We start from the raw sequence: 72,089 nt of genomic DNA, 5'->3' as shown, positions 1-72,089 counted from the left end.
ACTCGAAGACGAGGGCGTGGTCGTTTTGGAAGAGGATCGAGACCACAGTGTCAAATTTGCGATAGAGTTGGGCATGTTGCCCATTGGTGTTTCTATCGTTATGATGATGATGACAAGGCTAAGATGCATGGATCTAGTTCAACCCATTTTTCATCGGCCTGTTTTTCAGCTCCAACTCATTATGAGTCTGCTTCGTTCCGCTTCTCAATTCTTACCCACCGAGATGCATCAACCCACTATTGTTATGTTGAACATAAACCTAATTCTGCTAATGATGTCGCTTATGTTGCTTCTGTTAATGCTGAATGTTGACACTATTTTTTTAATGAAACCGGGGTAGACTTGGGTTTTGAAAAATGAAATCGAATGTGGGAGTCGCCACCAATCTTTTTTTTATGAGGTGTGATCGGATCACCTCGAAAAGTGGTTGTTTTTAATAAACACTTTGATTTTATTAAAACAATGATTTTGATCCACGAAATATAGAAAAATGGGCTCGGGAGTCGGTTACGCACGAGGAAGGATTAGCACCCTCGTAACGCCCAAAAATTGGTACCTAGTTGATTAGTTAATGTCTTAGTGTCGAAGACTGAAAACTTTAAAAAAATTTAAAATACGATCCTTTATTGAAATGTTAAAAATTTACGGGAAAAAGGCATGTTTCACGTTAATCGAGAAAGAGAATTATATCCAGTGAGTTAGGATACAATGTCTTGAATCTCGATGCGCAAATGAATGCCAAAAATTTACTTATTTAAAAGACACGTAGCTATCTCGGATTTAAAAAAGGATCACACCCAGTAAGTTAGGACACAATCTTTTTTTATTTCCCGAGATCGTTTAAAACTTGAGAAAAAATGATCATGCTCAGTAAGTTAGGACACGATCTCTTCTTAATTCTCGAGATCGTTTAAAAATTGAGTTTGAAAATATTCGTGTATTTAGATTTATTGTGAAATGCGAAACCCAGTAAGTTAGAGTACGACCTTCTCGAATCTAAATACGAGATTTTACTTATTCAAAAATCATAATTTATACATTGAATAAAATTATTCTAACACGAAATAGTAGAATTGAAAACACAGTGTTAATACTCGTAACAAAACAATAATAAATACGATGATGTAAAAATAATACAAACAATAGCAACAAAAATAAGACAAATAACAGGACAAATCAATAACATACAAAATAATAAGCATATAAGCAAATAAAATTAAAATATTCTTTCGAAATAATAATGAAAATGTAAATAAATAGATAAATAAATAAAATGAATGAGGTTATCAAAAATGTAAAAAGATATATATATGTGTACATAAATATATAAATTATAAGATAAACAAATATATATATAAGTATGTATATATATATATAAATTATAAAAAAAAATGTGTATGTATATTATAAAAATGTATGCATGCCTATATATATATAACAAAATTTTGGATTTAAAAAGGTGTAAATGAATAGATAATAATAATATTAATAAATGCTACAAACTTAATGATGATAGTATTAATAATATTTAAGCAATTAATTTAGTGGTAAAATGACTACAATAACAGATTGGGGATTAAATTAAAAATAAACAAAGTTTTAGGGTCGAAATTAAAAAAAAGCACAAAAAGGACTAAATCACAACGCGCGTGAAAGGAAAAGGACCGAAAAGGGAAATATTCCCTCTCTGATCAAACGGCGTCGTTCCAGTGAGGCGCGTGTGCATCGTCTAGGGACCAAATTAAAACAGAAGAAAAATTTTGTGGCCAAAATTACAAATGTATCAAAAAAACTGCATTGAAAGCGACTCAAAAGTGGAGGGACTGATTGCGCAAATAGACCCTTTTGTAAAAACAACCGGATCCTGTTAGCGGGTCGGGTCGGCTGGATCGGGTTAGAACAAAATGACGTCGTTTTGGTGCTTGAGACGCTTGCCCAAAACGGCATTGTTTTGCTGGCCTATAAAAGTCAGTTTTTTGACAAAAAATCATTCAGCCCTTTGTGTAGAAAAAAAAAGACTTTAAACTCTCTCCCCCTCTATGGCTGCCCAGAATCCGGCGATGAGAGTTGCTGTGGCAGCCGCCAGTCACCGGTGACGGCACCGCCGTTCACGGTGGCCGGAAAACGCAAAAAAAATTCCCCTTTTGGCTTTTTTTGCTCCCGAGCCCGGATCTGAGGTCTACCGACCGAAAAGGTAAGAAAGATTTGATTTTTTTTCTTTTTATTTGTTTGTTTTTTATATACATAGAGAAGAAAAATAGAAAAATAAAAATAGATCTAAAACAAAAGAAGAAAATCACCTTAAACATTTTTTGTTTTTTTATTATCTAAAATATTCGTCAAAAAAAGAAAAAAGAAAAGCCCCTTTACAATCGGTTTTAGATAACTTTTATAGCCATTTACAACACTTTTTTTATCTATTTTCTAATGTTTCTCTTGCGTACTTGTTCTTCTTTGCAGGGAGTGGTTGGCGCGGCAGAGAGGAGCGACGGTGGCAGCGATTGTCAGAGGAGTTGGTAGCTAAAGCTAGGGATAGGGTGCGACAGCTAGGGTTTCAAAAAACTAAAACCCTAGTTTGACTATTGGGTCAGTGGATTTTAGGTTGTAATGGGCTGGTATTTTGGATTTAAGTTTAGGTTTCAATGGGGCTAGGGTGTTTTGGGTTAAATTTCTTGAATTGTTAATTTTTTTTAACTTTTTTGGGTTTTATTTGTCTAGGCCTGGGCAAAAATAGGTTTGTACAGCTGCTCCTCTTTACTCATTGTCGTGTAACAAGAACAGAGCAAAGACTAAGGAAGACCAATTTTGCCCGGTCTCGCTAATTCTTCACTTGTTCTGGTGCTTCTCATATTCAAGTAGCTTCATTTTAGTCCACTGTGTCTTGTTGCTTCGATCCACTCCACTGTACTTCAGAGAGACCTGGCTTGTATTTTCAATATTCTTCACAGCAACTTCAGGGGGACGAGATTCTTGGTTTGAATCCGCTCCACTGTAACTTCAAGAAGATAGGATTAACAGCTTCAATCTTCTCCACTACAACTTCAGGGAGATAAGAATAATGGCTTAAATATGCTTCTCTACTATCTTGGGAAGATAAGATTCACCATCTTCGATCTGCTCCAATACTGCTTAGGGAGACAGAATCTGCAATCTTTAACCTACTCCACTGCTGCTTAGGGAGATAGGACTAATGGCTTAAATCTGCATCTCCACTATATTGGGAAGATAAGATTAACCATCTTCGATCTGCTCCACTACTGCTTCGGGAGACAGAATCTGCAATCTTCAACCTACTCCACTGCTGCTCAGGGAGATATGACTAATGGCTTAAATCTGCTTATCCACTATCTTGGGAAGATAATATTCACCATCTTCGATCTGCTCCACTACTGCTTAGAGAGACAGAATCTGCAATCGTCAACCCACTCAACTACTGCTTAGGGAGATAGGACTAATGACTTAAATTCGCTTCTCCACTATCTTGGGAAGATAAGATTCACCATCTTCGATCTGCTACACTACTGCTTAGGGAAGTAAGATTCATTGTTGGAGCTTCAATCTTTTTAACTGCTTTGTTACAAACTATGGTGTCTTCGATCTGCTTCGCCGTCAGTATAGGAATGCAAGATCTGCTATCTTCAGTATGCTCCGCTGTCATTATAGGAAGGCAAGGCTGGTGTTTTCGATCTGCTTCGCTGTCAGTACAGAAAGGCAAGATCTACTATCTTCAGTCTGCTCCGCTGTCAGTACAGGAAGGTAAGGTTAGTGTCTTCGATCTGCTTCGCCGTCAGTACAGGAAGGCAAAATTTGCTATCTTCAGTCTGCTCCGCTGTCAGTACAGGAAGGCAAGGCTGGTATCTTCAATCTGCTTCGCCGTCAGTACAGGAAGGTAAGATCAGCTATCTTCAGTCTGCTCTGCTGTCAGTACAAGAAGGCAAAGCTAGTGTATTCGATCTGCTTTACCGTCAGTATAGGAAGGCAAGATTTGCTATCTTCAGTCTGCTCCGCTGTCAGTACAGGAAGGCAAGGTTGGTGTCTTCGATCTACTTCGCCGTCAGTACAAGAAGGCAAGATCTACTTTCTTTAATCTGCTCCACTGTCAGTACAGGAAAGCAAGGCTAGTGTCTTCAATCTGCTTCATCGTCAGTACCGGAAGGTAAGATCTACTATCTTCAGTCTGCTCCGCTGTCAGTACAGGAAGGCAAAGCTGGTGTCTTCGATCTGCTTCACCTCAGTATAGGAAGGCTTAAATCCGCTTCTCCACTATCTTGGGAAGATAAGATTCACCATCTTCGATCTGCTCCACTACTGCTTAGGGAAGTAAGATTCATTGTTGGAGCTTCAATCTTTTTAACTGCTTTGTTGCAAACTATGGTGTCTTCGATCTGCTTCGCCGTCAGTATAGAAATGCAAGATCTGTTATCTTCAGTATACTTCGCTGTCATTATAGGAAGACAAGGCTGGTGTTTTCGATCTGCTTCGCTGTCAGTACAGGAAGGCAAGATCTACTATCTTCAGTCTGCTTCACTGTCAGTACAGGAAGGCAAGATTAGTTTCTTCGATCTACTTCGCCGTCAGTACAGGAAGGCAAGATTTGCTATCTTCAGTCTACTCCGCTGTCAGTACAGGAAAGCAAGGTTGGTGTCTTCGATCTGCTTCACCGTCAGTACAGGAAGGCAAGATCTGCTATATTTAATCTACTCCGCTGTTAGTACAGGAAGGCAATGCTAGTGTCTTCGATTTGCTTCATCGTCAGTACCGGAAGGTAAGATCTGCTATCTTCAATCTGCTCCGCTGTCAGTACAAGAAGGCAAAGCTGGTGTCTTCGATCTGCTTCACCTTAGTACAGGAAGGCAAGATTTGCTATCTTCAGTCTGCTCCGCTGTCAATACAAGAAGGCAAGGCTGGTGTCTTCGATCTGCTTCACCGTCAGTACAGGAAGGCAAAATTTACTATCTTCAGTTTGCTCCGCTGTCAGTACAGGAAGGCAAGGCTGGTGTCTTCGATTTACTTCGCCGTCACTATATGAAGGCAAGATCTGCTATCTTCAGTCTGCTCTGCTGTCAGTATAAGAAGGCAAGACTGGTGTCTTCGATCTGCTTTACCGTTAGTACAGGAAGGCAATATCTACTATCTTCAGTTTGCTCCGCTGTCACTACAGGAAGGTAAGACTGGTGTCTTCGATCTGCTTCACCGTCAGTACAGGAAGGCTAGATCTGCTATCTTCACTGATCTGTTCTCTAGGGAACATGACCTGTATAATTTATTTTATGAACCTAATTATGCCTAGTGATTAGGATGACATGATCAGAATGAATCAAATGCTCCTAACTAGACGTGTATGAATGACATTTGAATGAATGCAAAATGTCATTTTTTCGAGAATGATCCTTCTTTATCACTTAGGTTATCATTACTCAAAGTTTATTAAGGTTTTATCACTGACGTGCTATAACACATTCTTGGTCGGCTGGCTTTTTTGAAGAAATACTTAGTCAGATTGCCCCCCACTGTAAAATTCCAAGTTTAATCCACTAGATGTAAAACTTGAACCATCTTTCTCCCGCTGTAACCTAAGGGTAGAAAGATCTAGCCTTTTCTCGATCCTCTGTTATCACAATTCAAGGATACAGAATGTGAAACTCTTTGGTCTCCTACACCATTCCCAGGGTGTCACACCAAATGTTTATACACAATTGCAAAATTTTCTTCTCCCAGGAATCCTCTTCTTATTGCTTGGTGAACATCGCTTGTTTCGAGAAACAGTTTCGGGAATAAACAACAGGCAAATGATGAGAAATTCACTAATGTTGAAAACTGAATAATATAATAGGAGTTTCGGCTCCATTTATTTTAAAGATTAAAAAACCTTATTCTAATCAAAGTCAAATAGACAAAGCGTAGTTCTATATGGATTCTACTTGTGCGACCCTCGACCTTAAGCCCTCAACAAATCCCCTAGTTTTACCACTGTATTATTTCTTTAATAGGAATTTAAGTCACACAACTCTAACAATGTTACTTTTAGCACTTATCAAAGTCTCTTAGTTCTGAGGTTGGTTTGTTACTTGATGATTATCATTGGCTTGTGTCTTTTTTTTTCAACATCTTTCCTTTCATTTCATTAGATTTGTTGGAATGCTAATAAGGTTGCTCACCGCTTAGCGTGAAAGACTTTATTCCAAGCAAAACCGAATTGTTTATGATGTAAAATCATCCTTTTGTATTCATGATTTTTTTTGCGAATGTTAATGGCATTGATAATGAAGTGAGGCGATAGGTATGAGTGTATAAGGGAGCCTATTGGCTCAATTTAAATGGTGCCTTTTTTTGGTGAAAATGCATACAACTCAAAAATTAAACATTAAAGTGAGCCCATCTGAATAAGATATTCCATTAGCCGTAAGCCAGTTCTTCAGTCTCGTACCATCTTGACGATCTTGTCTGCGAGTTTATTATCTTTTCGAGAAACATGCTGGATACTCTATTGACTTAGAAGCTTCAATAATAACAAAATTCTTCTTACTAAAGTAGAATTGGAACCCCCAAGTATTCCATCCTGAATAATGTTAACTGCTTCGATGTTGTCAGTCTAAATTAAGAATTTCTCCAACCCCCGATCTAGTACAATTTTCAACCTATCGAAAATACCCTAAAGTTCGAAATCCAAAACTATGCAATTACCCAAATATCTACTGAGCCAATAATCCAACCCCCATTTCAATCACGCAAAAGCCCTCCAACTACAGCAAACGCATCTTCAGGTCTAACCGAACTATCTGTATTCAAGTATACCCAACTTTTCGACAGAGAGTGGGCAGCGTTCGATCTAGAATGATTGAGAAGGTACGAATTCGATATAAAAGCGTATTGTTTTGCCTAACTTAGAAAAACCTTGATAACTACATCAGAACTTCAAAACAAACCTTGGAAAATGAAAAGGTTTCGTTCATCTAGATTATAATTCCAAACAGACAATGCCAATTAACTCCTCCCGCTAAGAGGCCAAAATGTCTAGTAATCTCTATTCTTTTTTACTAATAATTTTTCTTAGTTACTACTTTATTGATTATGCCTAACTATTGGATGCTATTTATAGAGTCAGACTTAACTTTTCATTGATATATAACTCTTATATTAATTAAGTGATAATTAGTAAATAAAATATTTTATCTATTTTATACTTAGAATTCTATTAAAATTAAAACTTAAATTAAATCAAATTTTTCTAAAAAAATTGAGTTACCATACTTAATTATAAATTTAATTATCAAATTCGAAGTTGAGCTTTCCGTGAACTTTTTTTAAGGAAATAAATTTAAGGGCAAAATACATATAAAAGCCCTTTTTAAAAAAATTTACTGAAATTGGCCCGGTAAATAATTAATTACTGGAATGACTCTATTTCTATGAAAACGCGTCCACGTCAGCGCATTGTCAGGTGATGAATGAAGTGTTTCCCCGTGTCTCCTACGGTTAGGGTTTTGGGTTATTGGTTTAGGATTTAGGGTTTTGGGATTTTTAGGTTTAAGGTTTTAAAGAAAAAAATTAAATAAATAAGGGATTAGGGATTAGGGTTTAGGGTTTCTCAATTAAATTAATTATAATTTTTTTAAAATTGGATTAGGTTTCGTGTTTATGGTTTTTAAAGAAAAAATCAATTAAATTAGGGTTTAGGGTTACTTGAGTAATTTAATTAAAAAAATTTAAAAATTAGATCAGGGTTTAGTGTTAAGGATTTTTAAGAAAAAATCAAATAAATTGCGGTTTAAGGTTACTTGAGTAATTTAATTAAAATTTTTAAAAAAAATTAGATTAGGGTTTAGTGTTAAGGGTTTTTAAGGAAAAATTAAATAAATTAGGGTTTAAGGTTACTTGAGTAAATTAATTATAAATTTTTAAAAAATTAGATTAGAGTTTAGTGTTTAGGGTTTTAAGTAAAAACTCAAATAAATTAGAGTTTGGGGTTTAGGGTTACTTAATTAAATTATTTGTTAATTTAAAGAAGCTCCCACGTGGACTCACTTTTGCTACAGTAGCTCCTAAAAAAATAATTTCGATAAGACGTTTTTGAGCAAATAGTGTCAAAAACGCTTTAAACAGGATGCATTGTCAGCAAAAGTACTGAAAGAAGCTCTCACGTTGACGCGCTTTTGCTACAGTAGCTCCTGAAAAACTAATTTCGAGTAGACGTTTCTGAGCAAATAGTGTCAAAAACGCTTTAAGCAGGATGCTTTGTCAGCAAAAGTACTGAAAGAAGCTCTCACGTGCTACAGTAGCTCCTGAAAAAATAATTTCGAGTAGACGTTTCTGAGCAAATAGTGTCAAAAATTCTTTAAGCAGGATGCTTTGTCAACAAAAGTACTGAAAGAAGCTCCCATGTGGATCCGCTTTTGCTACAGTAGCTCCTGAAAAAATAATTTCGAGTAGACGTTTCTGAGCAAATAGTGTTAAAAACGCTTTAAGCAGGATGCTTTGTCAGCAAAAGTACTGAAAGAAGCTCCCACGTGGACGCGCTTTTGCTACAGTAGCTCTTGTTTGGTCTGAAGCTATAAATGAGGCAAACTTTTTTCTCAGATTGCATAAGTTACAGCAAAAAAAATTTAGAGAGGCTAAGAAGGATAGAAATTGAAGATGAGTGAACGTATTAGTGTTGTTATTTACTATGATGGTAAGGTTCGCCACACCAAGAACGGTGTTATTTTTTATCGGAGAATACAGTGCGACTGGTTTTAACTAGAACATAGATTTGACAGAACTTCGTAAAAGAATTAGGCGTAAAATATTCGGAACGACGCCAATGAAAGTTCTGTTTATTACGTATCAATTTTGTTCTTCTATTGATCCAGTGACATATGACTCGTTTGACATAAAAGGTGCTCGTAGCTTAGAGGCAATGGTGCAGACTCATCTCGTTAGTGGAGCACCCTATATTGAGTTATATGTACAATTTATATCGCCAAATGATGCACTTGCGACTGCTGTTCGAGAGGTATACACGACCCCTGCCCGACACTCAATTAGTGGGTTACAAAACACGGAACAACCCATGTTTGGTAGCTTTATATCGCCAAATGATGCACTTGCGACTGCTGTTCGAGAGGCATACACGACCCCTGCCCGACACTCGATTAGTGGGTTACAAAACACGGAACAACCCATGTTTGGTAGCAGTATAGAATGCACATCCCCTGCATGACACTCTGTCGGTGGATGGACATGCGCCTCGGTAGGTCGATGTTTGATGCTGGAAATACGCACTGAGGAACGGCATAAACTTCTAGTGTTTGGCAATCTACATCCAATTGGGGACGTTATGAAACGCCCAGAAGAAGGGATGATGTACTCCCTACGACGTCCATCGGTGAGGGGACCTCGTACGTTGTAGATGATGGTGGGTTAGAAGATGACTCCGATGTGGATCCACCTCGAGAGCTCGGGCCCAATGGTCCAGAAGTTGTATTATTTTCTGAACCGTAGCCTATTCCAACTGAACCTGAAGATGTTGAAGGGGGTTCAGATAAAGAAGAAGATCTATGATTCAGGGCATACTCACCTCCAGCCCACATGCATAATGTCGATCTGTCTGCAGATGATGCGTTGGAGTTTCCAGATGTACCACACCGGTTGCGTGATCGTACAAGTTCAGTATTGGATTCAGTACTAGAGTTTCCAGATGTACCACACCGGTTATGATTCAGGGCATACTCACCATGGCATGTATTCCAGCACGCACGCTAACTCTGGAACGATGATCGGTTCCCAAGTAGGTATATAATCATACCGATCTTCCCACATTTGAATGTAGTGTGACCAAAATCTCGGCCAATCTATATGCAATTGTCGTAGGTCAATTTTGTGATGATCATCGAACACCTCAGGTGCCACGATAATCGGTTGTCGGAATCCAAATTGTCGTAATACTCTGTCCGACTGGTGCATCTCCACGGTCTCATAGTTGACCAATGGGACTTTCACATGCCAAGCGTTTGGATTTTGGAAGTACTCATCCGGAATTACTGCCCGAATTGCCGGATCCTCATATGGTGTCCATTGAAATTATATGAACATGATGGAAATATTAGTTATATACATAATACTAAATACTAAATACTAAATACTAAATACCAATCGACTAGCTCATGATGGAAATATCTATTTTATTTAATACTTACTTGTGCTTCATACTGTTGGTCTAATAGAAGCCGTATATCTTCAAGAGAGGTAGGTAATCGAGCATAACTTGCAGAATGGTTCCACCTAATTAAATAAATTTTTAGCATACTATTATATTTTAAATCTATGTAATAATTGTAAAATATAATATAAAATTTACCTCGTTATGAGTGGGAATGTATATGGGTGGTCCACTCGAGGACGTAAAAATGGAAAGCGAAACCGTGCCCATGACTGCAGTAGTGACAGACAACCTCCGATTTTCACTTTATTCGGTCGCCTCGCCTGCACATCTCCCGGTATAATGTTGCCAACACGGCAGATCCCCAACTAAATTCACCAGCTGCTCTAAAATCAACGAGTTTCAGCAGCCATCTTAGATGTACAAGGTTTCGTGACAAGTCCGACATCATATAACCTCTAATTATCTAAAGAATGTATGCCCGAGCATATCGGATTCTTTCTAGTTCGGTAGAATCATCATCCGGATCCAAAAATATGTCTCATAACCAGCCCATCTCGATCCGACCTCCGTTAATATTCTTCGGAATAGCGCCCAAAAGCTCATAGCATACTGCTCCCCAATCACCAGATTGAACAGACCGGTGACTGCGTACCCGTCCACCGGCAATCTCAATTGCAAATTGACATCTTCCAAAGTGGTAGTACACTCTCCACATAGAAGATGGAATGTGTGCGTCTCGGGTCTCCACCTCTCAATCAACGCACTGATGAGTTTCGGGTCCAACTTGCATCCCCGGCCTACCGTCGCCACATGCCAAAAACCCGCTTCCCACAAGTAATTCTTTACCATAGGTGATGGAGGATCATGCATATTACGGATATAGTATTGCAATATCCGATCTATAGACTTTTATAACAAATAATAAAATAATAACTATTTAAAATTGCATAAATAAAAAATCTTAAATAATATTTAAAAATTAAAGTTAGCACTTACCATTTTCATTTGTTCGACGGATATGTGTTTGTTATCAAGACGAATTAATTCTCTGGCCATTGCTAACACGAACAAATTTTTACGATTTAAAAAAATTCAAAAATAAAATTTAAAACTTTTTTAAAAATAATTAAAAAATTAAAGCTTTTTAAATAGGAAATTGAGAGGAATTTGAGAGAATATTAGAGAGAAATTGAGAGAAAGGATTTAGTTGTGAAAAAAATGAAAGGGGGTTTTTATAGTTTTTTTTTTACCGTTTGGGGGGTCACCAACGCGCTGACGTGGACGCACTTTCGAGGAATTGGGTCATTCTGGTAATTAATTATTTACAAGGCCCATTTCAGTAAATTTTTTAAAAAAGGGGCTTTTATTGGTATTTTGCCCTTATATTAGATTCATCTTAAAAAGTATAGTTTTTAGGCACCAATAAAATAGTGACACATTGTTGAAATTTAAAGATAACAAAGTATTATTATACACTCATCTATATCTAATATATTCTCCAACTTAATTTAACTTTAATTAAATTACTTAAAATAATTAATTTTTAAATTATAAACAAATATCTTTATAATTTTTTAAAATTAGGAGTAGGGGTGGAGTCAGAAAATCTTTTGAGGGGTCAAAATTAAATTATAATTTTTTACGATAATAAAAATATAATTTTATCATTTTAATAATCTATATTTTTATAATTTTTAAAAAATTAAATTAATTTTTTATTATTTTTAAGAGAGACTAAAATGTAATTTTATCCTTGCTAATTTAAAATTTTAAAAATTTTCATTTTAAAATAGCTTACAGGACCTAAGAGTTAACCAACTATTCTCCACCTACCACATGTCTACAGCTACTCCACTGTTCTAATTTCACCAATAAAAGGTGTTGAATATTATTTCAGTTGCTGTTACATCAAGTAATTTATAACAGTAGTGTGAAGTGCAAGTACTGAAATAATAGTGATTGGTTTTTGTTTTATTTTATTTTAATCATATTTTTTTAAGAATAATTTATATTAAGATATTTTAAAAATTAATATTTTTAAGTATTAATAAAATATCATCACATCAACATATTTTAAATATATGAAATTATTATTATACATCAATCCATATTTAATTTATTCTCTAATTTTAGTATTTTTTTTAAATCAAATAATATAGAAATTTTAAAATTGACACAATTCTTATTATTGAAGATTTAATGTAACATAATTTTTACTTTTAAAAATTATAATATGAAATAAAAAACCAATTTTAAATGAAAAGAAAAAAGAAAAAAATATACTGTTTAGAATTAATTGCACAAAAATAAAAAAATATTAATTTTTGGGAAAAAATAAAATGATTAATAAATTGTAAAAGAAAAAAATATTTATAATTTTAAAAATTAATTTTTTCACTAATTTAACTTAGGCCGAAGAAAATAGTAGATATAAATAAATATATAATAATACTTTATTATCTTTAAAATTTAATCACATGATATTATTTTATTAATACTTAAAAATTATACTTTTTAGAATAATTTTAATATAAGTTATTTCCTTATTTTGTATTATGGGCAAATATGACTTTAGCATATATATATATACAGGGAAAATATAAAAAAAAATTATTTTAAACGTTAAAACTAAGACATGGAAAAGAGCATTTATTAGACGTTGTCCAAAAAAGTAATTGTCCTATTCCATTGCTCACCTCCTTAATTTTGTCGTCTCTAAACTCCTTCAATTTGAATTATAGAACAAAAGAGGCCGAATATATGTATATAATAAAGTAGTATTATTATTTCTTTTTAATAAGGTAATGGTAAATTAGATTTTTTATTTTAATTTTTAATTTTTTCCTTCTGAAAAAATTTAAATCTAACTAAAAATACTAAAAATCAAGAGTAAAAATATGATTTTTCATTCTCCTATTAGAAAAGGATAAGGATAACGTGGAATCACAGTTTTATACTATCCTTTCTCATATATTATATATATTTTCTAGTAAAAAAATCATAATGATCTCTGTATTAAAAATTAGTTTTTATTTGGTCATTTTTATTCAAAAATAGAAAAAATTAGTTTATATATGTTAAATCAAAGTATAAATTAATTTTTTTATAATTATATCTATTTTTACTGTTAAATATTTGTTCATGTACACCAGCATGAGGGAGACTAAGCTCACCACGTACAATTGTTTTGCTATATTGTCGATTACACTATTTTTTAATAGTAAAAATGGATGTAAATTTTAATAGAAATGACTATACAAGAATTAATTTACCAATTTTTTTTATTAATGGAGTAAAATGTAATCTAACTTCTAATAAAAAGGTATTCGGGATACTTTAACTTAATTTTACTCTTCTTTCTCAATATATATATAATCGTATAATATATATTAAGGTATAAGATAAATAGGAAAACATTTATTTGTTTGAAAATACACTATATAATATATATACCTACGTAGACAAGTTTTCTGAAGCTCAAACCATTTAAAGCACATATGCCAACAACCAGGAACACAAGGTTGGAGTTAACCAATTATTCTCCACCTACCACCTTGTCTACAACTGGTGTTGTAGGAAGATATGGTTTGAGCACAATATTAATTCTAAAATATTAATAAATCCATCTCTCCCTCAAATTTGTAAATTAAAAAATGAGGTGATATTTAATATGAATTTATTTTTAGTCAAGTTTTCTTCTTTTCACTCAAGCGGTAGATGTAAAACCTCAAACAACTGCGCCTAAATACGTTAGATACACCAAACCTCCAGTACGTGGTCCCTCTTACAACAATACCGACACGATTAAGACGATTTTCTTCAAAATCTTGGGACATGGGGGTCATAAAATACAGCAAAACAATTCTTCTTCTTTTTTTGTATAGAATTATAAAACCCAACATGTTCCTATTCAATATTGAGACGCAAATAGCTTTATGATTTTCTAAAATGACTTGAATGTTGAAAAAACTTGTTATTGGATTTCATATCGGAGGGAAAATGAAAAACATATGTTCACCCGTATTTTAATGGTGTTTCAATCCTTTCTACTTTTTTGTATTTATCATGCACTTACTGCATCAGAATCATAAAGATGCAAGAGAAAAGGACTTGCACAAAATAAATGTAGACTTGCGTTTTTCATTTGTTCTTCTCACTTGAAGCTAGAAATGAACCATTAGTCAATAATCAAATTTGCATCCTCGATTGCGTCCTCGACTGTGATACTTTTTTTTTTTTTTGGCATTTATTGGTATTTCTTCAATCACCTAATACCGCAAAACCCAGATCCTAGAAAATTCATCTTCAGATTTTTCTAGAAAGTTGCCAACAGGTATTCTATACTCCTCTTCCCTGCCATTTCTTTAATGAAAATTCCATTGCTTATTTCTTTAAGTTAAAGCTTATAATATTTACGTAAGAAAATACATTTTTTTAATTTGCTTACCCTTTCCTGTTTTTCAAGTGAGTTTCCATACATGCACATATAGGAATTCTGAAGTTATTGGTTAATTTTTCTCCGTATGCATCATCCCATTTGATCATTTTGTAGGTGGGATAGTTTGAAAGAAGCTAGTTCTAGACTTTTAAAAGGTTTGTCTTAATGTCAACTTGCTCTTTTGATTACATAATTGAACATATACTCTTATACTATTTCTGGGAAAAATCAAGTGCTTGTTCCATCTTCATAGATTACTTCATTTTATCTTATTTATTTTTGGCTCAGGCAATCTTATTATAACAAGTTTTGAGTTCGCAATGGGATTCTTGGATCTATTAGTTGTGGCATTGGTGCCAATTCTAAAAGTGTTACTGGTAACTGGTGTTGGTTTGTTTCTTGGCATAGAAAAGATCAACCTGTTGGGGCCGGAGGCAAGAGACTACTTGAATAAAGTAAGTAAATCCATTTGGAAAAGCGTTTACGCTAATACCTATATTACCCGAATTCCGAGGTGAGTGTTGATTATGGGTTTCTTTTTCCTTTATACTTACGTTCACTAAGTCTTAAATTCTTGCATTTTAATGTTTTTTTTATTATTATTGGATAAACTTTGATTTATATAATTTTATATCTAAAATTTTAATTTTGATTTATTTTTTATAAATCACTGGCATTGTTATCAATAATTGTACATTTACTCAATGTATACATAAAATTATATTTATCAAATGTGAAAATAATTAAATTTATTTATTTTTCTAAAGATATGTAATTGGATCAAAATCAAATTTTCATATATAAAATCAAATCAAAATTAATTTTTTTATGTATAATTATATTAAATTAAAATTAATGTATGATATTACTAAAGTTCTAAGTTAAAAGACTGTTTTACAACTTCATTTTTTCTTTCCTGATGTACAGATTGTATTCTATGTATTAAGTCCTTGCCTCTTATTCAGCAACTTGGCCGAGACAATCACTTACAAAAGTTTGGTTACCTTGTAATAAATCCAATTCCATTCAGATGATTTATTGGTTTTTTTTTTCTCTACTTGAGGCTAATTTGCTCAATCTGTTTCTTCTTTCTTCAAGATGGTTCATGCCACTCAATGTTCTTCTAACATTTCTCGTTGGCTCAGCTCTTGGTTGGATTCTTGCAAAACTAACTAAAACTCCTAGACACCTTCAAGGAATCGTCATCGGTTGTTGTTCCACAGGTTCGTTTTTCTTTCGAAACCAATGATTAGACTGTGGCTACATAAAACAACAGTCACCTTCCTTTCGTAAGACACAGTTTTCTTGACAGACAAAACTGTGAAGACGATATTCACCCTCCGAAGTGGACAATAACTTGTAATGAGGCGCAGTCCAAAAACTAGTTCCGTTTGTAGCCATTGCTATTGTCAATGAAAGTACATGTATGTTGTATGTGCAGGAAACTTGGGAAACTTGCTTCTCATTGTTTTTCCAGACATATGCGATGAGTCGAATAGTCCATTTTCAAAGTTATCTACTTGCTCTACCGATGCCGAGGCATATGCTTCACTATCCATGGCAGTATGATCTCGGATTCGAATCTTTTCCATTTTTGAGTCGTGCATTCTAGCGATTTCGAATCTTCTTTTTCTGTTATGAAACCTTTCCATTTGTAGGTAGGAGCCATTTTTACTTGGGCATATGCGTATCCTTTGGTGAGCTCTTATGTTATTAAGAATACGGAGCACAGCGCTATCCAGTCCTCCGAACCATCTCCCGACAGTTGCACGGAACCGCTACTATCACCTAGTGATAGCCAAATTTCTGAAGACAACTCGGTGGTACTCGAACTGCCTCTAACTAATATGCAGGACGGAAAAAAGGTTTGCTCCGTTTCTATTTTGAAATTAACTTGCTAACATTAATCGGAGATTTCGTATCGATATCGAGCTCAATTTGTCATGAGGCTCAGCTAGCGGTTGCGAAATTGGTTTCTTTACAGCCATTGAGCCTTAAGAACTGTATTCAATTTATTTATTTTCTTACCATATCATACTGATAGCTGATACATTTATCCCTCAAATCATGAAAATGGTATCAACTTTTCGAGTAGATGTCATTCAAAGAGAAGATTGCTGGGTGTATAAAGTGCATTACGAGTAAGATCGACCTAGAGAAGGTGTTCGTACCATCGACTGTTGCATCGGTATGTAGTTACATCGGTTAACAACATCTGCACCGGTCTCTTTGCATATCTTACCAATCATTATCATATTCTCTCTTCAGATAGCCGGGTTAATCATCGGGATAGTCTCTCCGTTCCGGAAAGTACTGATAGCAGACAATGCACTTCTTCGAGTAATCGATAGTTCAGCAGCTCTGATAGGGCATGTTCTAGTCCATAACTCTTCCGGATTCTAATGCAGGGAACTTGAGATATCTTAAACTAAAAAGGATTTGCAATTCCATTTGATTTACAGGCAGGCAGCCATTCCATCAATGACCTTGATAATGGGGGCAAACCTTTTAAAAGGTTGTTTCAATGTTTTAACTTGTTTTGAAAAGTTTAATAATGTTGGATTTCATGACAAAGAGTAGATCTGCCTTACCTTGCTTGAATTAAAATCTTAAAGAAGAGATGGTATTGTTTTTTGGCAGGTCTACAAAGATCAGAAATGAGTATGGTGGTGATTTTAGGGGTAGTTGCAGTTCGGAACATTTGCTTGCCATTGTTGGGGATCGGTGTTGTTCAAGGTGCACACCATTTGGGCGTGGTTGGATCGGATGCTTTATATCGATTTGTTCTAATGTTTCAATATGCTGTTCCCCCTGCAATCAATGTCGGTAAGATTACCACCTAATACAATCTTCATAATATATATATTTTCTATTTTACCCAATCATATATCCATATTCATATCTAAATCTGTCGATCTGAACCCATACCCAACATGTTTTGATCCAATCTTGAATTCATTTGAAAGCAAGTGCTACATATATATATATATACAGTTTGAGAATTATGATAGTTAATAGGGTCGATGGTCTAATGTAATGAAGTAAATATGCAGGTACAATGACACAACTATTTAAAAGTGGACAAGGTGAAACATCTGTGATTTTGTTATGGTCATATTCTGTAGCTGCCATCTCTCTAACACTTTGGTCAACACTGTACATGTCTCTTGTCTCTAGTTCCTCCACCAAATAAGACTATATAATGCAAGTTAACTGTTGCTTGCATTCCAATTTTTAATTATCGACATTGCTTATATATTTATGAATTTATATCAATATCAAAATTAACTTCATCAATAATAGCATGATGATTTGATATTTTTATCTTTTTACCAAATTCCTAAAACAATTACCATTGCATTCTTACTATTCTAACTTATTTGTTTAATGGATTTTCACTTTCCAAATTACCTTTCAAAAATTAATTTTCTTTACCAAAAAAATGTACAATAACCAAATTTTTGTCCACATAAACTCAATTTTAGATTTGATATTGAATTTGGATTTGAATTGATTCCCATATTTCACTTGATTTTATTTTGAATTTTAAAATTTAAAGTCTATTTGGTGGCTTTGTCTTCTATTTTCGATCTTAGCTTTAATTTTATTTTCAATTTATTTTACTTTTTACTTTTTTATTTTTTAATTGTTGGGCCTACCCACAACTCCTGTAATCACTGCCACTGCAGTGCACCATAGCCACCACCTACACCAACTTATCCAGGCCCTAACCTAGCACATTAGCAACCTCCTCAGCCTAACACTAGCCTAGGCCACCAAGCCCAGCCTACTTGCATCGCCCTAAGCCCCCTTCGACAGTTACCGGCCCTAGAAGGCGATCCCTTCCCCACTTAACCACCCATGCACTGCTAATGTTAGCAGCCTAAGGTGATAATAGGCTTTTTTTTAGAATTTTTAAATGTCCATCATAATTAATCCTTGACAAAACTTCAAAGTTTTTCTCACAGCAATAATTTTTCAAGAAATTTTAAATTATTTTAAATACAAAATATTTATTTTTATATTATAAAATATTAAAATTAATTATATATTAAAAATAATAATTCGATTTTGAGTAACTATAATATTTAAACTTACATTTCATAAATCGTCCAAATACCTTAATTCGGTTCGATTTTCGTTTTGGTCGATTTTTTTTCTCAACGTTATAGCAACCCTTAACCCTGCCTTCAAAGAATACATGCCCCAAAGATGGAGGGATAGCACATGTGACTTATCAGATAATAAAGCAATTGTAAGGGTTTTCTTTCGTGTTACTATGAATAACTACCAAGTTGTTTACTAATAGGACAGAACTCATGGAATAAATAAGATTTTGCAAAGGAATTTCATAGGTTGAATTATGAGGATAACAATGAGTTTTTTTTTTTGAAAATAAGTTTATAAAATTTACTGAGAATTTTACTTGATATTATTTAAGTGTCTTAGAATATGTTCTCTTGTGTAAATTGTTACTATAATATTATCTTCTATTAAAAATATTATGCTTTGATCCATCATAAAATGAATCCCCAATAGATAAATGCTTAAGGTATGATGTTTTAGGCATAACATATGTATCATAGGAAGGAGGATGAGCAATCCAAAGAGAATCTATCACTCTAAGGTTGTGTTTAGTAGTACTTTTTAGAAGCACTTTTGACATTAAAAATACTTTTGAAGCAAAAGGATGTTAAACAAGCAACTTTTAAATGAAATTTTTGGTTTTTTAAAAGCAATTTTCCCAAATAGAGAAGTTAAATGTTTTAGCTTTTCTCTCCCAAAAGCACTTTTAACAGCTTAATTATGTTTTCACCCCTCCAACACATGGTACTTCCCTTCTCTGGTTAATTGCTTAAAAAATTATAATTTATTTTTCATATATTAAAATATTAACAAATTATAATAAATTATTTTCTATATTCTTATTAAAATATCACAATATTAACTAATTTGAATATTATTTAAATGCTTATTTGTTACTTTATAACACCATGTCTAAAATAGATATTTTATTTCTCAAAAGTAAATTTTGACAGCAATACTAAACATTAAATCTTAAACCAAACTTTTTGAAAGTATTTCTCAAAATCATTTTCCCAAAATTTTTAAAAACAATTTTCAAGAGTAATGTTAAACTAGGCCTAAGTGATTGAAGATATTCTTAATTTAGGTTTACTAAAGTTGAGAGAGATTATTTCTCCTAAGTCCAAGAGTTAGCATGAGTTGCAAGGTCCAATATGACTTATCGCATAAGTGTCACTACACTGAACCTTATGCAACAATTTGGAATACATTTTGGAACAAAAATCATATTGCATTGTCAGGTTGGCCTTGAAAGGTTTAATTGATGTCACCTTACAATAACTTAAGTTGTCATAATGGATTGTTAAATCCTACCCTTGAACACTAGATGCGAATTGCTCTTAATTGAATAAATTTATGCGTATTAATGGGTCAAATATAATAAAATGAAGAATGTGAGTTAAGCTTAAGAATACCCTAAGTTTGATTTAATAGATAAAATTTCTAATTTAAGGTTGTAATTGAAATGTTTAATTGTCAAAAGTTAAAACAAATTTATATTTGGTCTAATATATAACGACTTGATTAATGTAGATAAAAATTATCCAAAATAATTTTTTTTTCATTTAACACATAGATTTGATCAAAACTTAATTAATGAAATATCTTATTTCAAATATATAGAGGAGATGGAGCCTATAAGTTATACATGTCCAAAGATATGATGTTAACTCAAATATATGTCATTGTTGTGAAATATTGAGAGTTGAGAAAAGATTTTCCAAAATGGAAATCATATTGGACCTTCTTAAATCAACTGCCATGTTTTTGACACTAGAGATTGGGAATTGTTTCCACTTTCCAATGTCGCAAGCTAGAAGTTGTAGATTACTCAAAAACTAAAATTCTATTACCACATTTGGGTGTTGGATAAATAAATACGAATAAAAATAAATAATAATTTATATTATAATTAAATTAATTTTAAAATTTATAAATAATTTCGTATTAATTTTATAAAGAAGATTATTTCATTTTTACTTGATATAAATAATAATACTTTTATACTAATTTAAAATTTTTTAGTAAATAATTTATTAAAGTATATACATTTTGTAAAATTCTTTTTATTTTTTAATAATGTACGAAAAAAATAATTCTATAAAACATAAATTATTTATGGAATATAAAAGCTTGTTTACCTTACTTAATTAAGAAAATATAGAATCTTATTTTTAGTAAGGAAATTATTGCAAATAAATGTTATCATTTTTTATATTTATGTATAAATAGGTAACACAAGAAGAAGAAGAAGAAGTAGATTTTAAGTGCTTTGATGAGCCATTAAAATTTAAAAGAAATAAATTTACCAAAAAGTAAATAAGAAAAGAAAAGAGAAACTATTATATTAAGTACAAATTAGTTGAGTATTTTATAAATGATTTGTAATAAAGAAAAAGAATAGAAAAGTTAAGGCTGTATGTATTGAAAAGAGGAGTAGGGAGTTATTATTAAGGGCAAACCTCTGATTAAAAGAAATACATCACTTCTTTCACAAACATAGCCACCCACTTTGTGAGTTCCGGATTTAAAGAATTAAGAATCATTCCCTACTTTTATCATGCTCATTACAATTCAATCAATAATTATCCAACGCAATCCCACGTCTAGAGTTAAATTAAATTGATGTTTACACCAAAATTCAAACTTATTTACAATCTTATATTTATATTATATTCTAAAAACACATAAGTTTTAATAAACAAATCATTTTTAATTAATATTTGGACGATGAATGTACGAACCAGATTTGTTGAAGCATCATTTTTTCATTGGTGGCCGGCAAATTTGGTGTTTTCTTCTTTCTTTCTACTTTTAAATGCACTCATAACATAGTGAAGCATTTTAGACACTCCACCAAACCACTAAAACTGGATTTGTGTATTCCTAAAGATATAGAATGAATCACGTTATGCAATTTGCTATCCAGATAATCAACAACAAAAAATAAAGAGTTTTAGCTAGAGGTGTTTAAATATATTTATAGGTTCTTTATTTTAAAAACTATATTTATAGATTTATATTATGCTCCAGTAACTTTTCCTAATGCATCATATTTTTTGTATCATGTTGATATTTGTTATGCACTTTTAAAAGAAACCCTAAATCTACCCAAATACTTAAAAAGAGATACCACCCGTCCCCTTAGGAAGGTAATACCTACCTATGCATGGACAATTTCAGTTATCTACCATAAGAAACTAACAAACCAATAAGATAAACAAAGATAACTATGGGTATCACTCAACCAAAACCAAAATTTGTTCGGATTTAGTGCTTTTGGTGTAGTTTTTCAATATATACACTTGTAATTTTTCGAATAGATTGATTTAATATAATTTCATCGTTTACATTAATAATGTTTGTATTTGTCCTCAATGGTCTTTGCACGTAAAGAAAATGTATAAGCAAATATTAGCTCATTGATTACCTATCATTTAATTAATATTAAGTTGCATTATGTAGGCAGATCATTATGCGAGAAGACAACTTATATTACTAGGTTATCTAAATGGTCCATAGTTTGATGAATCGAAATTGAGCAAATGGATTAAAAGATTATTATATCATCTATTAAGTCCAAATCGGGAGATACCATGCCTTGGGTATGGAGCAAACGACTCCTGGAAGATAAAGAAATAGATGTGATTGTCTAGACTAACAATACATTAGACAAGAACCAAGTAAAATAAATCCTACATTTGTTTATGGATTTATTCACTTATGACTTTCATAGTGTGGCTTATTTCAATCTTGTATAAGTCACGGACTATGTGTGTGTAACTCGTATATTTTGATGTATTAAAAGTCTAAGTTCAATTAGTAATAGAGTTGAAAGTTGGTATATTGGGTATACAACTTCTGCATGACATAGTTTCACTTACAATAATGGAATTCATATCCTAATAAATGGTAAATAATATCCTTTCATTGACATTACATGATAAATGGAAAAGTAACATGACCATAAGTCAATTTTCTAGGACGGATTATTTAATTACTATCTATTCGTAATTGACTTTTTCATGAAGGAAGTTGTAACCATTATCATGAGATAAAATAGGATCATATTGGGTAAACGGATTTAAACCAAAGAGATTAAGGATATCCTATAAGGTAACACATAAGACAAAGTCATTGGGCAAGCACTTGATTAGTTACTTTCGTAATGGTATTTAAATAAGGAGACCATAGTCATGGTACTTTAGTGGAATTACTCCATAACTAAATACTGTTGTAATTAATAGATGAAAAGTCGAAATTTAATTACAAATTATTTGATCCCTAATTATATATGTCCAATCAATCCCATCACTAGCTCGGTACAACCTTGATAGTTTGCATTTGAATTGATGAGATGGATAAATGAAAACAACGAATTAGAGAAATATATCGCATAGATTACTATCCGTAGTGAATGCGTTTTCTCGCTATGAGAAAGAGGTGAATTAGAGAGAAAATTAATTTCTTCAAATTATTATTTAATTGATTGTGATTAAATATTTATTCAATCACGCCTTTTTTTCTTCATATGGTAAAATTACACTTTTAATCCTCAAGCTTTCATAAAGTCTTAATTTAATCCTTACTAAAATTTCACTATTCATACTTTCTTTTCTTGGTATCTACATTAGCTATACATTATTATTTTATTAATAATTCTTACTTTCTCATAAATTTTATTATTTAAATATTATTATTAATGGCATTGGGATTTTTTTGGTATACACATACACCTAGAAATGTAAGTCAATTGAGAGGATTTTTTGTCTTAACTAGTTATTACAGAAGGCTTATAAAGAATTATGGTAGTATTTGTAAGCTTAGTATTTGTAAGCTTTTGACATTGATATTAAAGAAAATCAATTTGATTATGGTCTAAATGTAAAAAAAAAACATTTCTTAAGTCAAATAAATCTATGGTTAGTCCTCCAAAATTGACCTTACCAAATTTTATTGAAAATTTCATCACTGGGATAGATGCCTCAAAAGTGGGAATTGGAACATTTTTTATGCAGAAAGGACATTTCATAACATTTATCATCAAAGCAATATCAATTAGGCATCAAACATTGTCCTTGTATGTAAAAGAACTCTATGCCATAGTTTATGTAGTCAATAAATGGCATCCATATCTAATTGGTAGACACTTTACCATTAGAACATATCATCAAAGACTTAACCACCTATTGTAGCAAAGGATTACATCATCTACTCAACGTTGTTCGCTAACCACACTTATAGGTTATGAATATGATATTTGCTACAAAAAAAAGTAAGGAGAATGTAGCATGAGATGCCCTTCCTAAAGTCTAATCTCAGGAGCTACTGGCAATAGTCGTTTCTAATGTCTTTATCGATTTGATGGGAGAGATACTGGAAAGTTGGTCAAATGACCTTACACTCAGGTAGCTAAAAACATCGTTGAATCAAGGTTATTCAACTCATTCACTTTATACATGGTGAAAGGATCAGTTAAAAATGAAGGGTTAATTAATGATTAGTAATGATAGTGGACTGAGAACTAAAATCTTATAGTTGTTCCATGATAGTGTTGCAAGAGGCCATTGTGGCACTATAATAAAACATCCCTAAGACGACACTTTTGGGCCGACACTTTCCTAGGTGTCGGGATAGACTTGTCAACATACGCTTTGGTCAACTCTTTGTATAAGGGTCGGGATATGCATGCCTAAGGCAACGCTTAAATAAGAGTCAAATTTGTCCAACACTATGCCGACTTTTGTTATACCTTTCTCAACTATATAAAAGTGTTGTCATATGAAAAGCCTAAGACAACTCTTTTTGGACTACGCCGACCCTTTTTTGTGTTGTTTAAATTTGTACCTTTAAGCAACTTTTTTGGGTGTTGGCAAAATCTAATCATATCTCGATTTTTTAGAAAGAGTTGGGAAAATGTTAACCTATCCCAACTTTTATTATTCGTTGGCAAATATTTTATCTAACCCAACCATTTTTGTGTTGCCTTTGACTGCTCATGATTTATCCCAACCTTTTTTTTTCATACTTGCATTATTTATTATCGTTTTGTCCAAAATTGGGAAGATTTGAACAAATAAAGTTCAAAATATGAGCTTAAACAAAAAATACAAATCGAATTTAAAAATGAGCTATGGGAGTTTCCAAATCTAAGCTCAATTTGGTCCAAATATAATAATCATAATACTATATATTTAATATTTATCCTACTTGATATTAAGAATTAAACACAAATATCATAGTTTCAAAAGAAAGGTTTCTGTAATACTCCCAAAGCTGAAATGATTGGCATGAACTATATGTTTATTCAATAAGTTAAATATGTTTTCTAATACGCCCTTATTTGGAAGTACTATTACACAAATAAACATGTTATGAGTTATTAGCCCAAATCCCAACAGTGTTCTGAATATCAATGGGCTTAGCACTCCAAAAATTAGAATTCACATGATGAAAAAAGAAACAAAATGGGTGGTCGAGGCTTGAAAACCAAAGAAGAGGAAGGCTTTGAGTAATCAAAATTCCACTTAGCAAAGAGAATCCCTTTGAGTATTCAAAGAAGGAGAAGGCTTTACACTGAAAAGTGTGTGTTATGGAGGTAAAAATAATTTTCTTAAACTCCGTATATATGAGTTATTTTTTTATGTCCATGGTTTGTGGGAATTTTCATTTAGTTATATCGAACTTGACTTTGTGCTACTCGTCAAATATGGTATATGTGCATTCTTTTTCTTGTCAAGTACACAATCTTATTATTGGTTTGTGTGGATCTCCATTGGATGAGTTCTTAGTTTGAAGTTGGGCATTTGCTTTATATATACTCGATGAAATGTCTAAATGGTATTTGCAAGTTTAAATAGTTGGGTTGTTGTCTTGTATGTTGCTGATGAAATGTCTAAGTGAGTATCTGCGATTTTAAATACTCATGTTATTTCATATTAATTACTTTAAATTAATTACTTTAACAGGTGGTGGATAAAAGTTGGATGCTTACTCCGAGATTTAATGCCAATCACCTGGCTGGAATAGAAAGATTTCTATCATTGGCAATTGGAATATCACTCTTTAACAGAAAAATATATTGTCTATGCCATCGTTGCAATAATAGGATATTGCATGAGCCACATATTGTGGATGGCATCTTCATCTTCATGGTATAATAAAATAATACAAGCATTGGTTTTTTCATGGAGAATCCATTGAAAGGACATTGGTGCAAACCAGCCGAAAGGACATTGTCACAAGACAATGAAGCTTATATAAGAGATCTCATAACGGATGCTCTAGGTATCAACATCCCAGCTCCTAATGAGAGTTTTGATGGAGTTTCAATTGATTTTCAAAATAATGTTCAAGAGTATGATGCTAATGAGGCCCAAAAGACTACGAAGAAAAAAACTATTTTTCTAGATGATTGCGATATTCCGCTCAATTCCAGTTGTATCAAGTTCTCATGCGTCTTATTCATACTTCGACTTTACCACTTCAAAGCACTTTTTGGATGGTCAACAAAATTTTTTACATGCTTATTGGAGTTTTTAAATGAGGCATTTCCAAATGGAAGCATAATCCCGACTACATACTATGAAGCAAAGAAAAAGATTTCTGCACTAAATCTTGGGTATGTTAAGATTGATGAATGCCCGAATGATTATATGTTATACTTGGGTAACGCTAGTAAAAAGGTTAGTTGTGATGTGTGTAAAAGCTCAAAGTGGCAGTTTTCTAAAGAGTTGGATGTAGATAAACAAGTTAATGGTATTTTTCGTCACCCGAAGCTTGCCAAGGTTTTACGGTACCTTCCATTGATTCCCAGACTTAAAAGATTGTTTTAATCCTCCAAGACATTACAATCCATGATATGGCATAAAGAAAGACAAACCAAAGATGGTATAATGAGACATCCAATCGATGGTTCTACTTAGGATGCGTTTGATAAAAGGTTTCCTGATTTTGCAGCTGATCCTTACAATGTTAGGCTAGGTTTGGCTAGCGATGGATTCAATCCACTCTAAACAATGAGTACAAGTCACAGTTAGGGGTGAGCATTCGATCGAATCGAATCGAATCGAATCGAAAATTTTCGAGTTAAACGAGTTTTCGAATCTCATTTTATCATCCTAACTTTATTTGAAGTTTTCTCGAATCGAGTCGAGTGAGATGGAATTTGAATCGAATCTAATCGAATATATTTGTTCAAGTTAAATTTTAAAAAATAATTTTGGGTCCTTGTAACCACTGTCACCCATCGTAATAAAATTTGTCCACCTTAATCAAATTTTTTATTAACTTTCATCACCTCATAATTTATTTATTAATTTTATATATACTGGTTAACTTCTTTGCTTGCTTAGTTGTTTCAATTATCTTCAGATTCTTGTTACCTTGTATTTTGGAATTAAAAAATATATTAAATGTAAAAATATGATTTTTTAATAAAAGTTATTTTAAAAATAAAATGTGAAATTGATACTAATATAAAATTTTAACACGAATATTTTATGGCATAATTAATAATTCAATTTTAATATAAATATTTAATATGACTAAACAATTCAATAATATAAATAATATAAAATGTGAAATTTAATTTAATAATATAAATAGTAGATATAAATAAAATTATTACTATTTATGTTTAGTGATTTTTTTGGATAATTTTGATTTTTTATTTGAGAGTAAAGGGTGAGAAGTAAAAGTTTAGGGGGAAAATAAAAAAGTTTTGGGGAATAAAAGTTTGAGGGAAAGTAAATAGGGGGAGTAAAATTTTGGAGGGAAAATAATAAAAAAATTTTGGAGGGGGAGGGTTTAGGGTAGATGGGAGGTGGGATTGGAAGGGAATAAAAGTTTCAGGGGAAAAGTGGGAGGGAGTAAAAATTTTGGGGGAAAATAAACAGTTTTGAGGGTTTTTGGGAGTAAAATTTTGAGAAAAAGTAAATGGGAGAGTAAATTTTTGGTGGGAAATGGATTTTGGGTAGATTGGGGGGTTGGGAGGGGAGGGGACTAAAAGTTTTGGGGGGAAAGTGAGAAGGAGTAAAAGTTTTGAGGGAAAAGTAAAAAGATTTGGGAGTTTGGGGTAAAAATGTAAAATATTATAGTTTGATATTCAAATTATTCGAGTTATTCAAATTCGAAAACTCAACTCGATTCGAACTTGAAATTTGAAAAAAAATTCGAGTTGATTCGAATAACTCGATTTGTTTAACTCGAAATTTGAATTTTTTTTCGATTTTTTCGAGTCGAATTGAGTTTTGCTCACCCCTAGTCACAGTACATGCCCCGTGCTTCTTATTCCTTATAATTCAGAACCTTAGGCATGTATGAAGTAATCATCGATAATATCATCAATGATTATCCTTGGTGAGAAAGGACCCGATAACGACATTGATGTTTGTATACAACCTTTAATTGATGAGTTAAAGCAATTGTGGACAGGAGTTGATGCTTTTGATGCATCAACTTCTGAATCTTTCATTTTACAGGCTTATCTTCTTTGGACGATTAATGATTTCTCAGCTTACGCTAATCTTTTAGGGTAGAGTACAAAAGGTTGTTGCTTACTCAAAATGTGCTGAAAAAACTCAATCCCAATAGCTACGGTATGGTCAGAAGTTTTGTTATATCAGTCATCATCGATGGTTATTGGCTGAACACCCATTTCAAGAACTGAGTCATAAATTCGATGGCACTATAGAGTGTAGGGTAACTCCTATACCACGATCCATGGAAGATATCTTAAGGAAAGTTGAATGTATCAATTTCATTTATGGAAAATCCCGAAAGAGGGATAGAGAAGAACTTGATAAATGATCAGTAAAAATCGATGTAGATGAGGGGTATGATTTGTCTAACGACTTTGAAAATTTGACAGTAGAAGGAGATGAAGCAAATCTCATAAATCAAGACGAGGCTTTATGAAAGAAAAGGAGCATATTTTTCGACTTGCCTTATTGGCATTACAATCTTCTTTAACATAACTTGGATGCCATGCCCATCGAGAATAAACTTAACTTTTCTATTTCTCTAATATTTTTTTCATCAATTTTAACAACAGGCACAATTAGAAAAGGCAAAAGCATCCCGAACAAAGGTGCCTTATGCACACACCGCTGGTAACACAAGATATGCGACCCTCAATGCAAAATTTATAAGTATTACATATTAATCAATATGTAACCTATCTTAATTGTTCTGCGCTCATTGGTGAATATTGTTAACAACTATTGTTTTGTTGTATGATAGGCTGAAAAGGAAGGCTGTGAACCCTCGCGTTTGGAGCAATTTAGATTCCAACATTTGCGAAAAGATGGGAGTGACAAATTGAGTAGAGAGGCTGCAAAACAAGTTTATGTAAGAAACATTTTGTATTATTTATTTCTTTTATTTTATTTTGACATCAGCTTTACTATTTTTCAAAATAAATTTTTCTAATGAAAGAGAACTATAAGATGAAGCATGCAAGAGGGTGTTACAAAATGTTAGTTTCTTATTTAATATCTTCATTGTTTGCTCAACCAATAATGAATGGTTGTACTGATAAAAATTGTTGATTTAGCTTCAATTTATGGTTCTTAGGCTATTATTAAAATATTCTTCCCACGTGTTCATGTTGTTTCTCATCTAACTCATATAAATAGAAAATGTACATTGTTATTTTTGCAGTTAAATTTTAGACTAGAAGACTTGATGATAAGGCCTTCAATTCGGATGATGATGAATGAAGCTTGTTGCATATTATGTTTGTATATGTATATATGTCATGGGAAACAGGTTGACAACATGTTGGGCAATGTTTTCATTGAATGCAGTTACTAAGTGATGTAATGGACAACAAGCTGACAACATGTTGCCAATGTGTTGACTGCTTCTATTAAGATTTTGTATATAAACTATGTCAAAACCACTTTTATATTTGAAAACAGAATTCAATTTTTAAAAAATGAAAATGGAGTCGCCATCGACCTTTATTTGAGGTGTCGCCGGACCACCTTGAAAATAATTATAGGTCTACAAACTTTAAGAAAATAGGTTCGGGAGTCGGTTACGCACGAGGAAGGGTTAGCACCCTCGTAACGCTCTATTTTGGTACCGAATTGATTGTTTATTAATGTCTTAGTGTTAAAATTTTGAAAAGGTTTTAAAATATGATGCTTTTAACTTTGAATGAATTGAATTAAATGATAAGACACTCTTATTTCAAAGAAATAAAATGTCACACCCAGTGGGTTAGGGCGCAACATTATTAATCTTCAAAATTAAGTTTATCTTTTGACTTTTTTAAAACCTATGCATTTAGAGAAGGATATCTGATTATTTGGGTCAAATGAAAAATCAAAACCCAGTAAGTTAGGGTTCAATTTCACAAAATTCTTAAATATCGAATATTGCCTTCATTTTTATTTATTATATTATTTTTTAGAAAAAATCTCCATCTCGAGAAAACTACACGTCATATCCAATTTGTTAGGACATAATGTATCGAATTACCGAGAATGAGCTTTTTATTTATGTGTTTGAATTAAAGAACATTCTCGATTATTTAGACTCAACAAGGAAAATTGGAACCCAATATGTTAGGGCTCAATTCTTTCGAAGATCCCAAATACCGAACATTGCGTTATCTTGAAAGTTTTTGAATAAATTGGTTTTGATACTTAAATGGATCATAATTTTTAAAACAAATGTAGTATGATGGAATAATAATGTATAAGTAAAGAGGATGATGTGTAATCCAAATGTGCACTAAGCAATAATAAACAAGCAATAGATAAATTCTAACAAGAGTAGCAACAATAATTTTAATCACATTATACAAATTCCAATATTGATGTTCAAAAAGTAAAAGATACACCAAGATAAAAAAAAAATATGTCCTATGCATAAAATTTTTAAAATAAAAATATATAAGAATATTCAAAAGTAAATTTTAAAACAAAATAAAAATAAAACATCAAAATATATATAAATTATATCAAATTTTCATAAAAAATATATTTTTTTAATAAATGATGAATTAAATGATAATATGTCAAGTTTGAAAAGAAAAGTGTATAATGGATTTTTAAAGAATAATGTATGATAATTTTAAAACATGTTAACAGTAATTTAAAATAATAGTATATTACATCTTAAAATCATATTAATAATAAGTTTAAAAACAATGTCAAGCTAAATATTAAAATAATACTAGATTTTTTTTAAAAAATATCTATAAAAATGAGAACCAATTAAATTTAAAATTAACCTACTAAAAGCTAAATTAGGATTGAAATATAATTTAAAGAAGGAAAAAAATAAAAATAACAAAATTATGGATCAAAGATGAAATTGTAATCAAAACGAAATTAAAAGGGTTATAAACAGAAATAAAAAATAGAGGCTAAATTTGTAATTGACTTAAAAATGAGGGACCAAAACAGCAATTAAGCACACAAATCCAGGTACTCAGATCCAATCGTTGAAAACGACATTGCTAAACTGAGGACTTAAATGAAATCGAAGTTAAATACACAGTAAAAATTAAAAAAATGCAAGAAAACTGAATTGAAACAACACCAAATATAGAGGTGCTTATTTCGCAAATAGACCATTGAGCAAAATGCACAGATCCTGCCCCGGCTCGAGTCACCACGCGGATTATAGACCTTTAAACGGCGTCGTCTCAAGGCCACTGCCAAAGGCTTTAAACGATGTCGTTTCTATCGCCATATAAAAGCTAAATTAAACCCCAAAACCAGCAGATCTTTGATTGTTTTTTTTAAAAAACCTACATACTATCTAGCGTCGCTCCGATCTTTGGCATCCCAGCCCGATCTCCAATAACAACGAAGAGGATGAGGATTCGGCTTCGTAACAAAGGTAAAATCCTTAACTCTTCTTTTGTTTCCCTTTCTCAAACAGTAAATAAAAAGAAAAAGAAATCGAAGAATCGGAAAATGAAAAAAATCAAGAGAAAACAAACTCAAAATCACCTTCAAAGCGTGATTTCCTTTTTCTTTTTCTTGATTCTTTTCTCTATTTCAGTGTGCGTAATCATTTACAGTATTCGAATTGGATTTTTATAGCCAAAATTACAAAATAAACAATAAAAATAAATACAAAAATCTAATCTGTTATTCTTTCGCCCTTTTCTGTTATTCTTCCTTTTGATGCTGCTTGTGTGTGTATTTTGCAGGTACTCAGCCAGCCTGGAGCAACGGATGGAGGCGCACACGCGCGGAGGTGCAGCAAGCACTGGGAGGGCTGTGATTTTCCTACTGTGGCGACTGAAGGGTTTCAGAAACCCTAGGGGTTTCTGGAATACTCCTTCAAAATGGGCTAATTGGGCTTAGGTATTGGGTTTGTAAAATTTGGGCTTAGTGGGTTTGATGGGTTTATTCGGGTTTTTGGGCAGTTTAGGTATTTGGGTTTTGTTTTTTATTAGGCTATTGTAATTGGACTTTAATGGACTAAATTTTATTCATTATTTTATCTATTCGTTTTTTGTAATGTATGTGGGTTGGGCATAAATTGGGTATTACAAACTAATAATTGCATTATTCAATGGTAATTTTGTATTAATATGATCAGTTTATGTGAATTAACTGTTCAATTAATATAATCTCAAACTTGTCCAAACCCAACACATACAAAGTTACTCATATTTCGCCAAAATAGGCTCTTCAAAAGTCGGGAAAAATTGTAAAAAAAACATAGGAACTGAACCAACTATGTAAGGTGTTGGCGCAAACAAGGTTTATCCTAACCTTTTTAAGGTTGTCTTAAATGCTTCCATCCTAACCTTTTTAACGTTGGCATAGAATGGTCTATTCCAACATTTTTTTATTCGATTTTTGCATCTAGTACAACCTTTATAAAACTAGCGTAGCACGATCTAACCTGACGTCTTGGTTGACATTGAATCAACCTTTCTTATGTCGACATAAACGTACAGTAACTTGAGTTTTTAAGGTTGGCTTTGGTTGGCACATGTGCCAACTCTTTAAAAGTCGGACCAAGTGCAACCTAACTCTTTAAGTCACATTTTTAAGTTGCATTTGACAGGGGGCATGAGCCAACTCTTTAAAAGTCGACATATGAATGCTTTATTTTGACTTTTTTTGGGGTCGCCTATTTACTCCTATCCCAACCTTTTTTAAAGGTCAACCTTAACTAGGCTTTACCAACCCTTGAATAAAGGTCGACCTAAGTTGAATTATGCTGATGCTTTTTTCAAAACCGTCATAGCACCTATAACAATGATGCTAACAACGACGTTTTCAAAAGGCGTGAGAATCGCCGAGAGTGCCTATGCCAACCTCATTTGCATCGTCCTAAGTAAAAAAAAAGTGTCACCATAGGGCCTGTTTCGTTGTAGTGTGGTATGCTAGTTATTATTAAAAGTCTTTCAAAGGTGATTTTCCGAAAATAAATATAGAAGGATGTGAGCAAGTTTATCAAGCCTTGTGATATTCGTCAAAGGTTCAAATTTGACAACTCACATTTACTAAAATTGTTACAAACCTTGTCAATACATGATGAAGCTTAATCTCGTGTTAGCATGGATTTTGTAGAAAGTCTCCTTAGGGAAGAATGCAATTTTAGAGATAATGGATAAGCTAACAAAATATGGCCAACTTACTAGGTTGAATTACCCCTATATTACTATTGATGTGGCTTATACTTATATAAACAATGTCATTAAACTGCGCAGATTGCCTACTAACATGTTAAGTGATAGAGATGATATCTTTACAAGCAACTTTTGGTAAGACATTTTTAATATTCAAAGGATTACATTACATCTCTCAACTGTCTATCATCTTGAAACTAGTGGGTAAAAATATGTTGTAAATAGATGCTTAGAGGTTTATTGATATGCATGGCTAGGAATCATCCTAAAACTAAGTGTAAATGGCCCTCATTAACATAATGGTGGTACAATACCAACTACCATTCAGATACTGAGCTCACTCCTTTCAAAGGCATGTATAGATATGCACCTCCATTACATATGCTCTATGGTTCTAGTGGTTCTCAAGTAAACCAAGTTGATGTACAGTGGAGAGTTAAAATAAGTTGTTTCAACTATTGAAATATCAACTAGAAAAGGCTTAAAGAAGGAAAAAAGTCAAGCTGACAAACACAAGTCTTAAAAATAATTTCAAAGTGGTGATATCATTTACTTGAAGTTATAGCTTTATAGGCAAAATTCTTTTGTAAACAAGCAGTACCAAGAGTTGTCTCCTAAGTATTTTGAACCATACAAGGTTATTGATAAGGTAGGAGTTGTTTCTTATAAACTAGTTATCTGTTAGATTTCACTTACATCTAGCCTTTCATGTTTCTAAACTAAAATGAATGATTATGGCTCAGCATAGCATTGGATCTCAATTTCCTATTCTTGGCTCTATACCTGGGTTGAAACCATTTAAGGTGTCAGATAGGATGATGGTTAAATGATAAGTGCGTAAATTCCTAATTATTTGAGATATTTCTCCTATTTAATCATGTTATTTAAGTTATTAATTATATTATTTAACTTATATTTTATGTATTATTGATTAGGTGAATAATTAGAGAAAAGTGAACTTAAAGTTTACTTTTGACAAGTTTTTGCGGGTTAGACTTTCAACACAATACTGTTTTAGTATTTTATTTCATAACTTGAGCTACAGAACTCCGTTTTAGGCCTATAATATACCATTTTGAAGGTAATCGAAAGATCTATCCAAAGTAGTTTCATGACTCAAGCCCAAAAAATGTCAAGAAGTTGTCTAAAAATGACCTAGAAGTTTGACACAAAAATCTACCAAAATTTTGTTTTATTTAATTAATTACGCTTTTTCATTTTCTCCCATATGTGAGTTTTACCGTATAAATAGACAATATTAGGTTAATACCTAGGGGAGAGCCACTCTTAGTATTACTATTTTGTGTTTTCTTTATTTTATGGATTATTAAACTATTTTTCTAGTCAAAGAAACTTCAAAGTTTGATTCAAATAGTTTGTGAGATCTATTTGTTCTTAATCTTTACTTTGTTCTTTGGTATTTGCATGTATTTTATTTTAATTACAAATATTTAGGTTTGTTGAATATAGAGCTCGTATTTGATAACTTAAAATATTTTCCTTGTCAATTAGAAATGTTAAATCCATAATTGTTTAATTGATTCAATTACTTGTGGCAAATAGCATGGTTGTGTATGTTGAAGTATGCAATTTATGTTGTGTTGACATGCGATCTAACTTAATAAACCTCATGTGTTTGTTGGTTAGAATTAGGTCTTTCAAGTTATTAATGCTATTGGTAAGCTAAATTATTAGCGCTAAGTTATAGGGTTGTTTATTGATAAGAGATAATTTCGACGAGCTACCTCTTAATTGTGAACGAGGTAAGAAGAGATTGATTGCTAGGTGCTAATACGGAAACTATAACAAATTTATTAAGCAACACTAAAAATTATCTTTGCATTGATGATCAAACTTTTAGATCAAAACAGAGATTTTACTTTTGACTAGAACTTCGTCATTTTAATTTTTCATCAACTTTTAATTATTGCTTTCTTGTTAAGTTTTAAATGTAAAATTTTAAAGATCCCGTCATTTTTATTGTGTTTATCTTTATTTAAGAAATAAAATAATCATCAATCTTCCTATCTACAAATGGAGATTTAATTATATGAGATTTCAGGCGGAGAATAGATCAACAACCCAAGTCCTTGGAATAATTCCTTCCGAGTTTGAGTTACAAAAAAGCCTTGAGGTCAAGCCTGTTTGAAGGAAGATTGGTAGTATTTGTTAGAATTAGTTTACATTTCAAATCCTGATATAAATTGTTATTATATTACAACAGTAGGTGAAGCATGGATGAATATACTTGTTTCTTAATTTGTATAGTAAAACTCAAATAAAACTGATGAAGATTACACATGTTCAACATATACACTACAATCTCAAGGCCCCATACCACTATCAAATATTACAAGATTCATTAAGTAATCGAAGTCAAACTAAAACTCTCTTATTTGTCCTTTTCCTTTTGAAACCAGAAAAGCAAAACGGGTGACATTGAGCTTCGTTGTATTTCCACAAAGTGACCATTAGTGATCATGATGATGAGGTTGTGAAAGTTTTTGATATTCTACATTTAAATTCATCATTTTACTTTTATTTTTAGGTTGAAATTTACCGAACAATATATTGATATATTTTATAATTAAATATGATTATATAATTTCTTTTATACTGATATGATTGCATAATGAAATATTTCTATTCAATTACTGTCAGATGGCACTTCCTAAAGTCATCCATTTAAAATATAGCTGAAGTTACTAGAATATTTTTTCTTGAATTCCATAAATAAATTATTAACATGATTAATGATTATAGTAAACCATCCATTTTATTTTACAGTTTTAAGCAAGTATCTATAAATGCTCAACTTTCTGCTGTTTTAGCTAATGGAATAAGTTGTTGGTATTTGAAATGCATGAGAAATTGTGCTTTGGTTTCCTATATATTCTAAGCCTCCAAACGCATTGCTATATGAACAAAGGTCTCTGGAATTCTTGGCTTCACAACTTTACCAAAGGTATGTATGTGCATTTAATTAACATAGATGTTATTTCATTTCCCTCCTTTCTTCTTATCAATATAATTCTATTTCTATCAGAACATTTAATTGAGATAGATGTTGTTTCCTTCTACTCCTTTTTTCTTTAGATTTGTAATTTTAATTAATAAATTTATGTATCTAATATGCAGGATAGAGCCTCGGTCTAATAAATTTATCAATATAATTCTATTTATCACGAATAATGTAACATTTCTATCCAAATCATCTATCCAAATAAAGTTATTAAACCTTATTAATAACTTTAATTATTTTTATATTTAGCATATTTATACATACGTGACTAAAATATATTTTCCTATGCATACAACATATATTTTTATTAACTTAAAATTAAGATATAAATAAATATCAACAATATTTTGAAAATATCAATAAATTCAAATTAATATATTAAAAAATAATATGCTCATCAATACTATAATTTATATATTAATTCAACATTATTGATTTGATTAAACTAGAGATGGTAAAATTTAAACCGTCCAATGGAATTTCAATCTGATATGTTTTAAATGGAGTAATTTATTTTTGAAAAGTCGGTGTGGGGCGGGATGGGTAGATTTTTTTTTTTGTTGGGCAATGGGTATGAAACGATTATAATAATTACTTCCTCTGCCCCACTCCAATTTTTTAAATTACCATTTAGACACATCCATTAGCTAAAATAGCTAAAGTAATTATTTGATATATCATCTATGGAATATTTTAGATTCTACAGATAGATTGAGAGTGGGACAAGTATTACATTTATTTATATATTAAATTTTTAGTATACCTTATAAAATATTTGACACACCTTAAACATGCTTGTGAAGTCATGATATATAAAATAATTTTCTTTATTCTAATTGAGAAAACCCTCTCTCCCATCCCTTACTTTCGAGAGCCTCTTACTTCTAGGAGGCTAACCAACTAATTAATTAATTATGACGTTTTTTTTTCAAATTATAATTAAATATATATTTATAAGTTGAATCTAACATGCGGCCTATTGGTCAAGTGTTATTTTTTCTAAAAAGAATTTAGGTTGAAATCACAGTTGTAAAAAATATATATAATTATAAGTTTAATTAATATAATTATAAATATAAATAATACATATCTAAATAATTATTATCAAAATTAATCATTATAAAACATAATTGGATTGATAATCGAAATAATATTTGAACTTAGGCCAAATAAATCTAAATAAGACATGTACATGTTCATCTTCTCTAAGAATAGTTTAGGTTTAAATTTAAACTTGTTATACCCTTCACCTCAGCATGACCTATGGTAAAACATAAGGCAACTTGCAAACGACCCTTTGCTGGGAGTGATCTGCATACAACCTTCCACTAGGAATCGTCTGTAATGACCCTTCATGTAGGAGTTATGACGACCCGTAGATAACCTCTTACACATCTTGTCCGAACCAGCTTGGAAAGAGCCCTCTACACACCTTTTGCGAGGACCATTAAGGCATAACAACCTTGTACAACCTTAAGAACAAGAGTGTCAAACCAAGATCACACAATACATTATATGGCAACAACTGACCTATAATGGTCATACCACCTAGCTAACCCACGATCATGTAAACCCCCCACACTGTTGACTACATGACACTACATGACAAGGGGTGACTCCCAACATAAACCTTGGTACACGAGAAACCAAACATCAGCTCATTTTCTCCTGAGAAACCCTAAATGACAACCTTAACTATCTCCTTCTCCTCCTCCTTTCCTTAGCTCCAACTCTCCAATTATCACAGCTGAACTGGCATTCTTTTTCACCACCCCTTGTTGTTATTGATTTATTGTATCAACAAAACTAAAAACCAACCCCTTATATTTAAATATGATGAAATTCCAACTCAAAAGTTTAAAACTTCTTTAAATGTTTTCTTTTTGGTGTCTTTTTGGGCTACGTTTCGACGCAAGTAGGTAGCTTTTCCGCAACATGACCTCATTGTACCTAGCTAGAGAATAGAAATCAAAATGTTAATGGGAGTGATTCTGAAAATGCCCCTTTTTTTCTTTACTTTTTGTCTAAAATTTTGATTAATTATTTAACGCACAACTATTTTCCACTTATAGTGCAGCTAATAGTAACCCTAAAAATCTAAATTATTTTTAATTCAATATAATAAATGATTCTTTGATATATCGACTAATAATCATACAAATATTATTATCTATACCATATATTAAGTACTTGATGTGTTAATATCAACAGTCAATCGAACATCAACTCAGTTGGATAATAACAAAATATCATTATTTTATAAAATAAATTATGTTATTTTTAGAGTCTTTTTATCGTTTTATATAAAAAATAATATATACACACAATAATATTTAAACTCAAGCCTATATGGTTTTTAGATTTTGTACCTAATTATTCGACCAAAAAATTATTTGTTATTTATATTAATCGTTTATAAAGTTATTTATTACCATGGTGTGCCGTAATTTAGTATAATTAATATTAGTTAATTAAAATAAAATAATTTTTATTGAACTTTGGCTCAGTTTACAATATTATCATTGCAATTTGAAAGTGCGTTTTTTTCCTCCAATTTAAGAGTTGGAAGAGATTATCGCCAAATGCAGGCATTATAAAAATAAACAAATAAATAAATAATTCTATTTAATAAAATACTATTTTATATATTTTTGTTATCATTTTTATAATTTTTCAGTTATTTATCATTGAAATTTGGGAAAAAAATATAGAAATTTAATAATTTCGAATCAGTTTATTAATTTCATGCCTATCTTATAATTTAAAACTTTAATTTTATATAATTGATTATCTAGTCATTAGAACACATATCTTAGCTTTAAACCCATTTCGTTGTTTCCTAGTTGCGCAGCAATTTCTTAGAAGAAAACTATAAATTGTCAAAGATTTGAGTTTTCGAAGTTGCGATAATGATCTGTTTGGGCTGCTTAGAGAATTGAGAGATCATATAAATTTATTCTCCATTTTCAGGCAAAAAAAGTAAAGAGAGGTAATAATATAGGCCAATGGGATTTCTAAATATCTTCATTGTAGCACTGATGCCAGTTCTTAAGGTAATATTGATGACTGGGATTGGCTTCTTCATTGCTTTGGATCGCATAAAGCTCTTGGGGCCTGAAGCAAACCACCATTTGAACAATGTAAATTACATTTAAATCAACCCTTTCTTCTTTATTTCTTCTATTCATTTACTTACTAATTCATATTTTACTCTCTTTGTAGATTGTATTCTATGTGTTAAGTCCTGCAATTGCCGTCTCCAGCTTAGCTGAATCGATCACTTTCCAAAGTTTCATTACATTGTTAGTTCCATTCCTTTCCATACCTTGTTGAGATTGTTCTTTTGTCTTTCCTTAAATTACTTGGTCCATGGATATACAGATATCAGGGGTTTTGATTTCTTCTCCCCAGCAAGATGCATCTTAAAACACATTGGAGATCACAACTTATATATCTGATAGATGTATGGTAAATTTTATAGAGTAAGGAGTTCATTTTTGGCTTCACAGGTGGTTCATGCCATTGAATATTCTGCTCACATTCGTCTTCGGTTCAATACTGGCTTGGCTTCTCATCAAAATCACTAAAACTCCTAAACATTTTCGGGGCATTGTCATTGGTTGCTGTTCTGCCGGTACATTTGTTATTGATAACTATAGATTGTTATAGATTTCTCGCTTTTTATGGATTAATGGATTTAAAGTGAATGTTTATACGCTTATTATCTAAATTTGTTATCTCGAATAGTAATAATCGGATTTAATGTGAATAATAGATGAATTTAAATTTTAAGATAATTATGTAGTTTCAAAGTGAAATATCTGTTTTCAAATTTTTTATTTATGTTTTGGTTATTAAATTGTCCTTTAATATTGAACAGGAAATCTAGGGAATCTGCCTTTGATTATGGTTCCAGCAGTGTGCGAGGAGCCAAATAATCCATTTGGAGATCCATCTGTTTGTTCCTTACTTGCTAGGCCATATGCTTCACTATCTTTAGCGGTATAGATATCTGATTATTTTTCGATATCCATTTTTAAGTTGTTTTTCTTTATATATTATATGAGAGTTTGAGATAGATAGAGAGATAGGTGTTTATGTTATATAATAAATTGGGGTTGAATTATACAGATGGGAGGGATATTAATATGGTCATACGTGTTTGGTATGATGCGGCTGTATACAAATGAAGGCACTGGAAATGAGACCCCTTCTGAAACAGTTGCAGTGAGTTCCACTGAATTAGCTGTTCTTCCTTCAACCAATGCCCATACCATTTCAATGCATCCTACCCCTTCCGATGCCAAAATCATAAAGGTGTATTATCTTTGCTCCCTTTTTCATCTAATTTTTTAGCTTTAATTCTGATTTTCATTATTTTTTGTTTATATAAATGAAAACCTTCAAAAATTGAAACGAGATTTCACTGACTCATTAACACCTCTACCATACTATTTTACTTACACGATTGAAGTACTAGCTAAGTGTCTCATGAAGATTTCGGAATATAGATGTCAGCTTGGAAGAAAATAATGCAGCAGATGAAGATCATTTCCAAAAAGGTTGACCTAAAGAAAGTATTTGCACCTACAGCAGTAGCTGCGGTATGCCACAAATTAAATCCGAAAATTCATATATTTTAAGTATAATGATCATATTTAATCTATAATATATTTATATAACTTTCATTTCAATACATTAATGGTTCATGTTTTATATATAAATATGTTTTTATATTACAACTTAATTATTTTTGGATTTGTTAAACAGATTGTTGGGTTTATTATCGGGATAGTGTCTCCAATCCGAAAACTAGTGATTGGAAACAGAGCTCCACTTCGTGTAATTGACAGCACTGCATATATGTTCGGGTATGAATCCTTTGTTCCACATCCTATATATTGATTTCATTGTTTTTAATAATAAAAATGATGATGTTAAATGCAGGGAGGCAGCAATTCCATGTATGACCTTGATAATGGGAGCAAACCTTTTGAGAGGTTACTGTTTTCTCTTTATTTTTCTTACAACAAGAGTTTATTCATTATCAATCAACTGATATCTGTAAAATGGTGGGTGTTGGTGCAGGTCTAAAAGGATCGGAGGTGAGTCGCAGTGTGATAATAGGGATAATAGCAGTGAGGAGCATATTGTTGCCGGCGTTGGGGATCGGTGTGGTTATGGCTGCTCGCAATTGGGGGTTGATTGCATCAGAGAATAAGTTATATCAATTCGTTCTTATGCTTCAATTTGCTGTTCCACCTGCAATGGCAGTAGGTAATGACAATGATATACGATTTATACACACATATATATATATATGTGGATGCTAATTGGGTAGTGTAACGAACACATTGGCAGGTACCATGACACAATTTTTTCAGCTGGGTCAATGTGAAACATCAGTGATAATGCTTTGGACTTATGTAGTAGCAGCACTCTCCCTCACACTTTGGTCTACCTTCTTCATGTGGATTCTGGCTTAACTAGTATTTGTTAGCACAAAAAAAAGGAAAAAGGGTTAACTTTCCTAAATGGGGTAGAATATTTCTAGCTTTGTGTATGTCAAGGTTTTGATGTATAGGATATTAGAAGTTGGATGTTAACTAAATTTGATGTAGTGTTGGAACCATTTATTTTCGGAATATTTTACGGAAATTGAAGAGTTTTGATCATATTCATATATATATAGCTTATATTTTGTTGTTCATTTTTTAAGATTTAACAAGTTCAACAGTAGACCAAAATTTGGCCTCTCATTTTATTTTTCTATTAAAAAATAAATCAATTTTAAATATAAAATATTTATTTATTATATAAATTCACAAATAAAAATAACTGTTTACACATATGAAATATACTCATAAATTATATAAAAATATTTTTATTATTTCTTATTTCTTACCTTTAAATAATTTAAAGTTTAAATGGTAAAAAAAATAACTTTTATTCAACCTCATTCATCTATCAATAGGTGCATATTGTTTTGTCTATATAATCGGGCAAAATAAATCAATGCAATTATTATATATCGAAATTTTTACTAGTGTAAAAAAAAGAGTTTGGTGTTGATTTATTAATGAAACAGTGCGCAACAAGTTGCTAGACTTAATTATGGGTTGTGCAATTCGTCCAGGCCTGAAGCTTATTTGAAAAGTGGGAAGATTTAGATAAAAATATAGACTCGAAAAATAGGATTTGACAACAAACAAGACTTATTTCCTAAATGTGTTAGCCTCAAGCTAAATTTTTTTGCTCGGGCCCGGCCCAACTTGAATCACACGCCTATATGTTTTTCCTTTTTGTATTTTCAATTGGTTGGGAAATAATTATTTTAATATTTGTAATGTATTTGATGTATTACATTTTTAGAAAAAAATTATAATTTTTTTTAAAAATGTATTACAGTCAAGTCAGACCTAGAAAACAGATCTAAAATTTTGCATCGACTCAGCCCAACCCATGATTAGATCTAACAGCAAGTGATACAACTAGAACTCTAAAATCAAATTGACTATCTTGGTTTTAATTCATTCTAACACCCAAATTGATTTTTTAAAGCCAAAATTCATAATTTTAAGGCATAATAATTTACTTAGCCCTCTAATTTTATATAAAAAAATCATTTTAGCTATTCATTTAAATTTTTTTATTTTTTTTAGACATTAAATTTATATTTTTTGTCAAATCACGTCAAAATAAATAAAAAAATTAATACTTTTAACTTATTGACGTTGCATATATATGAATTACTACGTGGATTACACATAATTTATTTATTATTCAAACAAAATGAAATTTACTATCATGCATTGTAACACCCAAATTGACTTTTTTTCTCAGCCAAAATCATAGTTTTATTAATGAAAAAAAAGGATGTGAAGCTTGTGATATTAAGAGAAGCAGAGCAGACACAATGAAGTCTACTGAAAAACATAGGTAATGTATAAACACCCTGTAAGAGCTGAATGATTACGAAGAGATCAAATGCCGCAAACAACACTTTAATCTATATATATATTGTTGCGGAAAGGATCGATTCGAGAACTCCGATATGACTACAAGTAAATTGACCGGAACGAAAAATAAAGTGAACACAAGGATTTACGTGGTTCGGCTTTAATGCCTACGTCCACGGGCAGAGGCGAAAAGAAATTTCACTATAACAAGATGAAGATTACAAGTGTTTTACACTCAAGACACAACCCGAGAACCTCACAACTCTCAACCCCTATAGAAAACCCGAAAGCTAAAATCCTAGCTTTCAAAGAACAAGCTTTGCTCTCTCTTGGTTTGGGATGATGAATATGGCTAATGAACCTCTCTATTTATAAGAGAGTTCAAGGACATAATTGTCCAAAACTTTGGCAAAGATTTGTGGTTGAAAATGGACACCAACAACCATCCACTAATCCACTACCACCAACAACCCACTACCAACAACAACAATCCACTACCAATTTTAAGCCATTTCTTAACAAATCTCCACCTTGGCTTGAAATTTACCAAGCTGAACATCATAGTGAATTCCTCGAACTGGATCACCTCTTCCAAACGCCTCTCTGGCGCTAATCAATCCCGAATACCTATCAAGTCCAAGCAATGCTTGAACTTATATGCAGGGATCACCTTAGTTAACATATCTGCAGGATTCTTCTCGGTAGCAACCTTGCTGATAACAATGTCACCTTGCGTAACATGTTCCCGAACAAAATGATATCTGACATCAATGTGTTTGGTCCGTTCATGAAACATCTGATTTTTAGTCAGATGTATGGCACTCTGGCTATCGCAAAATACAACAGTGAAATCCTGTTGTAAACCCAAACTGCTTACTAGACCTTTCATCCACAATGCTTCTTTCACTGCTTCTGCTAACGCCATATATTCCGCCTCAGTCGTAGATAAGGCTACGGTAGACTGTAACACAGCTTTCCAACAAATGGCTCCTCCAGAATAAGTGAAAACATAACCCGTCAGAGATCTTCTTTTGTCCAGATCTCCAGCATAATCAGAGTCCACATAGCCCGTGACACTGCTAGTGCAGTCACTCTGATCATATACCAAGCATAAATCTGCAGAACCTCTCAAGTACCTGAGAATCCATTTCACGGCCTGCCAGTGTTCCTTGCCAGGACAACTCATGTATCTGCTGACCACACTAACTGCATGTGAAATGTCTGGACGAGTGCAAACCATTGCATACATCACGCTTCCAACTGCACTCGAGTATGGAATGTGAGACATTTGCTGCTTTTCTTCATCAGATTGTGGTGACAACTCTGCAGAGAGTTTGAAATGTGGTGCCAACGGAGTACTCACAGTTTTCGCTTTATCCATGCCGAAGCGTTGAAGAACCTTTTCAATGTAGTTCTTCTGCGACACACGAAGCTTGCCCGCCTTGCGATCTCTGTGAATATCCATGCCCAAAATTTTCTTGGCAGCACCCAGATCCTTCATCTCGAACTCACCACTCAACTGCGACTTTAACTTGTTGATTTCCGACATGTTTTTGGAAGCAATTAACATGTCATCAACATACAGCAACAAATAAATGTGCGAACCATCTGAGAGCTTCCGATGATAGACACAAGCATCATAGTCACATCTTGTGTAACCATGCTGAATCATGAAGCTATCAAACCGCTTGTACCACTGCCTTGGGGATTGTTTCAATCCATATAAAGACTTCTTTAATAGACAGACATGGTCTTCTTTACCAGGAACTGTAAAACCCTCTGGTTGACGCATGTAGATTGTTTCCTCGAGCTCACCATGCAAGAACGCCGTTTTTACGTCAAGCTGCTCAAGTTCTAGATCAGACTTGGCCACCATGGCAAGTAATACACGAATGGAAGAATGCTTTACGACTGGGGAGAAAACTTCATTGTAGTCAATCCCCTCTTTCTGAGTGAAGCCTTTAGCAACCAATCGTGCCTTGAATCTAGTTGCTTCAACCCCTAGGATGCCTTCCTTTTTCTTGAAGACCCATTTGCAACCAACTATCTTCTGGTTACTTGGCGGCTTAACCAACTCCCAAGTATGGTTCTTGTGAAGAGATTCTATCTCCTCACTCATAGCAATTGCCCACTGTGCCGACTCATCACACGTGACAGCCTCATTATAACTGGAAGGTTCTATACCAATGGACTCCGCCACACTGAGCGCGAAAGACACCAGATTAGCGTAACGCGGATTTGGTTTGATTTGTCTCTTCGTTCTTCCAGTGGCAATGCTATATGGTTTTTCTTGAGGTGACTCATCTTCATCGGAATCTTGCACCTCAACTTGATCATCCTGGACTGAAGTACCTTCCGTAGGAATTGGAGCGTCCACCTGACACTCCACCTGCTTCTCAACACCGTGATCTCCCATTCTATCTGACTCCTCCTTTTCCCGGGAATTTGTGGTGGATCGAAGCATGGATGACTCATCAAAAGTCACATCTCTGCTGATGATGAACTTGGACGAAACCGGATCAGGACACCACAACCTGTATCCTTTCACCCCTTGGCCGTATCCAAGAAATATGCATTTCTTCGCCCTCGGTTTGAGTTTTCCCTCATTTACATGAGCATACGCAGGGCAGCCAAACACTCTTAAACCAGAGTAATCAGCAGGAGAACCAAACCATACTTCCTCAGGAGTCTTCAGCTCAATAGCTGTTGACGGAGATCTGTTAACCAAATAACAAGCAGTATTAACAGCTTCAGCCCAAAATTCTTCACCGAGCCCAGCATTTGATCGCATGCAACGAGCTCGCTCCAAGAGAGTTCTATTCATGCGTTCTGCAACTCCATTTTGTTGTGGTGTTCGACGAACAGTGCGGTGTCTCACTATTCCTTCATTTTTGCAGAACTCATTGAATTCACCTGAGCAAAACTCCAAGCCATTATCCGTCCGGAATCGCTTGATCTTCTTTCCTGTTTGATTTTCGATCAAAGCTTTAAATTGCTTGAAGTTGATGAGAACCTCATACTTGCTCTTCAGAAAATACACCCAAACCTTTCTCGAGTAATCATCGATAAAGGTAAGCAGATATCTGTAACCACCTTTAGAAATTGTCGGAGAAGGCCCCCAAAGGTCAGAATGGAAGTAATCCACTGTGCCTTTTGTCTTGTGAATCCCAGTGCTGAACTTTACCCGAGTCTGCTTACCGAAGACGCAGTGCTCACAGAAATTCAACTTTCCTGTACACTGCCCAGACAATAATCCTCGTTTGCTTAGCACCGATAAGCCTCTCTCGCTCATATGCCCGAGCCGCATATGCCATAACTTCGTGGTGTCAGAATCTAGATCATCTGATGATGACACTCCCGCAACACTTGTAACCGAGGAACCATCGAGGAAGTAAAGGCCCCGCTCCAAATTACCACGTATCACAGTCAAAGCACCCGAGAATACCTTGAGAACTCCACCTTCAGCAGAGTACCGAAAGCCTTTCTTGTCCAACGTACTCAAAGAGATCAAATTTTTCTTCATTTCTGGAATGTGCCGAACATCAGTTAGAGTTCTAACAATACCGTCAAACATCTTTATACGAACTGTGCCAATCCCCATGACTTGACATGCGTGGTCATTTCCCATTAGTACTGAACCAGAATGCTTCTCGTATGTTGAGAATGCATCTTTCGAAGTACTTATATGAAATGTAGCTCCCGTATCAAGAATCCATCTCCCACCAGCGTAAGAGTCGGATACTGCAAGAACGATCTCGGCATCACTTGAAGAATCTGCATCAGCTACATTCGCACGATCATTTTGTTGCTCCTGTGATTCTGATTTCTCCTTCCTTTTCGGACAATCTACCTTCATGTGCCCGTACTTCTTACAGTAGTAGCACTGTATTCTCTTCTTGGACTGCGATCTAGGATGGCTTTTACTTGAACTTCCACCCTTTGCCTTGGATCTTCCTCGAGCAACCAAGCCTTCGCCTTCATTGTTTTCGACCACCTTACCAGTGATTTTCTTCCTCAACTCACTGGAACTTAAGGCATTTTTCACCTCCTCTAGAGTCAGGTCATCACGACCGTACATCATTGTATCAACAAAATTCTCATACGAGGGAGGCAAAGAACACAAAACAATTATTGCTTGGTCCTCATCATCGATTTTGTTATCGATATTATTCAAATCCATGATAATGGAATTGAATTTATCCAGGTGCTGGGAAACAGGTGTACCTTCCTCCATCTTCAGGGCATAGAGTCTTTGCTTGAGGTAGAGCCGGTTCGTCAATGACTTCGTCATGTACTTGCTCTCTAACCGGAGCCACAAACCGGACGCGGTTTTCTCATCCGCTACTTCTCGTAGCACTTCATCTCCTAGACATAGCAGAATAGCACTATGTGCTCTTTCTAGCATGTCATCCTTTTGCTCTTCCGAAAGCGTGCTTGGTAATTTATCTTTACCAGACAATGCTTTTAGCAATCCTTGTTGAACCAGCACTGCCCGCATCTTGATGCGCCATAAACTGAAACTATTTTTCCCGGTAAATTTCTCGACATCATACTTAGTCGATGAAACACTTGTAGCCATAATTTGGAACCTTTGAATGAATGATAATATTTTCTTCCTGATGTGAAAGATCAGACAAAGCTGCAGTCACAGGGCAATTCAGAAAATATTATCACTCCTTCAACTACGCTCTGATACCAATTTGTTGCGGAAAGGATCGATTCGAGAACTCCGATATGACTACAAGTAAATTGACCGGAACGAAAAATAAAGTGAACACAAGGATTTACGTGGTTCGGCTTTAATGCCTACGTCCACGGGCAGAGGCGAAAAGAAATTTCACTATAACAAGATGAAGATTACAAGTGTTTTACACTCAAGACACAACCCGAGAACCTCACAACTCTCAACCCCTATAGAAAACCCGAAAGCTAAAATCCTAGCTTTCAAAGAACAAGCTTTGCTCTCTCTTGGTTTGGGATGATGAATATGGCTAATGAACCTCTCTATTTATAAGAGAGTTCAAGGACATAATTGTCCAAAACTTTGGCAAAGATTTGTGGTTGAAAATGGACACCAACAACCATCCACTAATCCACTACCACCAACAACCCACTACCAACAACAACAATCCACTACCAATTTTAAGCCATTTCTTAACATATATATATATATATATGTTGTGAGTAAAAGGGCTGGGGTTGGGATTATCATAAATATAGTAAAAGAAAAAAGAAATGTGGTACCTTCCTGAAGACCAGGAGTTTCAGTGTCAGGAGGGAAAATTAGAGAGACATGAAGGTTATCAGAAATGAGCTCCTGTTGCAATGCTTCTGCTAGCCCTCGCAGCCCAACTTTTGTTGCTTAAATGCCTACCTATTTTTTTACCCCAAAAAAAGAAAATCAATCAAGGAAACTATAATTTATAGCAATTTATTACAACAATGAATAACTCATACTTTAATACAATAATGTTACCATTACTACAACCTCCAATTTATATATCAAATTATATATATATTAATCTGAAATTGCTAAAATAAAACTAAAATAAACTTCAAACTAATGTATAGACATGCCCGAGTTAGGTGCCTTGGACATGGCATTTCTTACTATTTTTCTTTTCTTTTTTGTCATAGTCTGAGTAACTTAATTACAAACGCATATAGATATAATTGGTTAAATAACTAAATTCCTTCTAAAATTAAAAAAAATTAATTTAGGTTTTTTTTTAAGAACAATTATAATTTTAACTTTTTTTTAAGAATTAATAATTTAATTTAAGCTTTAAACAAAACTTCTAGCTTACCTCCTAATGTCCTTGTATTCTTTTTATAAACTATAAATTCTATTATTTTATAGAAAATGTGTTTTATATCTCTCAAACAAAATTGGAGCAATTTTTCCTTTGTCAAATTTGAAAATAAACAATTAAGGATAATTTATAATTTTGATTTGTATAATAACAAATTTAACCCTCGAAGTTTATATATTTTGTCAAATTAATTTTGATTCTAAATAATTCAACAAATTTAGTCTCAATATTTACACATTTACACAAATGTTACAGGCTAATTTTGTTAAATCAAGACAAGTCGACAAAATGTGTACACATTAAAGATTAAATTTTTATTATACCAATTAAAATATGCACAATTAATGAAAAACATTAATATTATAATTAATTATCTTTAATTTATTAATTGAATTAATATAGCTAATTCCATATCACTAATTTTTTTCTAATTGGCAATACTAAAGTCAATCTGCCATTTTATAACAATAAATAAATAATAAATTTTATTTAAATTTAATTATACGATCTATACATATTAATATAAAAAAATTAATGCTTTATAATTTTATAAATAGTATAAAGTAAGAAAAAAAATGGAGATATGAGTAGACAAGAGTGATGAACCTACTTGACCGACTTGTGATGAGACAAGAGCAATGGCAGCTGGCGCGCCATCTTTCCTTTACTTCATCAATGGCAAAACCGCTTTGATAACGTTAAAGCTCCCCATCAATTTCACATCTATTATCAACTTTATCTCATCCAGTCCCTGCTTCTCCAATGCTTGCGGTACAAATACTCCCTGGTTAACCACCAGCACGTCAATGGGCCCAGATTCCACCACTGCTCCTTCCACGGCGTCGTATTCGCGGACGTCGGCAGCGAAGATTGCTACGTCGACGCCGTGGGCTCCTCCAGTTTATGGAGGGAGCGAGACAGGAGAGAGACACGAGCTCCTTCTGACACGGCTTTTTGAGCCAAGGCCAAGCCGATGCCACTCGAACCGCTGGTTATGAACAGGTGACGGTTTTTTATTGGTATGGTGACCGGACGATGAAGTATAGGAGGAGGAGCAGGAAAGGTGCAAGGGGGAGAGTGAAGAGGAACATAGACGGTTGTGATGGGAAAATGGACGGTGGTGATTAAAAGGGAGTGTTCAAATATGAAAGTTGCTCTACACCCAAATTTATAGACGTCAATATGGATGAAGCTTGAGTACGGTTGATAAATAATTATTTATCTGATATAGTTTTGTCTTTTTTTTTATTTAGATTTTTAGATAACTTGAATTGTGTAATTTATATTTGAGTTAAACTAAAATTTTTAATTTTTTTTCTTATTTAAGTTTATTCGAATAACTCGAACTAATTAATTTAAAATTAATTTTTTTATCAAATTTTTCGAATCGAATCTTGCCTAACCTTTCATACCACAAAAAAATATATGTGTTTCTAATAAGTAAATTTCAATATCTTAATATTTATTAAGGTAATAGTTGTCATATTTAGTCCACAATATGTAATTAAAAAAGATAAAAGTGGAAAATTATCATGATTAATTATTACATTATTAGCTCTTAAGAAATATAGCAAATATTTGGAGTGTTTCAAATATATTTATCACGCGTTTAGTTTGCTAAATATAATATTTCAAAATAAGAGTATTGTCAACATTCTAGCTATTTTGTAATTTTATATTTGTAATCTCTTATAACTCATTTCTTAAGTTATTTTAGATGATGGACATAATCTTAAATTTTGAATTAATTTGTCTTTTGTTTTTATTATGTTAATCAATTTAGGGTTTTTTTTCTTAAATGTGCTTTTAGATAATCTTACATTTTATAATAAGGACAATTTGGTAAAATGCGCTTCTAAATAATCTTACATTCTAGCCAAATGAACCAAACAAAGTAATCTCACATTCCACCTATAATCTTACATTCTTGTAATCCTATTACTAAGCATAATCTAAGATTTACTGAACCAAACGGACCCTAAATTCAATAGAATTTACTAATTACAGTATTTATCAAAAAAATAATATATTTATAATTATAAGCAATTACACCTAAATTCAATTATTGAGTACCCTTCAAAACTCACATTTAATGTCAATATACAATAATATTATCACTCCAATAGTAGCATCTTATTGTAAATTCTTGAAGATTTTAATTTGCTATTTATTTGTTTCTTTAAAAGAAATTTTTGAAAGGGAAATCTATTAATTCATTCCGTGAATGAGACCATAAAATTCGGGAGGGGGGAAGGAAACAACAAACACCCGTCGTAGGCGGTGAAGAACAAGCTCCATTAACACAATAAAGGTTTTAACCTCAGCATCAATAGATCATTATGACGCACTGACAATTAGTTTTGTCACAACTCAAACATGACATATTTGAAGTGATTGCAAGCACTTAATACGACAAGGAAGTCAACATCAAATGGTCCAAAGTGACAGATAAAAATCGTCAAGAGAATTGAACATCCACCAAACTGGAGATGACGATGACAAAACCATCCCTAAAATTATTTGCAAAAGCAAGACTACATGCATTAACAAAACTAAAAAACATGCTAACAAAAACTTCAAAAAGTTAAGACTTGTTAAACAATGGAAAACAAACAAAAAATTATATATAAAACTTAAGATAACACAGGTTCAAACCGACTCATGAAATCATTTATTATTCTGAAATACTCTCAAAATGAAAACAAATTAAAAAGCAGACGAAAAGCCACCTACATTCTAAGAGAAACTACTGGTAGCTAATAGAGCTTTAGCGACGACAAGCACTGCCATTTGTCCATTACAACTTGTGAATATAGCAAAGAGACCCACAAAATATATTTGCAAACTAAAAAGAGAGAAGGCACATTGAGAGAATGAGGGAAAGAAAGAAAAAGAGGGTTAGTGGGATGAAAGGAGAAAAAGGCAAGCAATAGCCAACCTAGAGGCTAACACCGCCGCAGGGCAAAACAAAAGTGAAGAAGTAAACGGCTTGGAGAAAAAAAAACCTTGAAAATTTTAATTTGCTATTTACTTGCATTGATTATTATAAATCTATACTTATTATAAAACTTCTAACTAAGTTGGTGTGTTTGGTTAATCCTTTTGGTACCAACTTAGCTGAAAAAACAAAAATACCTTCACTTTACAAAACAAATTATATTATTTTAAGGGTATTTTATCATTTTATATCTTTTATTTTGAAAAAATGTGCACAATAGGATTTGAATTCATGTGTCTTTAATTTTTCACAATTATACTTTACCATTAAACTAAAGCCTATTTTATGAGAAATTATTTTATGGATCCTACCCACCACATCATTTATGGTCACTTTTCAATTATTTAATAACATTTCAACAATTTTTTTCATGTCATTGTTACATAATTTTGGTATTTTTTTTACCATGAACTCAAAACCTAAATCTTGAACCTCAAATCATAAACCATAAACATTGAATTTTGAACTCAAGGTTCAATGTTTAGGATTTATGGTTCATGGTTTGAAGTTTTGGGATTGAGGTTTATGGTTTGGGGCTCAAATTGGGGGCTAATATTTTAGGGTTTAGGGGTCAAAGTTCAAGGTAAAAAAAATTATCAAAATCATGTATTAATGACATGGAAAAAAATGTTGAAATGTCATTAAATAATTGAAAATGGATCATGGATGGTGTGATGAGAAGGGTCCATAAAATAATTTATCCTCTTTTATTATTTATATTATTTTTTATAAATATATTTGTTAAATAAATTTAGTAATATATAAAGATTTTTTATTATAATAATAAATATTTGAATGATTTGCAAAATGTGGTAGGTAAAAAGAAGAATTAAGATTAATTTACCATTGAGGTTGAAAAGTATTTTTTAAAAATGTGGTGAAAAAGAGTTTTTGAAAAGTTTGATGGCGTTTGCCACTTATAATGGCCCAAATCTGTACAGCCCACACAAAAACAAACAAAAACAAATAAATAAAAATAATAAAGGTCCATTTACAAGCCCAAAACCCTAAATATCGAATCTGCTAACCTAAAAACCTTAAAAGCTCAAAGCCTAAAACCTAAAAACTAAATAAGGAACCCTAGCCACCTCTAAGACCTCACCAGCCGCCACCGCTCCTCTCCACGTCAATAGGCACGTCGCCTAAGGTTTGCCCCTGCCATCATTTCACCTGAAATGGCAAAGGCACATCTCCCCACCATAATTGACCGAAAAGTCTTTGCCATCGTCGTGAAATACCTGCAAAAAAAAAGAAAGCAGAAGACAAAGAAGAGAACAGAAAAGAAACAAAAATAAATATTATAGTTTGGCTATAAAAGCCACAGCCATCACAGGTAACGTTTGGATAGAAAAAATCGAATACAAAAAAAAAAGAACAACAAAGTTAAAAAGAAAATACGAAGGTAGTCCTATTTTGTTTTTCTTTTTCTTTCTTCTTGTTTTGAAAAATATAAGAAAAATAAAACAAAAAGTTTAAATTTTTTTACCTGTTCATCTTCCACCACCGTTGACGGCTTCATCGGAGAAGAGGAGCCAAAAGGTTTCTTGATTTCCAGTCGAGTTTTAACTAGATTCCAGAGGATCTAACCCTAGATCCACAATCTACACAAAAAAGGGATAAAAAAGGCCTATTTTGGGGAACTCCGACCACCGAAGGACCGGTGGCCACGGCAGAGACCCATCGTCCCATGGCAGGACATAGGGGTGTCTTTGAGAGAAAAAAACAAGAGAAAAGAAAATTTTTAACAAGGTTTAAAATGTTTTTTTGTTCTGATTTTTTTTATTTATATAGAGCCCTATATGACGTCGTTTTGGGTTTGACCTTCAAACGCCCAAAATGGCGTCGTTTTGACGCGGCCCACCCGAAATATGGGAGGGTTCGGGTAAAAATATAGGCCCAAAATATAGGTTTGGACAAAAAATGAGGCCCGTTTAAAAAATGGGTCGGGCCTTGGGCACCACTTTTTTGGCCCGGGTCCGGCCCAAATATATAATATATTTTTTATTTTTTTATTTCTTTAATTTAAAATATTTTTAAAATACTTTTTTTATTTTTATTTTTAAAATAAATTTTTGGTGTTTATTAAAAAAATGGGCCGGGCCGGGCTCGGGCTTAGGAATTTTTCTTGGGCTGGGCCTGGACAAAATTTTAGGTCCATATTTCAGGTCGGCTCGGCACGGGCATAGGATGCGGGTCGAATTTTTTCTAGGCCCGGCCCGGCCCATGATCACCTCTATTTTGACGCTTAGCTTGACAACCCGACCCGAACTCCTTTAGATCTGCTTGTTTTTGAAGGAATGGGTTATTTGCTATTTCAGTCGTTTTGCTTTTTAGCATGTTTTAAATTAATCCTGCGCATTTTTATTTTATTTCATTTTTACCTCGTTATTTTGATTCATTTGCGGTTTGGTCCTTTGACCTATTGTCAACCCAAGAGAATGACATGGATTGGATTAATTGCTCTCTAAGCCCCAAACTTTTATATTTCATTTTAATTTAATCATTTATATTCTATTTCCTTGTAATTTAGGCGCTAAATTTTGTTATATTGTCAATTTAGTCATTTACTTCCCTTTTTCTTATTTTTTTCACAATTTATGCTTTAAGTTCTGTTTAAATTTCAATTTAATCCCTTATTTATTTAATTTTGCCTCTTTATTTACTTTTTTTATTATTTTATCCACTAAAATTTTATTGTGGTTTCAATTTAATCTTTTTTTATTTAATCTTGCCCTTTTTATTTATTTAATTTTCAGCATTTTTAATTCCTTATTTATATTTTATCCTTTAATTTACATAACTTGCATTTTTATCCTTAAGTTTCTTAATCATCTCATTTTAGTTCATTTTTTTCTTAATGTTAATGTTATTGTTAAATGATTATTTTTACTAATTAATATTTTATTTTTTCATCACTAATATTACACAACCATGATCATAGCATTATCATACTTTTTTTTATTTTACCATTTTTTGTCATTACTAATGTTCCACTTATTATTTTACTATTATTTTCATTATTAAATAGTATCATTAATCGGCTAAAAATTATTCCAACTACCCCTTGTTATTATTTTGTTATCATTTTTTTTGACCACGTAAGCTATTCTATACTATTTTTTTCATTTCCATATTATGCAACATGTTTAAATATTTGTTTATTTTTGTACCATCATTTGAATAAATTAATTGCATATTGCATTAAATGTTATATTCATTTTTACTCGATGCATAAAAAAGAATTTTTTTAAAACTGAGGCAATGTTCTTTGTTTAGGGATTCGAAAAATAGTGCCCAAACTTACGGGGTAAAACTTTCTTCCTGAACCAAGATAAACGAGCATCCTTTTAAAATTCAAAATATATAAGACTTAGGTAATAATCAAATAATGAGAATCCTTATTTTCAAGGATTCGAGATATCATGCCCTAACTTACGAGACATGATCATTTTCTCGATTGACTAGAAATAAGAAGGCTCTTTCCATAAAATTCAATTTAGTTTGCAATCATGCAAGAAGGGGATCGTATTTTAAATTTTATTTGAATTTTCAATTCTCGACACTAAGACATCAAGTAATCAATTAGGTGCCAATTTTGGGTGTTATGAGGGCGCTAGCCTTTCCTCGTACGTAGTTGACTTCCAAACTCATTTCCTAAATTTTGTAGACCAAAAATTATCGTTTTAATAAATCTAACATTTTATTAAAATAACCAAGTTTTGAGGTGATCCAAACACATAAATAAAAAATATTGTTGGTGACTCCATTTTCATTTTAAAATAAAAAGTCAATCGCCAAGAGGTTTCAACACCACTGTTTAAGGAATTAAAATATTAATTTTAGACATGATATTGTAAAGTAAAATATTTAATGAGGGGATAAAAAATAACTTCATAGAAAAACACTTCTCCAAAAGTCAGAAGCTAAAAATTTTAAATTTTTAGCTTGATTAAGAGCCGAATTTAAAATCAAGGTCTAATTAAAAAAAAGTACTTATTTATCAATTTTCTTTATTTAAAATCAAGATTTGAGTTAAAAAAAATACTTTTTTTTAAACAAAGTGTTACTATATTGGTTAATAATAGAAATTGATTGAAAAAATACGGGAATCTAAAACGAAATAGCGCAAAATGAAATGACAGGAAAATCATAGGAGTTGAGGTGGCAAAAGCGACATTGGAAGTGCGAAAATCAAGGCTCTTCCACATCTCTATTTTGTGGAAGGAATTGAGGTATGTGAGTGAGTGAGGACGACACCTCTAATCAACCTCAAAATTGGAAGTTAGATCTATATGTATAAATTTGATTATATTTATTGGTATTTCTATTTTGGTTAAAAATAATAAAATTTAAAACCCGGAGTTTAATAAATACATATATATTTTGATAAATACTCCATTTCAAAATAAATCTATCTATAGGAGATGGTAGGAAGAGAGTAAAATATTAAATGCGTCAATAGAGAATGTATATGTGAACCAATTTCCAATCCCAAATCAAAATAAAAGCCACATGAAAACCGTTGACCAAAGGGTGAGGGAGAATGCTGCTACAACATATGTCCATAGCATTATTATTGAACTTTCACTTTGACCCATCTGAAATAGCTGTGTCATTGTGCCTGTGCCATTATCATAAATCGAAATGTATTATCTTCGGTAGTTGATTAAAAACAGTAAGATTTTGCAGACATTTTTGATGGTTTAAGCAAAACAATTGATGTAGCATATGGTTATCATACATACCTACAGCCATGGCAGGCGGAAGGGCATACTGAAGCATTAGAACAAACTGGAACAAGGCGTCTGTTCCAACCAAGCCCAAATGCTGTGCAGCTTTAACAACGCCAATGCCCAAGAGAGGCATGAATACGTTCCTCACAGCTATTATCCCTATAATGATTGAAGGACGAATATCTGATCTTGTTAAACCTGCAAATCAAGCTTAAAATTATAAATTGATCTAACCTGTAATGCAATACATAAATTTTAATTTAATTTTCACATATGAATCACCTTTTAGAAGATTTGCTCCCACCAGCAAGGTCATACATGCAACTGTTGGGTCCCTGTGTGCATAAGGTTTTTGGTTTTAGTCCATCACATTTTCTAATTAATAGATTCTGAACTATATATCTTTTAATCGAATATCACAATTTATGTATGAACCCACACGCAGTTACAAAATATGAGAAGCAAAATACATACCCAAGCAAATTTATAGAAGTCTCGATAACACGAAGAGGAGCATCGGCACCAATTAGTATTTGTCGGATTGGTGAGACTGTCCCGATGAAAAATCCAACCATCTGAGGGCCAAAATGATGCAAATGAGAGGCGATTCTCAGTTATTGGTAAAGGCTAATGAGCAATATTGGCTCTATAATATAAATATTTGAAGACTATATATAGAATGTAAGCATGTTGGCATACTCCTGCAATTGCTGATGGTGCAAACACTTCCTTCAGGTTAATCTTCTTCATGGTCATAGTTATGCATTGAAATCTCTTCCTCAAAGCTGAACTCTGATAATAATAAAAAGTACTTATATCATAATCATTTAAAGAACTAAACGAAAAGTTTGAATATCGTAATCACGTTGCAGCCGCTACTTTAATCGTTGAATGATCCATAAAATAATATTAGAGAAAGGAAAAGGATGAGGTCACCTTTTCTTGTGTTTCAAAATTGCCGTGAGGCTGTTGTTGTACTGAATATTCATCTGAAGCAGCAACCCAATCCTTTGATGGTAGTAAAGGTTCTCGGCAAGTTTCCAAATCTGATTCCGAGTTGGAATTCTTTTGAGAAGAGTTGATGTTGATGGTTAACCCAGCTTCCTTGTAGTTGTTTGCGTATGAACGCATAATGCCATACACATATGACCATATAAAGATGGCTCCTGTCTGTAGGTGACAGAATTATACAACATTCAAACCCAAATCCGTAAAACATAAGATGAATTTGATGAAGGAAAGATTGTTGTAAGACAGTGATAAGTTGATACCGCCATAGACAGTGAAGCATAGGCCTGGGCATTTGAAAAACAAGTGGATGATTCTCCAAATGGATTATTTGATTCCTCACAGACTGATGGAACTATAATGAGTGGCAAATTTCCCAAATTCCCTATTCATACATTCAATTTATAAATTAATAATTATATCGCAACAGTTATACATTAAAAAAAAAAATTTAAGGGAGGAGAAATTACCAGCAGAACAACAACCGATGACCATGCCTTGGAGGTGTTTAGGAGTTCTAGTGATTTTTATAAGAAGCCAAGCAAGTGCTGACCCAATCATGAATGTGAGCAAAATATTCACCGGCATGAACCACCTACAAAATTAATTGACTCAATAAATCAAATTACTAAAGATTTATTAGTTTAGTATATTGAATATGTAATAGTTTAAATAAAACTCAATTGTGTAACTTTGGATATGAAAATACCAGTAGGGGAAACTTACAATGTCACTAAGCTTTCATAGGTTGTGGTTTGAGCCAAGTTGGTTGCCACAAGTGCAGGGCCAAACACATAGAATACGATCTGTCAGCCGAAAAGAGAGATGAAAATATTAAGAACACAACTGAACATACCAGTAAAACCTAGGCTGAGTAAAATAGCATAAACTCACTTTGTTCAAATGGTTTCTGGCGTCTGGTCCCAACAGATTGACACGATCTAAAGCAAGAAACAAGCCAACTCCGGTAATGAAAAGCACTTTTATAACCGGAATCAGTGCCACAAGGAGTAGATCAAGGAATCCCATTAGCCTATACTCACACCTGAACTTCAACTTGATTATTCCACCTGTACATCCAATAAACAATCAATATTCAAAGTCCTAAAAGACTTGATTTAACAACTTCCAACTATCGTCAATGCCACTGATATTGCATTCACACAACAAAGAATCAGATGATTAATTCACACTTTTCAACAAAAACGTAACTCTCCTGCACAAAATCTATGCATATACATGGACAGGCAATTTATTTAATTTTATACTTGAAAAAAAATAAAGCTTCGGAAATTAGTGATTCCAAAGATATAGCAGGCGATAAGTTTGATAGATGTTGATCGTAATGGTATTAGAAATATAATGCAATTAAAATTGTGAGAAAGGATTATTTATAATAAATACGTCCCTCGTATTAAGTTTCAGGCCTAAAATTATTATAAATTGACCACTCACACTGTCTTTTACTTTTACCCACTCATGATTTCACCTGTATTTTCCAAATCATGACCAAGTCTTCTCTTTTTATTATAGATCAGCATCCAAAGCCATTGTTTTTACAGATTAAAATAGATTTTTTGGGAAATCAATTTCGTGGTAAAGATTTCAATAAATAATGAAACCACTAGGCTTGGAAGAACACATTCCCTTATTAATAAGTCAATGAAACTCCACCCGAAAGAATACATTCCCTTAGTCTAATTCAAGAATTTGGAGAATACTGCCTATTTGATTAAAAAAACATTAACGAATATGCTCATACTTTAAGATATAGAATTAAATAAGCGCATGTGAATGAGACTACAAATGCAACAATCACATGACTCTTGAATTTTATATATAGATAACTTTAAGTTCTTCATTGGGGTCATAGGCATGCAAGTTTATTTCATGGATGTAGACCCACATAACCAAAATATTCACGAAATGGGTTATGAAAAGGAGTGCAAGTGAAGAGAGGGAATTTGTACCCAACTAGATGGAGACCCTAGGTGGCCCTTAATTAATACTTGGACTGTCACTGGCCCCACTCCTTTTATTTTTATCAAGTGTTCTTCTTTTTAATTATCACTTTCCTGCTTCATTTGCATTCTTGAAGCAGCCTCCGCCGCCGCTGCAACTTATCCGACGCCGATGGAGACTGAGATGATAAGTCCTGCTAAACCGGATGTTCTCCTTCTCTCGTCTTTCGGGTCAAAGGAATGGTTGGGAAAGGTCTAAGGTTGGATGATAATGGGAGGTGGATGGGTTAATAGAATAGTGGAGGGTTTTGTAATGGAGATGAGGGAGGGTTGTGACAATACTAGTTATAAAGGGAGATTGGGAGATCTGGCAGAGGAGCTGGTAAGCCTGTGCTGTCGGGCTATATGGTGGCTAGCCACTAGGAAAGCAGTGTTCTTTTTGGTTAAATTAATCATAATGGCTTCCTAAATAAACCATTTTAAAACACCACTTCGTAATATTTTTAAAAGTTTGGGTTCTTTTTTTGTATTTAAATTAATATTACTAAACATTTTTATAAATTTAAAACTAATGGCCAAACTTAAAAGGTTTTTATCTAAAATTCAACAAGAAATAGAAATTATTCAAATAATCAAACCGGCCTAATTTTAATGTAATCAAATATCAAATAATAATAACTATGCATCTCGATTCTCGAATCTTAATAAAAATTATACATTTTTTGGAGATACAAATAAAACCTATTTAAAAATATAATTTTTCTAGTAATCTTATTTTGAATGAAAATGCATGGTTGATTATGTATATATTTATAGTGTTAAATATTAATTTTAATTATTATAACACTAATTAAGTGATAATTAGCGTAAAATCATAAGTGTGTTTAATATGAATTCAAATTTTAATTAACTGATAATAACTATTACATTAATAATCAAAAGATTATTAATAAATAGATTTATAAAGTATAAATTAGGATATGCTGACGATTTGATATTATCATCTCACACATTTAATTTTTATTAATTATAAAAAATTAATTTTAACATTATTAATTATTATAATATTTAAAATCAAATAAAAAATTTGAGATAAATATGTCGTTTGAAATATTATAAGATAACTAAAATTTGTAACATGTTAGGTGAAATATGAAAAATGTTTTTAATGTTCTGCATCTGATATTCTAAGCATGTACATCGTAAATATGTATCTGATATCTGTTAGTATTGCATTTGCATTTGGGATGGGATATGATACATGGAGGAAGTGTAGGCAGTATAATAGCTTGTCATATTTATGATTCTATAACGGCGATAACTTGCTTAATGACCTGCTAGCCGTAAACATTTTGAAAAGTGTCATACCGACACTAAGTGGTGTGTAATGTTGGATGGGTATTTAATACCCTATATGGTGTGTAAAGATGGTCGGAGATAATGTGTAGCGGATGGGGGTAGGATTGTAAATTTGCATCTGATTATGATTCTGTATTAAATATAAGTTATGTATTTGCTCTGTTATGTTATAAAACTGAAATTGAATCTGTAATTTTGTTTCGTTAAAAGTTACACACTAAGTTATGAAAACCCACTTTTTGTTTGTCTGTCATTTTCAAGTAACCCTCAAACTTAGGCGGGTCGATGCGACGAGAGCTCGATTATAATCATATTTCAAGTAACACATGGACTACCACGTCATGAAAGTTAACAAATGTTAATTTTTCTATTTATTTTTAGATAATTTAACAAAAATATGCAAATTTAAGAATTAAAAGAAACAAAAAATTAAATAAAGAACTAATATAATCTTTTTTATAAAATTAAAGGACCAAATAAATAATCATGCCTACAACTAATATTGTTAAGATAAGAAAAGCACATGGTATTATTGCGATAGTTTATAGTTTCAAGCTTTAAATCTAACTTTTCTATCTGCTTTTTTGTAGATATAGTTTGTTAATAAGTTAATTATATGTTTTAATTAAAATATATTGAATAATTAAATATTATACTTGTAATGGGCCGATTTTTAGTGGTATCAAAAAATATAGTTTTAAAATCTCATTTTCGTAAATCGAATTCATAAATATTAAATATTAAAATTTACAGGGATAAAGTAAAAATATATTAAAATCCAGTAATTTTGTCAAATTTATAGTTAATGGAATTAAATTATAAAAGTCCAATCGCTATAGAATTCTAATTGACCAAAGGCTTGGGGACTTAAATAACAATTAGTTAAAGGGCCAAAATGGTGAATTGCATTTAATTTGTCAAAATCAGTTCGATTTGAGGTTGAATTGATGAAAGTTAGTTGTTAATATTATTAGCTAACAATAAAACTTCATCAAATCAACTCTAAAATCGAAATTAAAGATTAAAAAGTTAACATTGTTATCTTTAGGTATCAAAATACATACCTTTTATCAAATACAATACCATGTTAAACGTTTTCCACATTAAAATCAAATTATACATAAAACCTTTCCCAAAACAAAAATATAGTGAAGCTACAGAATTCAAACCAACAACCTTAGAAAAATAATAAAGTGCGGGAGAATGACTTTTATTTTCATCAAAATTTATTTGGTTTTTCTTTTTCTAATTAAACTCTGTTTTTAGTTTCCCACTTAAACTCTAATTAACCTAGAGTTGTTGTAGTCATATATGCTACGAATTTCGGCTTATAAATAAATCTTCGTTACTCTAGGTTTTACGCAACAAAAATATTTATATTGAGAGAATTTTGTTATTTGTTTCGAAGGGTTTCTCTTGTGAGGCTTCGGGTTTTTCTTTTAACTCTCTTCATCTTTTGTACTCTCTTTTATTATAGTAAAACCTCCTTTTGTTTGTGATTTTTTTATCCTCTTTTGAAGAATTTTTTCACGTAAAATTTACGTGTTCAATCTTTTCAATTTTTATTTTCTTCGGATTTTTAGTTATTTAATCAAGTTTGTCCCCCTAAAAATAGATTATATATATAATGATATCATATTCACACCAGCATATAATACTACCAATGCACCCTTCGTGTGCCTTGCTTTACGATGCTACCTTCCTCCCCACAACTTGAAATGGATAAATATACAGTTTATTTTTTATAATTATGGTTCAATCTCTTTTTCTTATAGATAAGCATCGAAAATCAGTTGTTAAATTTTCCTTTATAGAGATTAGAATGACTTTTTGGGGATTAAATTGTTTTTCAAAATTAGTCTACATTATATATAATGTAAATCTAATATATATGTATATAAATGAAAGCATTTATTGTTTATTATAGTATTACATTCAAATAATATAATATTATATTATTAACTTTTGAACAATGTTGAGAGAGATTAGCTCTTCCAAGAGAAGTCTTCGAAGTGTCATCGAAAAGTATATCAACCCGGTCCATCAACAATGGAAGGTATTGTTTCTCAGGGAAGGTTTTGTCTCCTATTTAGCAGAGAGTACCATTCAACATGTAATCTAATTTTACTTAATGTAATTCTACCATTCTTCAAAATAATAACTAATTAACAATAAACAGAGAAAAGCCCGACCAATCAACGCAACTAGCGTGACTCAAACCTAGGCCACACTTAAGATGGTGAACACCCTTAACCATCAGACCATCACATGGGATTCTAAATTATAATTATTTTAAATATATAATTATCACAACTACTATTTTACTTTAAACATTTTTAATTAGTAAATATTATAATTATTTTTAAATATAAATTTTAATATGATGATAAAAATTAAAAAATGTTTTCGTCCGTTAGTGTTTTTATATAGACTAGATTCTATTGTGGACTGCATTGATATTAGTTAATTGGAGAATGTTACTTATTTTATTAAAAACTAATTAAGAATGATTAGAATTGATGGAGTGGGATACGACAAATTCAACACAATCACATCAACCAGTTTTAACTCCACGCTTACGCCAAGATTTGCAATCTCTGTTTAAAATTAATTTATTTTTATAATGAATGTTAGAAAAATATTATAGCATTTCAATCATGAAATTTAATTTATGAAAATAGTTTAGAATCATTTATGTATATTAATGGGTGATTTATAAATATTAATTAGATTTATAAATGATGGAAAGGCATTTTTATAAAAATAATTTTCACATGTAATTCAACATTCTAATCAAACCCTTTAAATTAAATTAAAATGTTAATATGTCGATTGAGTTTTAGTTCGATTATTGCTAATATAGGTTGACGTGGATTCGAGCATGCTGATGCGCATTATTCTCCTAAAAAAAATTAAAATGTTAGTATTAGTATATTATATTTGTCAACTGTTAAAAATATATTTGTGCTAATTATTTAAAGACAATTATGGATATTAAATTAATTTTTGAGCCAACGTACACGCCAATTATTTTAGGGATTAAATAATTAAAATTTAATAATTTTAAATTTAAATTTATTCAATAATTATTTTAAGTAGCTTAAAAATATTACACATATATGAACCTATAAAAATAACACAAATAGTATATGATAAATAAACATGCCAAAATTTGTAAAAATAATTATTAATATGTAAAAGTTTATATTAAAAATTATCAATGAATATTTTCTATAAATTAAATCATTACAAAAAATTATGTAGATATATAATGAAAACACTAAATAATTTTTTTTTACATTTTTCTGAAATGTAACATAGGAAAACAATTTAAATACAATATAAAAATATATGATGATCATTATTTTGAATATAAAAGGTAAATACATACTTTAGTTTTAAAAATAAGGGATAAATCTCAAAACTGCACAAAAAACTTTGATCATGGTTCAAATGTATACATGAAATTTTGAATGTGATTCAACCATACATATTTAAAAAAAAATACATCAAATTTCTTTTCGTATTATATAACTATAATTATCTGTATATGCAATATATCAATGTAAAATGATGTTATATCGATCAATATTTTAGTGATTTGTCAAAATTAAGTCAAATCACAATTTCATGTATACATTGGCACAAAATCATAGTTTTGAGACTTATCCTAAAAATAAAATTAATAAGGTAAATTTTCTTCTATTTATTTTTTTCTATCCTTTTTCTCTTCTCTTGCTCAAATTATAGAGTTGGTCCCTCTACTATCCTCAAATTTAGGATTAAGTTGACATAAATTGGTCCCTCTATTTTATAATATCATTAATTAATCCAAATAGCTAACACTTTTTAACCATTCTAGTTAAAATAATGATGTGTACCTTCTAATTAATCAGACTATAACACAAAATTTCTTTTTTTTTTGTTGTTGTTGGAATGATAATTTTAAGGAAAAATCTACTTGAACATTTTAACTGAAATTTCTAACCATATTAATTATTTGGACTAACTAATTATATCATGAAAGTAAATTAACAAATTATGTGAAATTAAAATATAAGGACTAAATCTCAAACTTGAGTATATGTGTATAACTAAAGGATCAAACTCACAATTTGACATTATGTCTTTCTTTCTTTCTCTTCTCTCCCCCAACTAAATAAATATGCAAGGTGTCACTTGTTAAGCGTGGGCCGCATGTAGACCTGATCATGGGTCTGGCCACTCAGCCCGACTCGAAATGTGGGAGGGTTTGAACAAAATATAGGCTCGAAAAATGGGCTTGGACAAAAAAATAAGGCTTGTTTAAAAAAGGACCGAGCCTATGGTAAGACATTTTTGGCTCAGGCCCAGCCCAACCCGAATTCACTAAAGGGCAAAAAAAATTTGCTCCTTTTTTTTAATGTTATTTTCTTGTTGCTTACCATTTTACTATTATGTTGCTACTATTTTGTTGTTATTGTTTGGATATTGTATAAAACTTATTTTATTGTTAATATTGTTAATATTTTAAAAGCATTTGTTAATTTTATTATTATTTTAGAGGCATTTGCTTGTTAAGTTGCATTTATCTTAGTGTTATTTAAGTCTACGTATTTTTTAAAATTTATTTCCAATTTATTGAGAAATATTTATTTTGATGTTTTTAGTATTTTTGATGTATTATATATATTTAAAAATTATAAAAAATTAATACGGCGTCCTCAATTCTTGAATCATTTCCTTTGTACCCACCAGAAAAAGCAAAATGTTGATCTATCAATATTCTATGATAGGATCTGTTATTCATACCAAAACAAATCATAATCATAATCATAATCTCTAACATAATTATACTATAATTATTTCTAATATATATCGCCATCACATTTTCAAAATTTGTTTTTATTTTCAATAATTCCAAACAATTTTTCTTAAATATTTTAAAATATGCATTAAAAATAATTAAAATAAAACAAACATGGCATCAGAGACGTAGTCAAGGTGCTAGTAGGGGCTCGGCCCATTAAAATAGAAAATTTTTTAATTAAGCCCATTTAAAATTTATAAAATTTAAATTAATCAAAGTAAAATTTCACTTTTACCCCCTTAAAATGATACAAATTTAATTTAATTTTTAAAAATTTATAAAGATATAGATATTAAATGTAACACCCCTTACCCGTATCCAACACCGGAATAGGGTACGAGGCATTACCAAAACACATACACTTGTAAACGTATTTAACCGAGTTATAAAATTTCATCAAAATTAAAACTTTCAAAATAATTAACATGTTTCTATAACTTTTCACAATATATCCTCAAAATATTATAGTCATAATAATTAGGGCCTGCGAGACCCGATACATACTCATGCAATTTAATGCTTCATTTCCATTTCATTCAATTCGCAATTTCTCATGCTCATAATTTAAATCATATCACTAGCAATTTCCATTTAATTCACGTACAATTCAATGACATCAAATTCAAAACTAATACGTATTTACCATTTAACTCAATGTTTATTGATTATACCATTCAATAACACATTTATGTAATTCTCAATTTAGCAATGAAAATATCACTTTAGTTTGAATAACAACATCGTCCCGATATAAATACACTACCACTTATCCATTTACTTTAATTCTTTTGGGCCCATTTGTCACTTACCATCCTTAATCAAATTACGGAACGGTCACAGAAAATTGAGTACTTCACTTTCACTTTGCCATAGTATAACTATGGTCTTACGTATGATCACTTATCACTTGTCCCTGATCAGATAAGTGTAGCCACCTATCACTTTGTTTCTTGATCAGATAAGTGTAGCCACTTATCATTTTGTTTCTTGATCAGATAAGTGTAGCCACTTATCACTTTGTCTCTTGATCAGATAAGTATAGCCGAAGCTATCACTTATCACTTTTCACTTGTCACTTGATCAGATAAGTGTAGCCGAAGCTATCACTTATCACTTTGTCACTTGATCAGAAGTACTCAAATCCGGCGTTCCGCTCAATTTGATCATTTATTCATATATCAGGCTTACCAACATGTGTTAATTCATAAACCATTCATGGTATTATTTCATGCCAAATCATATATTGAATATACCATACACACATACTATGAAACTTTATTTTCACACATGAGCTTAAACCATGACCAATAATGCACAAAATAAGCATCATTCATATTTCATCGTTTATGAGTTATAATCAAACATATGACCATTTATACACGAATCATTCATATATTTCCCAATTTTCCTCCTCCTCCTCTCCATTCCACATCCTTAATGTGTATAACACACTTAAACAACATTAACCATAATTTCAATATTCACTAACATGTATATTCAAAGCTGTTTATCCGAGTCAGAGTCACTAAATTATTTTTATCCGGAGCTAAAGAGCTCCAAATTAAGATCCGTTAATTTTCCCTGAATCTAGACTCACATATATTCATACCATAAAATTTTCATAATTTTTGGTTCAGCCAAATAGTACAGTTTATTCTTTAAAGTTTCCCCTGTTTCGCTGTCTGACAGTTCCGACCACTCTTCACTAAAAATTAATTATCTCATTGTACAGAATTCGGATGATGTTTTAGCTTGTTTCTTCTAAAAATAGACTCATTAAGGATTCTAACCATATAAACTATAACTCATAATAATTTCTGTACAATTTTTAATGATTTTCCAAAGTCAGAACAGGGGAACCCGAATTCATTCTGACCTTGTCTCACAAAATCTATTATATCTCATGATTTACAACTCCATTGCTCACATCATTTCTTTTATAAGAAACTAGACTCAATAAGCTTTAATTTCATATTTTATTCATCCTCTAATTCAATCTCTACAATTTTTGGTGATTTTTCAAAGTTACACTACTGCTGCTGTCCAAAACTGCTTTAGTGCAAAATGTTGATTTCCATTTTGCCCCAAATTTCACAGTTTATACAATTCGGTCCTTTCTCAATTAACCCCTCAATTAATCTAATTTTCTCAATTAGTACTTTACTAGACATTATAAGTTGTTACACAACTATTGAAATTCAGAATTTCCACATATAACTCTATCTTCAAACTCTTTTACTATTAGGTCCCAAACATTCACTTTCTATTCAATTCTTTCAATAAAATCAGCATATGAACAATTTAAAACTCTAATTTCATGCTAAATCATCATATACTTCCAGCACATATTCATATCAACTTTCAACTTCTTTCATAAAATCAAAAACTAATGGATTTAACAAGTGGACCTAGTTGTAAAAGTCATAAAAATACAAAAATTTCAAGAAATAGTCAAGAATTGAACTTACTTGTAATAAAAATATGAAGAACCAGCTTGAAGAAGCCCTTCCATGGTGTTTTAGCTGATGAGAATTCAGAAAAATGAAGAGAAATCTAGATAATTCCACTTGGGTCCTAACTTTATTAAGCAAATTTTGCAATTTTCCAATTTTGCCCTTAATTCTCCTTACTTTCTTGCTGATTTCATGCCTCTGCCGTCCAGCCCAAATAGACCTTGGGTCTATTTGCCTTTTAAGCCCTCTTCCTTTTATCATTTAAGCTATTTAATTATTTCCCAAAATTTTGCATTTGTTACAATTTAGTCCTTTTTGTTCAATTAATTTTCGGAACTTTAAAATTTCTTAACGAAACTTTAATAATAACTTTTTAACACTCCATAAATATTTATAAAAATATTTATGGCTCAGTTTAAAATCCCCGAGGTCTTGATACCTCATTTCGATTCTAATTATTTTAATATTTATTTCTAGTGCACTATTCACTATTTCAAAAATTTTCCTAACTTCATATTTAACTTATACTTACTAAATTAATAATATTTTCTACCCATTTGTCGAATTTAGTGATCTCGAATCACCGTTCCGACACCTCTGAAAATTCAAGCCATTACATTTTTTTTTTCGTCGGATTTGTGGTCCCGAAACCACTGTTCCGACTAAGCCTAAAATCGGGCTATTACATTAAAATAGTAAAATTACATTTTTACTATTGTAAAAATATACAATTTAATTTTGACCCCTAATTTATTTTTTTGATTTCGTCCTAGCATGGCATTTAATCTTAAATTATTGTTATTATCATAAAATATATTATTAATATTAAAATTTGTTGATTAAAAAAATTGGAATAAAACTATATTGCTTTACATTAGTTCTATCACTATCGATGTTTGTTATATTCATTATTGCTCTACATTACTCAACGTTTGCTATGCTCTTTTTTTACTAATATTTTTTACTTTTATATTATATAATATATTATAATTTATTCATGAACATAATTTTAGTATGTTCATGAGATATATATATAAAGTATATATGATATTCATTTATATAATTTTGGTATAAACAAATAGGTATAATTCTTAACTTCATCCCTTAACTTTCTAAGTTAATTTCTTTACTTTAATTTGTTAAAATTTGATCATCATACTTTACTAAAATTGACAAGTTAGTCCAATTGGTATTGCTATTGAACCTTACTATTAAATTGTTTATCTGAGAATAAACAGCTCAACAATTTATATTAAAGGTGCTCATGGGTTGAGTCGGGTCAAGTTCAAGCTAAGCTTATATATGATATTAATATACTTTATGCTTGTCTAAGCTAGAGATGTCCATGGGCCCAGCCCTAACAAAATTCTAGGCTTGATTGGTAGGCTTGGGCCTAGCTTGGCCTGAAAAATGGGCTTAAATTTTTGCCCAAGCTCAGCCCGAATAAAAATGCTAAAACCCAAGCTCAACCTACCCTATTAAAATTTTTTATTTTATTTTTATATAAAAAATTTTAAATGTTTGTAAAGTCTCTTTTTGTTCATTATACAACATGTACCTAGGTGGAGTCAATTTTGGTATAAAATGTGAACTTGTGAATATTCAATGTCTGAAATGGTTACTCGAGGATGTCAACTAGTTTGAATTCTTGTACTAGAGATTGATATTTAATGGAATTCCTTAAAATGTTGCCCTATTAGTAATCTATATATATGAATGAATATGTTAATGCGGTAAAGTTAAGGATTGTAATAAGTGTAACATTTTGGCATGTATTTTATGAATCCTATTGCATGAATGATAAGATGAGTTAGAAATGTAGAGTGAGAATGGTATGATCGAGTTGGAATGGTGTGCAATTGATGTAAACTTGTTTTTAGGTGGAGCTTATTGGTTTCAAAATGGTACAATTTAGAAATAGTATGTCACGTTGTGACATCGAGCGCTTGTCATTGCGAGGAAACCAAGTTGCCATGCAACAACACGACGTGGAGTATTGATCGTTGCGACGAGACCTAGTCAATATGTTGCGTCGTGACGAGGAACCCCCTTACGTTGCGACGTCAATTTGATGTTCTAAATTCTTTACAATTTGGTCTCAATTCAACCTCGGGTTTGCAATAGAACTTTCATAAGCTCGTATAAAACTCGAAAATGAATGTTTATCGTATCATATGCATGTAATACTTGAAATGACTTATTTAATGGTACAAAACGAATGTCGTTAGATCGCAGTTGCTCCGACAACGAATGTAACACTTTATAACTTAGATCCGACGATCAGGACAAGTATCAGGATGTTACACGAGACCTATTCAAGGCCCAAGACGATAGCCCAAATAGAGAAACAATTTAATTATAATTGTACATGGAACGAGTAGCAAAAAAAAACCATAACAATGAATTTTTAAGAATATTTTTGAAATTTTTTATTTTTCTATGATTAAAATGACAGCTCAACTGGTTGAACAGCAAAAAGATGATTTGACCAATTTTTTTTTTTTTACAACTTTGCATATTATCGACTATGTGTGCATACGATCATTAGTAAAAAAGATAAGAAGAACTAACACTCCTTTGATTCCAAGTTTCAAACATAAAATAGAACATTTAGTTACCATAATTTTGTTAATGGTCTTGTTAATGATTTGTTAATTAGATTTATTTGTATTTTAATTGTTAATGTTGAGTAAGATTATTAACTTGTGAATTCCATATTTGATATGACTATTCAGAATTTAGTTTTAGGTCACTTAAGTTTTTCCTTCTATAGTTTAATTATGAATTCCATCCCTTCATTTTATGATACTTTAATTGGTTAGAATTTGATAATCGTATTTTATGATAACCAATTTAACCTAGTTGTTGATAAATATATGAACTTATGTTTTTTTTTACAAAATTATATTATTAGGAGGTGATTTCTAAGATTCATCGGTGTTCCATATTGGAGGCTGAGGCTAATACCTCTCCCCGTGGGATTGGATAGAGGAGCATCTAATTCAGGGTGATAGGTCCGTTGATCCCTCTCGTGCCAGCAACATGGGTTCCATCCAAAAGGTCTGGTGGGATGGATGGATTAGTTACACTTTTTCTGCTTACTCGTCCCCTGCTTATAACGGGGTTGAATCTTGTCTCATTCTCTCCTCCCGGATGTCATTACCCTTCCAGGTTGAGTCGAGAAGTGAAATGAAATGGCACCAGCTCAGTGTCTCCTCAAAATCCCAATATAGGACCATTCTTCCCTCTTCTCCTTCAAAAGACCCAAAACAGCAGCAACCGTAGACGAACAAGTCAATTGAATAAGCACAACTGGAAACAATCAGTCTTACTTGCTCCATTAGTACGTCTAGTTCCTATGGAACTCGTCTAATGCTTTTAGTCAACGTATTCTTTTTATATTTTTATACACAACCCATAATTTTAAACCTTCTAATTTTATCATTTAAACTGATTTAATTTTTATATCACTTTAAATAATATATTTCTACAGATTTTTTTCACTCACGTGTCATGCGTGTGTTGTAAATTTGTAATCTACTACTACTACTAATAACAATATCTTTAATAAAAGAATTAGCTGCTTAAGTCTCTATTTGACCCTAAGAAATACCATTTTTTTTAATTTTGATATTTAAACTTTTTATTTTATCTTAAT

General features: G+C 31.9%; 3 protein-coding genes and 1 pseudogene across 5 annotated transcripts; 2 read left to right on the top strand and 2 right to left on the bottom strand.

The window, feature by feature from the left end:
- The first annotated feature begins 13,999 nt into the window (after positions 1-13,999).
- LOC107904341 (protein PIN-LIKES 3) lies at positions 14,000-17,872 on the top strand. 2 transcript variants are annotated; one of them, XM_016830678.2, is made up of 12 exons: positions 14,000-14,474; positions 14,694-14,734; positions 14,868-15,034; positions 15,507-15,586; positions 15,678-15,802; positions 16,021-16,142; positions 16,238-16,444; positions 16,675-16,767; positions 16,848-16,948; positions 17,042-17,094; positions 17,220-17,405; positions 17,633-17,872. In XM_016830678.2, the coding sequence occupies exons 3-12, from the start codon at positions 14,900-14,902 to the stop codon at positions 17,770-17,772; spliced, it is 1,242 nt and encodes a 413-aa protein (XP_016686167.2). In that variant the 5' UTR covers positions 14,000-14,474; positions 14,694-14,734; positions 14,868-14,899; the 3' UTR covers positions 17,773-17,872. The 2 variants fall into 2 exon arrangements, with proteins under 2 accessions (XP_016686167.2, XP_040950600.1); XM_041094666.1 differs by lacking the exons at positions 14,000-14,474; positions 14,694-14,734; positions 15,507-15,586 and having other exon boundaries at positions 14,908-15,034.
- An 18,192-nt stretch (positions 17,873-36,064) lies between these two features.
- Positions 36,065-41,973, top strand: LOC107904214 (protein PIN-LIKES 3). The gene is made up of 11 exons (XM_016830505.2): positions 36,065-36,241; positions 39,269-39,438; positions 39,521-39,600; positions 39,808-39,932; positions 40,179-40,300; positions 40,430-40,615; positions 40,810-40,902; positions 41,069-41,169; positions 41,246-41,298; positions 41,387-41,575; positions 41,660-41,973. The coding sequence occupies exons 2-11, from the start codon at positions 39,304-39,306 to the stop codon at positions 41,782-41,784; spliced, it is 1,209 nt and encodes a 402-aa protein (XP_016685994.1). The 5' UTR covers positions 36,065-36,241; positions 39,269-39,303; the 3' UTR covers positions 41,785-41,973.
- A 1,248-nt stretch (positions 41,974-43,221) lies between these two features.
- LOC107902467 (3-dehydrosphinganine reductase TSC10A-like) lies at positions 43,222-51,368 on the bottom strand (annotated as a pseudogene).
- Positions 51,369-56,509: 5,141 nt separating this feature from the next.
- On the bottom strand, positions 56,510-60,211 carry LOC107904204 (protein PIN-LIKES 3). 2 transcript variants are annotated; one of them, XM_016830491.2, is made up of 11 exons: positions 59,780-60,211; positions 58,704-58,879; positions 58,536-58,615; positions 58,280-58,404; positions 58,073-58,194; positions 57,738-57,971; positions 57,501-57,593; positions 57,276-57,376; positions 57,084-57,136; positions 56,814-56,999; positions 56,510-56,689 (listed from the first exon to the last, which is right to left on the bottom strand). In XM_016830491.2, exons 2-11 carry the CDS (start codon positions 58,836-58,838, stop codon positions 56,565-56,567), a joined length of 1,254 nt encoding a protein of 417 aa, XP_016685980.1. In that variant the 5' UTR covers positions 58,839-58,879; positions 59,780-60,211; the 3' UTR covers positions 56,510-56,564. The 2 variants fall into 2 exon arrangements, with proteins under 2 accessions (XP_016685980.1, XP_016685979.1); XM_016830490.2 differs by lacking the exon at positions 59,780-60,211 and having other exon boundaries at positions 58,704-59,170.
- Between the last annotated feature and the right edge of the window lie 11,878 nt (positions 60,212-72,089).

This window comes from Gossypium hirsutum, chromosome D05, assembly GCF_007990345.1.
Source record: "Gossypium hirsutum isolate 1008001.06 chromosome D05, Gossypium_hirsutum_v2.1, whole genome shotgun sequence".
NCBI classification, from domain to species: domain Eukaryota; kingdom Viridiplantae; phylum Streptophyta; class Magnoliopsida; order Malvales; family Malvaceae; genus Gossypium; species Gossypium hirsutum.
This window is presented reverse-complemented; position numbering and strand designations above follow the sequence as displayed.

Coding starts and splice junctions, on each gene's coding strand:
- LOC107904214 (XM_016830505.2), top strand. CDS start 39,304: ATGGGATTTCTAAATATCTTCATTGTAGCACTGATGCCAGTTCTTAAG. Junction 40,301..40,429: donor ATGCTTCACTATCTTTAGCG/GTATAGATATCT, acceptor TGAATTATACAG/ATGGGAGGGATATTAATATG. Junction 40,903..41,068: donor CACCTACAGCAGTAGCTGCG/GTATGCCACAAA, acceptor TTTGTTAAACAG/ATTGTTGGGTTTATTATCGG.
- LOC107904341 (XM_016830678.2), top strand. CDS start 14,900: ATGGGATTCTTGGATCTATTAGTTGTGGCATTGGTGCCAATTCTAAAA. Junction 15,035..15,506: donor CAAGAGACTACTTGAATAAA/GTAAGTAAATCC, acceptor CCTGATGTACAG/ATTGTATTCTATGTATTAAG. Junction 16,143..16,237: donor ATGCTTCACTATCCATGGCA/GTATGATCTCGG, acceptor TTCCATTTGTAG/GTAGGAGCCATTTTTACTTG.
- LOC107904204 (XM_016830491.2), bottom strand. CDS start 58,838: ATGGGATTCCTTGATCTACTCCTTGTGGCACTGATTCCGGTTATAAAA. Junction 58,405..58,535: donor TATGAAAGCTTAGTGACATT/GTAAGTTTCCCC, acceptor TTAATTTTGTAG/GTGGTTCATGCCGGTGAATA. Junction 57,377..57,500: donor CACCATCAGCAATTGCAGGA/GTATGCCAACAT, acceptor TTTGGCCCTCAG/ATGGTTGGATTTTTCATCGG.